Genomic DNA, 72,089 nt, shown 5'->3' with positions numbered 1-72,089 from the left:
AAAAATGTTCAAAATCATTAGCCATCAGGGAAATTCAAATCAAAACCACACTGAGATACCACCTTATGCCAGTTAGAATGGCAAAAATTGACAAGGCAGGAAACAACAAATGTTGGAGAGGATGTGGAGAAAGGGGATCCTTTGTACATTGTTGGTGGGAATGCAAGTTGGTACAGCCATTCTGGAAGACAATGTGGAGTTCCCTTAAAATGTTAAAAATTGAGCTACCCTATGATCCAGCAATTGCACTCCTGGGTACTTACCCCAAAGATACAGGCGTAGTGAAGAGAAGGGCCATATGCACCCCAATGTTCATAGCAGCATTGTCCACAATAGCTAAATTGTGGAAGGAGATGAGATGCCCTTCAACAGATGACTGGATTAAGAAGATGTACTCCATATATACAATGGAATATTACTCAGCTATCAAAAAGAACGATTTCTCAACATTTTCTGCAACATGGATGGCACTGGAGGAGATAATGCTAAGTGAAATAAGCAGAGAAAGACAATTATATGTTTTCTCTCATCAACGGAACATAAGAAGTAGGAAGATCGGTAGGAGAAGAATGGGATAAAGAAAGGGGGAGTAATCAGAAGGGGGAATGAAGCATGAGAGACTATGGACTGTGAGAAACAAACTGAGGGCTTCAGAGGGGAGGGGGTTGGGGCATGCGATAGGCTGGTGATGGGTAGTAAGGAGGGCACGTATAGCATGGTGCACTGGGTGTTATACGCAACTAATGAATCATGGAACTTTACATCAAAAACCAGGGATGTACTGTATGGTGACTAATATAAAAAATATTATTATAAAAAAAAAGATGATGTGGTCCATATATACAATGGAATATTACTTAGCCATCAAAAAGAACGTTTTCTCAACATTTGCTGCAATATGGATGGCACTGCAGGAGATAACGCTAAGTGAAATAAATCAAGCAAAGAAAGACAATTATGATATGGTTGCACTCATTTATGGAACATAAGAAGTAGGAAGATCAGTAGGAGAAGAAAGGGAAGAATGAAGGGGGAGTAATGAACCACAGAACAGGCAATGAACCACGAGAGACTATGGACTCTGGGAAACAAACTGAGGGCTTCGGGAGGGGGAATGGGATACGCTAGTGATGGGTATTAAGGAGGGCATGTATTGCCTGGTGCACTGGGTGTTATACGCAACTAATGAATCGTGGAACTTTACATCAAAAACTAAGGTTGTACTGTATGTTGACAAACATAATATAATAAAAAAATATTATTAAAAAAAAGAATGATTGGATAAACTTGGGAAATAAAAGGAGACTATGCAATTTTTGGAGACCAAAGAAAATGAAACACATCTGTCCAACACCAATGGGACACTGCAAAGTTCCGTCCTAAGTGGAAAATACATAGCCATCCAAGCCTCACTCAAAAGAATAGAAAAATCTAAAATGCATTTTTATATTCTCAGGAAGCTGGAGCTGAAACAGAAGAACAGGCCTAACCCATGCATCAGAAAGCAGTTGATCAAGATTACAGCAGAGATCAATGAATTAGAAACCAGGAGCACAGTAGAGCAGATCAACAGCACTAGAAGGTGGTTCTTTGACAGAATAAATAATATCGATAAGGCAATGGGCAGACTTATTCAAAAGAATAGAGGACCCAAATTAATAAAACTATGAATGAATAGGGCAAGATCATGACCAACACCAAAGAAATAGGAAAGATCATTAGAAACTATTATCAAAAACTATATGCCAATAAATTAAACAACCTGGAAGAAATGGATGCCTTCCTGGAAACCTATAAACTACCAAGATTGAAACAGGAAGAAATTGATTATTTAAGTAGACCAATTAATTATGAAGAGACTGAAGCAGTGATATAAAACCTCCCCAAAAACAAAAGTCCATGGCCTGGCGGATTCCCCAGGAAATTCTACCAAACATTCAAAGAAGAAATAACACCTATTCTCTTGAAGCTGTTTCAAAAAATAGAAACAGAAGGAAAACTACCAAACTCATTCTATGAGGCCAGTATTACCTTGATCCCCAAACCAGGCAAAGACCCCATCAAAAGGAGAATCACAGACCGATATTCCTGATGAATATGGACGCCAGATTCTCAACAAGATCCTAGCTAATAGGATCCAATGGTACATTAAAAGGATTATCCATTATGACCAAGCAAGTTTCATCCCTGGGATGCAAGTGTGGTTCAACATCGCAAATCGATCAGTGATAGATCGTATCAACAAAAAAGAGTCAAGAACCATATGATCCTCTCAACTGATGCAGAAAAAGCATATGACAAAATACAGCATTCTTTCCTGATTAAAATCCTTCAGAGTGTAGGGATAGAGGGTACATTCCTCAATTTCATAAAAACCATCTATGAAAAGCCTACAGTGAATATCATTCTCAATGGGGAAAAAGCTGAAAGCCTTTCCCTTAAGATCAGGAACACGACAAGGATGCCCACTCTCGCCATTATTATTCAACATAGTACTAGAAGTCCTTGCAACATCAATCAGACAACAAAAAGGGATAAAAGGTATCCAAATCAGCAAAGAAGCAAACTCTCTTCGTAGACGACGTGATACTCTATATGGAAAACCCAAAGGAATCCACCCCCAAACTACTAGAACTTATAGAGCAATTCAGTAATGTGGCAGGATACAAAATCAATGCTCAGAAATCAGTTGCATTTCTATACACGAACAATGAGACCGAAGGAAGAGCAATTAGGGAATCCATTTTATTTACAATAGCACCAAAAATCATACATTATCTCGGAATTAACCAAAGACGTTAAGGATCTATATTTTAGAAACTACAGATCACCCTTGAAAGACATTGAAGACAACACAAAAAGATGGAAAAACATTCCATGCTCATGCATCGGAAGAACTAACAGTTAAAATGGGGAGTGTAGACTACCCAGAGCAATCTACACTTTCAGTGCCATCCCGATCAAAATACCAATGACATTTTTCAAAGAGCTGCAAAAACAGCCCTTAAATTTGTGTGGAACCAGAAAAGGCCCCGAATCATCAAGGAAATGTTGAAAAGGAAAAACAAAGCTCGGGACATCACGTTGTCTGATCTCAAGCTACACTACAAAGCTGTGATCACCAAAACAGCATGGTACTGGCACAAAAACAGACACACAGATCAATGGAACAGAATAGAGACCCCGAAAGAGACCCTTGGCTCTATGGGCAACTAATCGTTGACAAAGCAGGAAAAAACATCCAGTGGAAAAGAGACAGCCTCTTCAATAAATGGTGCTGGGAAAATTGGACAGCTACACGCAAAAGAATGAAACTTGACCACTCTCTCACACCATACACAAAGATAAACTTCAAATGGATGAAAGACCTCGATGTGAGACAGGAATCCATCAAAATCCTAGAGAACATAGGCTGTAACCTCTTTGATATCGGCCACAGCAGCTTCTTTCATGACACATCTCCAACGGCAAGAGAAAGAAAAGAAAAAATGAGCTTGTGGGGCTTCATCAAGATAAAAAGCTTCTGCACAGCCAAGGAAACAGTCAAAAAAACTAAGGGGCAGCCCACGGAATGGGAGAAGATACTTGCAAATGACAGTACAGATAAAAGACTGGTATCCAAGATCTAAAAAGAACTCCTCAAACTCAATACACGAGGAACAAATAATCAGATCAAAAAGTGAGCAGAAGATATGAACAGACACTTTTCCAATGAAGACATACAAATGGCTAACAGACCCATGAAAAAATGTTCAAAACCATTAGCCATCAGGGAAATTCAAATCAAAACCACATTGAGATACCACCTTACACCAGTTAGAATGGCGGGGCGCCTGGGTAGCGCAGTCGTTAAGCGTCTGCCTTCGGCTCAGGGCGTGATCCCGACATTCTGGGATCGAGCCCCACATCAGGCTCCCCCGCTGGGAGCCTGCTTCTTCCTCTCCCACTCCCCCAGCTTGTGTTCCCTCTCTCGCTGGCTGTCTCTCTGTGTCAAATAAATAAATAAATAAATAAATAAATAAATAAATAAATAAATAAAATCTTTAAAAAAATTAAAAGAAAAAGAATGGCAAAAATTGACAAGGCAGGAAACAAGAAATGTTGGAGAAGATGTGGAGAAAGCGGTCCCTCTAACACGGCTGGTGGGAATGCAAGTTGGTACAGCCACTTTGGAAAACAGTGTGGAGGTCCCTCAAAAAGTTAAAAATAGAGCTACCCTATGATCTAGCAATTGCACTACTGGGTATTTACCCCTAGATACAGATGTAGTGAAGAGAAGGGCCATATGCACCCCAGTGTTCACAGCAGCATTGTCCACAATAGCCAAAGTGTGGAAGGAGCCCAGATGCCCTTCAAAAGATGAATGGATAAAAAAGATGTGGTCCGTGTATACAGTGGATATTCCTCAGCCATCAGAAGGAATGATTACCCAACATTTGCAGCAACATGGATGGGACTGGAGGAGATTAGGCTAAGTGAAATAAGTCAAGCAGAGAAAGACAATTATCATATCGTTTCACTCATTTATGGATTAAGGAATAGGGAGATGATTAGTAGAAGGAAGGGAAGAATGAAGGGGGGGTAATCAGAAGGAGAATGAACCACGAGAGACTGTGGACTCTGGGAAACAAATAGAGGGCTTCAGAGGGGAAGGGGGTGGAGGATTGGGATAGCCCGGTGATGGGTATTAAGGAGGGCACGTATTGGATGGAGCACTGGTTGTTATACGCAAACAATGAATTATGGAACACTACATCAAAAACGAAGTGTGTCCAGTATGGTGACTCACATAATAATAATAATAATAATAATAATAATAATAATAAAATAATAATATCTCACGGAGGGGCACCTGGGTGGCTTAGTCGGTGAACCATCTGCCTTCAGCTTGGGTCATGATCCCAGGGTCCCGGGATCAAACCCCTGATTGGGCTCCATGTTCGGCTGGGAGCTTCCTTCTCCCTCTGCTGCTCCCCCTGCTTGTGCTCTCTCTCTCTCTCAAGTAAATAAATAAAATCTAAGAAAGTAATACCTCATAGGGAACCACTGACTATCTCTGTGAAGTTTAATAGGCAAGAAGTGAAGAGAGGAATATAACACAGCTATTGGGACCAGCGGCGGTTAGCGAGGTCAGTCCATGGATATTGCAGGAGAGCACGAGAAACACAGGAGGACGCCCTATGGTGTCCCCAAAGGTATTCTGCCTGTGCGTGTGTGTGTGAAATTAAGGCTGTTTGGTAAGAGCTAATAGCTCTTCAAGAGAGATCTTTTCTCAGACAAATACCGTATTTTACATCACCATACTAGAAGCTAAATGTCAGCACGGCTTCTGAAAATGAACGTGGGCAAGGACAGGAGGTGGCTTCCCACTGAAAACGCCAAGCAAGGCTGGTGAGAATGTGGAAGATTATTTTTCTGAGAGCTTTTTGGGTTTTTGTTTGTTGAAGGAGGCGCCACACCCAGCGGGGAGCCCCATACGGGGCTTGAACTCAAGAGCCTGAGATCAAGATCTGAGCTGAGCTGAGCAGTCAGAGACTCGGACGACTGGGCCACCCAGTGCCCCTTATCTGCAGTCTTAACGGGGCTCTATTGTGGCTCGTGACTGAAGGCCAGAGCCTCGGGAGTAGCTGTTAATTACCCAAGTCCGTACAGCCTCGTGTCACTGTCACTGCCCGTGCTTCCGTGTCCTCCTTTCGCGACACAGTTCCACACTGGAGCGCACGGGAGGGGAGGGGGCCCTGGAAGGAGCAGTCACCACTGCGTCTCAAGCGTCCACGCAGATCCCTACTGGGCACGCCAGGAGAACCAACCCCACCACTCCAGTCACCCGCCACTTGTCGGGCCGTGTCCTCTGTGAGAACCCTTGCAACAAGAGCACACCCTCCAAACCCAGCGTCCCTGTCCCTGAGCACGGCCTGCGTCCAGGCAGCTGCCCGCCACTCGTCCCTGCGGGACTCGGAGCATGTGCAGAGCAGAAGCAAACACGAAACGTCGGCCCTACGACTTTAGCCAAGAGTGCTGACGTTCTCTGTCCCTGACCCAGAAGCCCCGTGTCTCCTTCAGCATCTATTCAATACACGAGGTGCGAAGTAGGTACGATCCAGACCTTTCGCAGCGCTGGGCAGAAAGACACGGCCCAGGCAGGAATGTCCAGCTGGTTAGGGGTCCCTGAGAGCGCAGCCCCGCGACTCTGCGACATGCGCACGGGGTGCAGTTCCTGCAGGAGCTCCCGAGGCAGCGGAAGCCGCTAGACACAGCTCTGGCTGGGGGCTGTCACCACGTCCCAAACCAGTGACAAGGGTCGTCCACGTCCATCTGTCCCTCCTCCCCTTCAGCCATCGAGAATATCTGGGACAGTATCCTTAGTGTCCACATCTCACACACACACTCGTTCACCCTCACACACACTCGTTCACACTCACATGAACACAAACACATTCACACACTCATTCACACTGACACTCGTTCACGCTCACACACAAGCACTGAGAATTGGCTCTTGCTTAGCTTCCTCAGGGGAAATACTTTTTTAAAATAGGAGTTCTTGCTTCATTCTCCTTCTTCTCCCACCGATCTTCCTACTTCTCAAGTTCCATAGATGAGAGAAACCATATGAGAGACTGTGGACTCTGAGAAACAAATGGAGGGCGTCAGAGGGGGGGGGGTGGGGGAATGGGATAGGCTGGTGATGGGTAGTAAAGAGGGCACGTACTGCATGGTGCACTGGGTGTTATACGCAACTAATAAATCATGGAACTTTACATCAAAAACCAGGGAAGTAATGTATGATGACTAACATAATAAAAAAGTATTATAAAAAATAGTTCCTGTGTGTGTGTGTGCCTGTGTGTACATGTGTCTGTGTGTGCGTATGTGTGTAATACATCCTCCGTTGAATGGTTGCAAAGAACTCACAGTTTACAGCCCAGAGCACACCCTCCAGAATATCAGCTTGTTTCCTCCCTCCTCGGCCGCACACCTTAGACCTCAGCCTTTCTCCGTAGGAGCCTCCTGAGGGCGCCTTTCATGTCCTTGTTCCGCAGGCTGTAGATGAGGGGGTTCATCATGGGGGTGAGGACGCCGTACGATATGGAGATGATCTTGTCTCGGTCGCGGATGATCTTGTCCTGAGGCATCATGTACATGGCGATGGCTGAGCCATAGAACAGCACCACCACCGTGAGGTGAGACCCACACGTGGAAAAGGCCTTGCCGTGGCCCTCCGTGGACCGCATCCGCAGCACGGCCACCAGGATCCTTCCATAGGAGGCCACGATGAAGGCAAAGGGAGCCAGCAGGGTCAGGGCACTGGTGCACACCATGAGCGACTCATAGAACTGCAGGTCAGAGCAGGCCAGCTTGAGCAGGGCCAGGAGCTCGCACGAGAAGTGATTGATGACCTGGTGGCCGCAGAACTCCAAGGGCATGGTCAGCAGGGGGACCACGGTCAGCAGGAATGGTGCCGTCCATGAGGTCCCGGCCAGCAGGCTGCACAGCTGGGGCCCCATGTGCACAGGGTAGCGCAGGGGGTCCACGATGGCCACACAGCGATCGTAGGCCATGGCGGCCAGCAGCAGACACTCCACGACACCCAGATAGAGTCCCACGACCATCTGGGCCAAGCAATGTCCTAGCGAGATGACAGGAACGCTCACCAAGCAGTTGACAAGCATCTGGGGCACGTTGGCTGTGGTGTAGCACACGTCCAGGAAGGACAGGTTGCTGAGGAAGAAGTACATGGGCGTGTGGAGCCGGCGATCGTAGCAGATCAGGAGCAGGATGAGGCCGTTCCCCAAAAGGGTGATGGTGTAGGACAGGAGGAGCAGGCAGAAGAAGGCGGTCTGAGCTCGTGGGTACTGGGAGAGCCCGAGCAGGACGAAGGAGATCTCTGTGCTGTTCTGGCCGTCCACGCCCCTTCCAAAACTCTGGCTTGGTGGGAAATGGGGGATCATCTTGGGAGGTGGTTCGGAACCTGGCGGCTTCCTATAAATAAGGTTGGACTCTTTCAAGCCATTCATGTGTTCCTGGGCACTGCGGTGACCCCTTCACCCCTGCATTGCTCTGGCCCCTGCTGAAGAATGTCTGCTTAATACATTCCACCAGGCACAGGCACTCACAGACCCATCCAATGATATAGCCATTGATCTGTGGACTGGTGGATCGTGGAAGGGATTGGGTCGTTCCTTCACTGATTCTATTACATATTGGTTAGTGGGTGCATTCATTCATTCATTCATTTATAACCGAGTCATTGACCCACGAAACCACTTATGGATGGATTCACTTGTTGTTTCTTTAATGCATTTATTCATTCATCCAACAAGCACCTCTGAGCAGCTTCTAACTCGTCCAGACTCGATCCCAGGCAATGAAATTACAGTGAGGAACGAAAAAACAACAACAACAAAAAAGCCTGAGCTGAAGGACTTGATAGACTAAAGACAAATTTGAAAAGTCACACTAGTGTAGTAAGTGCTAAGACTTTGCTCTGTTCCCACCGTGCTCCCTTCCCTGAAAAACTGTTTCTGCACGTGTCCTTTCCCAAGGTCTGCCACTTCTAGGAGTTTATCCTGCCCACAGATCACATGTGCAAACTGAGGTCCATAGGATTAGTTTCAAACAGACTTTTAAATTTTTTAAAAAGTTTATTCATTCATTTATTTAAGTCATCTCTATACCCACCCCGAGATCAAGAGTCTCACGCTTTTCCAACTGAGCCAGGCAGGCGCCCCTCAGATTCATGTTTAAAAACATAAATGCTAGGTTGTATTGCAGAAGATGGAAACTATCTCAATATTGAGAAATATGGGACAGGGTAAAGCAATTGTGGCCCATGCATGACAAGAACACTGTGCAGAAGTGAGAAGAATAAGGAAACGATGTATACTGATATACTGATAGATAGATAGACAGACAGACAGATTTCCTCAACTAGAAGTGTGGAAGTGAGTGTGGTGGAGGCAGTAATTACATGGAAACACTCGGGTGTCAGCGAAAGAGAGAATGGTAGCTACCTTTTTTTTTAATGAAGAAAATACGTTATATACCTTTATCTCCTCTGTTGACCTGACACCCAACGTGAACTGTCATTTGAAGATGAGAGAGGACGTGTCGGAAACCAGGACAAAGGAGCACGGTTAGGAGCACGGTTAGGAGCACTATAGTACCTGCCTGGCACGTGCAGGACTTTCTGACATGAGCGGAAGGACCCTGTCCTAATGAGGGGATAAAATGCTTCCTAAGGTAGGAGAAGGAAGGGAAGAATGAAGGGGGGTAAACAGAAGGGGGAAGGAACCACGACAGACAATGGACTCTGGGAAACAAACTGAGGATTTCAGAGGGGAGGTTGGTGGGGGAAGGAGTAGCCCGGTGACAGGTATGAAAGGGGGCATGTATTGCATGGAGCCCTGGGTGTTATACGCACACATGAATCATGGAACACTACATCAAAATCTAAAGATGTACTGTATGGTGACTAACATAATAAAAATTTTAAAAAAATCCTAAGGAAATGATGGGAGAGCATTGGAAGGAAAAGGGACCTGATTAGCATGGTGAGGAGGAAGAGGGAAGAGCTTGTCAGGCAGAAGGAACGGGATGGATGGCTGGGAAGATGGATGGATGGACGGATGGATGGACGGACGGACAACGGACGATAGACGGATGGATGGGGAGGTGGGTGGGTAGACGGAAGGGTAGAAGGAAGGAAGGACAGATGGAAGGATGGATGCACGCTGAGGCTGTATCAAGTTAAGCATCCTCTTCCCACGCTCCTCCCATACCAGCCACACACCTGGCTCCAGCGGAGTCTAACCCGGGAACTTCACCCCTTCCTTCCATGAAGAGGCCACACCAGCGGGAATCAGGCTGCTCTCACACTCTGGGGAGAGCAAGGTCATTCCAAGGAGCCCGTGTACAACATCTTGGTCCCTGGCACCTTCCCAAGCAGCATCCCTGAGAATAAGAACATCTCATCTCCCTCTGTCTGTATCTTTTTCTTGAGTCTCCCACAGAGTTTCCGGGAAGCCCGGAGGGGACGGGTGGAGCCGAGGCAGGGGGAGAACTGAGCAGAGAGAGGTAAGTGACTTAAGTCGTCAGCTCTACCCCCAACACCACCCCCGCGGTCTCTGGAGGCTCCTGGGCACCACCTGGGGATGCTTGTTAGCAGAGGTTGGCCTGGGACGCGGGAAAACAACCTTCACGGATCTCTCAGAGGCATCAGAGGAAAAGTTTGGTGTGAGGGGATCGCTCCCCCCTCCAGAAACTGAGCTACTTACTGCAGACCGAGACTCGGGGTGTGGGTATGTGGGGACCGTCTCAGCCACACCACGGGTTGGCCTGGGGCCTTCCTGAGAGTCACGTTTCTCGGGTGTGAAGTGGAGAGAGGAATCCCAGCTGTCGTGGCCCAAGAAAGGGCTCACGGATGGGAAGGGAGTAGCCCCAGTGACTGGACCGGCTTGGCGTCCGCAGCGGGACCCGGGTGCTCTCCTGTGGGACACCTGCAATTTCACAGCCTGTGCACCTCAGACAAGGCCGTTCTGCAACTGCCAAGCAGTGAGGCAGTAACAGGACCCGCCGGTAATCGTGAGTGAACACGGACAGAAGTTAGCATTCACCAAAGCCAAGGCCTCTCCCACCTGCAAGGTGTCCAGCCCATCCCAGCACTCCCAAGGTTGTCCCGCTTTAGGACCAGAAGCTCTGCGTCCCAAAAGCCTGTCAGTGCGGCTGCTCAGGCCTGCTTGTGACCTTGAGACATGTGAACTTGAGAAAGCACCTTGTTATCCTTTGGCCTTATGTCTGTCCAAAGACAATGAGGGGACTGGAGTCTGTCAACTGGTGTTCAAAACCCCTTCCTACAGAAAGCAGGGTTTTTTGGTGGGTGTGTTGGCCCCAAAGAAACAAAGGCAAAGCTTTCTTGAAAAAGATTGCATGATCTCCAGACGCCTGGGTGGCTCATTGGTTAAGCGTCTGCCTTCAGCTTAGGTCATGATCCCAGGGTCCTGGAATCGAGTCCTGCATCCGGGTCATTGCTTGGCCAGGAGTCAGCTTCTCCCTCTCCCTCTGGTGCTGCCCCTGCTTGTGCACACTCTCTCTAACAAATACATAAATAATCTTAAAAAAAAAAAAAAAAGGTTTCACGATCTCAGTTGCATGTGGGTGTGAAACAGTGGAATACTTAGAAGCAGAGAGTAGAGCGCTGGCCGCAGGGGTGGGCAATGGGGAGAGGCGGTCAGACGGTTGCACTCCTACAGGGTAAATAAGTTTGGAGATCTACTGAACAGCCGGACTACACTGAGTAACACCGGATCGAATCCCGGAAACCTGCAGAGACAGCTTTCAGACGCTCCCGCCACACACACAACACGGCAACCGTGTAGCTGGACTGCCGAGCCGTTTCAGTTGGAAACGCACATCTATCTTGTGCCGCCTCAGTCTACGTCCCACGAGTGTGAGTGTGCGTGTGCGATGCGCGTGCGAGAAACGGAACAAACCGAATCTGAAGTTTACGTGGGAATATAAAGGAACAATCCAAACGGGAAGCAAGGCTAATCTCAAAGCTACGGAAATGAGCACCGAGGAAATCTGCCCGAGGAACTCGCAAGGAGCGGAGATACTGACCAACGCACACACCTTTAACTTGCAGGGGAGAGGACGCTGCGGAAAAGTGAAGAAAGAAGAGCGTTTTCAATAAATGGATAGAATCCAATTCATGATTATTAAGAGGGAAAAAATATTTTTTCTCAGTTTCGCATGATTTCCTTTTTTGAATGTATGAAAGTTGCTTCTTTTTTTTAAAGTAAGCCAACTAAAATACTTTTCTTCCTGAAAACAAAAACATTCCTCTTGGAGAAAACCAGAAATATACAAGCACAAAGCAGAAAGTAAAAAGTACATTTACTTCCAACGTGCGGAGATCTCCCCCATTTGCAGTCTGGCACGTTTCCCTCAGGTCTTTTCCTTTTTCTAGGTGACGTCCAGTTGACACACAATATTGTATCGCTTTCATCTGCACGACACGGGATTCCACAGTTCAGCTCTACGCAGCACACGGCACTCAGCGCGGGAAGCGCGGTCACCATCGGGCAGCGTACGTGCTGTTACAGTATTAGCTACGTTCCCGGTGCTGTATTTTTAGTTATTGGACTTATTTCTTTTATGACTGTACCCTTAATCCCCTTCACCTATTTCACTCACCCCACCCCCCTTTCCTCGGGCAAACACCAGTTCGTTCTCTGTTTAAGTGTGTTCGCATTTTGTTTTCTTCTTTTTTAGATTCCCATATAAGTGAAATTATATGGTCTTTCTCTTTCTCCATCTGATTTCTTTCCCTTAGCACAATGCCCCCAGGTCCATTCCTGTTGTCACAAATGGCAAGAAACTCTGTTTTTATGGCTGAGGAATAGTGCACTGGGTACATACAAAACATCTCCTTTATTCGTCCATCAGTGGACCTCGCTTCCATAGGTCGGCTATGGTCAATAATGCTGCAGGAAACATAGGGCTGCACGTATCTTCTCGAATTAGTGGCAACCCACGGAATGGGAGAAGACGTGCAAATGACATTTCAGATAAAGGACTAGTATCCAAGAACTATAAAGAACTTCTCAAATTCAACACTCAAAAACTAAATAACTCAATCAAAAAAGGGGGCAGAAGACATGAACAGATAGTTCTCCAAAGAAGACATATGAATGGCTAACAGGCACATGAAACAATGCTCCACATCACTAGCATCAGGGAAATACAAATGAAAACCACACTGAGATATTACCTCACACCAGCTAGAACGGCAAAAATTAACAAAACAGGAAATAAATATTGGCGAGGATGTGGAGAAAGAGCAACCCTCTTACATGGTGGGAATGCAAGCTGGTGCAGCCACTCTGGAAAACAGTATGGCGGTTCCTCAGGATGTGAAGAATAGAGCTACCCTATGACCCAGCCATTGCACTACTGGGTATTTACCCCAAAGATACAGACGTAGTGAAGAGAAAGGCCATATGCACCCCAATGTTCATAGCAGCATTGTCCACAATAGCTAAATCGTGGAAGGAGCCGAGATGCCCTTCAACAGATGACTGGATTAAGAAGATGTGGTCCATATATACAATGGAATATTACTCAGCTATCAGAAAGAAAGAGTTCTCAACATTTGCTGCAACATGGGCGGCACTGGAGGAGATAATGCTAAGTGAAATAAGTCAAGCAGAGAAAGACAATTATCATATGGTTTCTCTCACCTGTGGAACATAAGAACTAGGAAGATCTGTAGGAGAAGAAAGGGATAAAGAAAGGAGGGTAATCAGAAGGGGGAATGAAGCATGAGAGGCTATGGACTCTGAGAAACAAACCAAGGGCTTTAGAGGGGAGGGGGGTGGGGGAATGGGATAGGCTGGTGATGGGTAGTAAGGAGGGCACGTATTGCATGGTGCACTGGGTGTTATACGCAACTAATGAGTCATCGAACTTTACATCAAAAACCAGAGCTGTACTGTATGGTGACTAACATAATATAATAAAAAATATTTAAAAAATTTAACAGGGGGCGCCTGGGTGGCACAGCGGTTAAACGCCTGCCTTTGGCTCAGGGCGTGATCCCGGCATTATGGGATCGAGCCCCACATCAGGCTCCTCTGCTATGAGCCTGCTTCTTCCTCTCCCACTCCCCCTGCTTGTGTTCCCTCTCTCGCTGGCTGTCTCTCTGTCGAATAAATAAATAAAATCTTAAAAAAAAAAAAAGACCTCAATGTGAGACAGGAATCCATCAAAATCCTAGAGGAGAACATAGGCAGCAACCGCTACGACATCGGCCACAACAACCTTTTTCATGACACATCTCCAGAGGCAAGAGAAACAAAAGATAAAATGAACTTGTGGGACTTCATCAAGATAAAAAGCTTCTGGACAGCCAAGGAAACAGTCAAAAAAACTAAGAGGCAACTCACGGAATGGGAGAAGATATTTGCAAATGACACTACAGATAAAAGACTGGTATCCAAGATCTACAAAGAACTTCTCAAACTCAATACACAAGAAACAAATAAATCAAATATGGGCAGAAGATATGAACACTTTTCCAGTGAAGACATACAAATCAAAACCACATTGAGATACCACCTTATGCCAGTTAGAATGGCAAAAATTGACAAGGCAGGAAACAACAAATGTTGGAGAGGATGTGGAGAAAGGGGATCCCTCTTACACTGTTGGTGGGAATGCAAGTTGGTACAGCCACTCTGGAAAACAGTGTGGAAGTCCCTTAAAAAGTTAAAAATTGAGCTACCGTATGATCCAGCAATTGCACTACTGGGTATTTACCCCAAAGATACAGACGTAGTGAACAGAAGGGCCATATGCACCCCAATGTTCATAGCAGCATTGTCCACAATAGCTAAATCATGGAAGGAGCCGAGATGCCCTTCAACAGATGACTGGATTAAGAAGTTGTGGTCCATATATATAGAATGGAATATTACTCAGCTATCAGAAAGACCGATTTCTCAACATTTTCTGCAACATGGACAGGACTGGAGAAGATAATGCTAAGAGAAATAAGTCAAGCAGAGAAAGACAATTATATCGTTTCACTCATTTATGGAACATAAGATGTAGGAAGATCGGTAGGAGAAGAAAGGGAAGAAGAAAGGGGAGGGTAAGAAGAAGGGGGAATGAACCATGAGAGACTATGGACTCTGGGAAACAAACTGAGGGCTTCAGAGCGTAGGTGGGGGGGAATGGGATAGGCTGGTGATGGGTATTAAGGAGGGCACGTATTGCATGGTGCACTGGGTGTTATACACAAGTAATGAATCATGGAATTTTACATCAAAAACTAGGGATGTACTGTATGGTGACTAATATAATAAAAAATATTATTAAAAAAACATACAAATGGCTAACAGACACATGAAAAAATGTTCAACATCATTATCCATCAGGGAAATTCAAATCAAAACCACACTGAGAAACCACCTTACGCCAGTTAGAATGGCAAAAATTGACAAAAACAACAAATGTTGGAGAGGATGTGGATAAACTGGATCCCTCTTATAGTGTTGGTGGGAATGCAAGCTGGTCCAGCCACTTTGGGAAACAGTGTGGAGGTCCCTCAAAGTGTTAAAAATAGAGCTACCCTATGATCCAGCCATTGCACTATTGGTATTTACCCCAAAGATACAGACGTAGTGAAGAGAAGGGCCATATGCACCCCAATGTTCATAGCAGCATTGTCCACAACAGCTAAATCGTGGAAGGAGCCGAGATGCCCTTCAACAGATGACTGGATTAAGAAGATGTGGTCCACATGTACAATGGAATATTACTCAGCCATCAGAAAGAACAATTACCCAACATTTGCAGCAACATCGATGGGACTGGAGGAGATTATGCTAAGTGAAATAAGTCAAGCAGAGAAAGACAATTATCATACGGTTTCACTAATTTATGGAACATAAGAAATAGCAGGGAGATCAGTAAGAGAAGGAAGGGAAGAATGAAAGGGGGTAAACTAAGGGGGAATGAGGCATGAGAGACTATGGACTCTGAGAAACAAACTGAGGGCTTCAGAGGGGAGGGGGGTAAGGATTGGGATAGGCCGGTGATGGGTAGTAAGGAGGGCACATATTGCATGGAGCCCTGGGTGTTATATGCGAACAATGAATCATGTAACATTGCATCAAAAACTGGGGATGTACAGTATGGTGAATAACGTAACATAATAAAAAATTATTTAAAAAAAAAGAAGCGCATTATCATATGGTTTCTCTCATCTATGGAACATAAGAACTAGGATGATCGGTAGGGGAAGAAAGGGATAAAGAAAGGGGGGGTAATCAGAAGGGGGAATGAAGCATGAGAGACTATGGACTCTGAGAAACAAACTGAGGGCTTCAGAGGGGAGGGGGGTGGGGGAATGGGATAGACTGGTGATGGGTAGTAAGGAGGGCACGTATTGCATGGTGCACTGGGTGTTATACGCAAGTAATGAATCATCGAACTTTACATCAGAAACCAGGGATGTACTGTATGGTGACTAACATAATAGAAAAACATTAAAATTTAAAAAATAAATATAGAAGAAGCTCAACATCAACAATCGTCAGGCAAATGCAAAGCAAAAACCACAACGAGGTACTACCTCGCACCTGTCGGAATGGCTAGAATCAAAAAGACAAGAAATAACAAGTGTGGGGTGAGGATGTGGAGAAAAAGGAACCCTCACACACTGTTGTTGGAAATATAAGCTCGTGAAGCCACCATGGAAAACAGTACAGATGTTCCTCAAAAAATTAAAAATAAAAATGTCGTATGATCCAGTAATTCCATTACTGAATGAAGAAGAGGAAAATGCTAATTTGAAAAGATACACGCAGCTCTGTGTTTATTGTAGCATTATTTACAATAGCCCAGATATGGAAGCACCCCAAGTGCCCCCAATACATAAATGGACATGGAAGATGTGGTGTAATATATACAATGGAATGTTAGCCGTGACAAAGGACGAGGTTTGCCATTTACAACAACAGGGATGGACCTAGAAGGTATCACACTAAGTGAAATAAGTCAGGATGAAAAAGACAAATACCATATGATTTTTACTTACGTGTGGAATCTAAGAACACACCACATGAACAAATAAAAAAAAGCAGACCCATTAATACAGAGAATAAACTGGTGGCTATCAGAGGGGGGATGGGCAAAATAAAGGGCATTGAGAAGTACAAACTTCCAGTATAAGTTACGGTGATGAACATATACTTAGGAAATACAGACAATAATACCGTAATAATGTCTGGTGACAGATGGGGACTACACGTAAGGTGGTAGCACTGAGTCATGTAGAGAACTATCAAGTCAGTATTGTACACCGGAAACTAATATAACATTGTATCTTAATCATACTTCAATTAAAAAAGAACTTAAGCGGCACCTGGCTAACGGAGTTGGCAGAGCATGTGATTCTTGACCTAGGGGTTCTGAGTTCAAGCCCCATGTTGGGTGTGTTGATTACTTAAAAATAAAATCTTAAAAAAAAAAAAGAACCTCAAAGATAGTTGAGAAAGATCTCTGTTGCTTGGATTGATTTACTGGAATTGTCCTGTGGTTGGTAAGATTTGCAAGAGTAGGCACTTAAAAGATGGCCAGTATGAAGTTTCTAATAGCTCTCTCAGCTTCAAACTTGTTTTCCGCCCCATAACTATCTTTTCCTGACTCAGATCTCAGAAATAGGCAGAGGATGAAGTTGTTGATTGTGAAGTATAATGTTTATGACAAGCATAAATTTTTTATTCAGACTTTCTGATGCTTTCTTCTGAAATAGGTGACTTGGGTTATGCTGCTTGGAAAACCAAACAGAGAGATTTGCATGCAGGAAGTTTATCAGCAGGTGTTCTGACGAACAACATCTTTGCAGGAGTGTGAGAAACAGAGCTGACAGAGTAGTTTGGCTACAAGGTTAGTGTATCAGATAAATCAGTCTATCACATGTATAGCTATATATAAATATACAGATATATAGAAAGATCTCAAGAGTTGTCCCAAAACTGTCTGACAAACTGTCCTTCAGAAATGAAGGAGAGAGAAAACTTTCTTGAACCAACAAAAGCTGAGGGAATTTATCACAACTTGACCTGCTTTACAAGAATGCAAAAGAGCACTGTTGGTGGGAACGCAAACTGGTGCAGCCTCTCTGGAAAACAGCATGGAGGTTCCTCGAGATGTTAATAGAGCTACCCTATGACCCAGCAAATGCACTACTAGGGATTTACCCCAAAGATACAGACGTAGTGAAAAGAAGGGCACCTGCACCCCAATGTTCATAGCAGCAATGTCCACAATAGCCAAACTGTGGGAAGAGCCCAGATGTCCATCGACAGAGAAATAAAGAAGATGTGGTCCATACATACAATGGAATATCACTCAGCCATCAGAAGGGATGAATACCCAACATTTGCATCGACATGGATGGAACTGGAGGGGATTATGTTAAGTGAAATAAGTCAAGCAGAGAAAGACAGTTATCATATGGTTTCACTCGTATGTGGAACATAAGGAATAGCAGGGAGGACAATAAGGCAAGGGAAGGAAAATTTAAGGGGGTTGAAATGAGAGAGGGAGAGGAACCAGGAGAGACTATAGACTCCAGGAAACAACCTGAGGGTTTCAGAGAGGGTGGGTGTTGGGGGATGGGGTAGCCGGGTGATGGGTAGTAAGGAGGGCACATGTTGTGATGAGCACTGGGGGTTATATGGAACTAATGAATCATTGAAAACTAATGATGTATTATACAGTGGCTAACTGAACATAATAGTAAAAAAAAGAATGCAAAAGAGAGTTCCTTAAGTTGAAACAAAAAGACACCAAACAGCAACATAAAACAATGCAAAACTCACTGGCAAAGGTAAATATAGAGAGAATACTTAGCCACTGTGGCGTTGTGTAATCATTTGTAGTTTTAGTGTAAAAGCTAAAACAAAGTATTAACAATAACTAATTACCAACTTTTGTTAATGGATACACAATCAGTCACATCAGTATCGCGGAGTGTGCGAGGGAAGTAAGAGGACAGAGTGCTGTACGCAGTCAGCCTTATCAGTGGAATACAGACTACTGTAACTATGGACGTTGTATGTAAGCCTGAGGGTAACCAGGAAGAAAATACCTGTGGAAGAGACACAAAAGAAAAAGTGGAGGGAATCAAAGCATATCACTACCGTAATCAAAAAATCACAAAGAAAGGAAGAGAGGAAAAGAGACACAAATGCACCACAGGACAAACAGAAAACACAGTGACAATACGAATCCTTGCCTATCAATAATTACTTTAAACATAAATAGATTATACTCCCCAAAGGACAGAGTGGCTGAATGGATTTTTAAAGGTAAGATCCAGAGGTTGGGGGAAAGATGGCGGGGGAGTAGGGGACCCTATTTCAGCCAGTCCCCTGATACCTACCAGACCACCCTGAACACCCACGGAATCAGCCTGAGATGTAAGAAGATACGTCTGATCTCTACAAAGAGAACATCTCCAGCGCTGGGTCTCGAGGTAGGCAGTGGGGAGCCGAGATTCTGCGGGCAGATATCGGAAGAGAAATGGACGGGGGCGGGAGCCTCCTGAACTTGTGCCGGCAAGGTGAAGCCTCCCGTGCTGGGGAGCAGGCGGACTCACAGACCGGGGCAGGGAAAGGTCGTTAGGACTCCGCCCCCCAGACTGAAAACTGCAGCTCGGGGGCAAAAGTGAACGGGGAGGGGGGAGTGGCTGGCGGTGTTAGAAGCACAAAGGGCAGAGAAGTGCCTGCCCTGGGTGCGAGGGCTCGGAGAGAGGCTGTGGGGCGCACAACCCAGGATGCTACCGGGTTTTTAGCAACACCGACAGAAACGGAGTCAGTGTGGCCTGGAGAGCTCAGTGAAGAGCAGACTGTGATGTCTCTGTTCTGAGACAGAGGTTTGGAAAAGGTCACTGCTGCTCTGACTCTCAGAAGAGACAAAGAAAGCCGACAGGGGAAGCCGACAAAGAACAAAAGCCCCCCCCCCAAAAAAAAAGTTCTCACTGAGCGAAAGCCCCCCCCAAAGGAGGCAGGACAACTCTGCCTAAACAGGGTTGCCTGAGTGTCAGCGCAGCAGGCCCCTCCCCCAGAAAACAGGCTATAAGAACAAGAAGCTGACATCCCTAAGGTCCCTATAAAATGGTGCATCTTGCTTGGGTCCTGGTCAGTAAATGGACTCTGTACATCCCTGCAACCACACCTCATCAGAATGACAAGGAGGAGGAACCGCCAACAAATGAAAGAAACAGAGACTGTGGCCTCTGCTACAGAGCTAATGGATATGGATATAAACAAGATGTCAGAAATGGATTTCAGAGTACAATTATCAAGATGATGTATAGGCTTGAGAAAAATATTAACGAAAATATAGAATCTCTAAGGGCTGAAATGAGAACGAAACTGGCGGAAATTAAAAATTCGATGAATCAAATGCAGTCTAACCTGGATGCTCTCACCGCCAGGGTAAATGAGACAGAAGATCAAATTACTGAGTTAGAGGATGAGAGGATAGAAAAGAAGGAAAAAGAGGTGGCGTGGGAAAAAATAATCCAATTTCAAGAAAATAAGCTGAGGGAGATTACTGACTCAATGAAACATTCCAATATCAGAATTATCAGGATCCCAAAGAGGGTGGAGAAAGAGAGAGGTCTAGAAGAGATATTTGAGCAAATTGTAGCTGAGAACTTCACTAATCTGGGGAAGGAAACAAGCATTCGTGTCCAAGAGGCAGAGAGGACCCCTCCCAAGGTCAATGAGAACAGACCAACTCCACATCACATAATACTACAATTCGCAAATCTTAGATTCAAGGAAACAATACTGAAAACTTCTAGGGGGAAGAGATTTCTTACATTCAGAGGGAGGAACATCAGAATAACATCAGACCTGTCTACAGAAACCTGGCAGGTCAGGAAAGGTTGGCAAGACACATTCAGAGCTGTAACGGAGAAGAACATGCAGTCAAGGATCCTTTATCCAGCAAGGCTGTCCTTCAGAATTGATGGAGAGACAAAGACCTTCCAAGACCTGCAGAAACTGAAAGAATATGTGACCACCAAGCCAGCCGTACAAGAAATATTAAGGGTTTTTTTTTTTAAATAAAAGTAAAAAGACCCCAAGAGTGACACAGAACAGAAATTTATAATCTATAGAAACAAAGACTTCATAGGCAACATGACATCATTAAAATCATCTCTCTCGACAATCATTCTCAATGTGAATGGCCTAAATACTCCCATGAAACACCACAGGGTTGCAGATTGGATAAAAGACATGACCCATCCATATGCTGTCTACAAGAGACTCATTTTGAACCTAAAGATACATCCAGACTGAGAGTGAAGTGATGGAGAACCATTTTTCATGCCAATGGAGCACAAAAGAAAGCTGGGGTAGCAAACTCATATCAGACAGATTAGATTTTAAACTAAGACGGTAATTAGAGATACAGAAGGACACTGTAGTATTCTTAACGGGTGTATCCAACAAGAGGATCTAACAATTATAAATATCTATGCCCCCAACAGGGGAACAGCCAACTACATAGGTCAGCTCTTAATCAGAATAAAGAGACATCTAGATAATACGTTAAAAGTAGGGGACCCCAACACTCCACTCTCAGAAATAGATCTAAGCAGAAAATCAACAAAGAAACAAGAGCTTTGAATGACACACTGGACCAGATGGACCTCTTCTCAAATGCACATGGAACTTTCTCCAGAATAGACCATATACTGGGTCACAAAACAGGTTTCAACTGATACCAAAAGACTGAAATTATTCCCTGCATATTCTCAGACCACAATGCTTTGAAACTGGAACTCAATCACAAGGAAAAATTTGGAAGAAACTCAAACACTTGGGAACTAAAACCCATCCTGCTCAAGAATGATTGAATAGAGTTAAGATGGCGGAGGGGTAGGGGTCCCCTTTTTCAGCTGGTCCCCTGAATCAAGGTGGAAATCTACCAGACCACCCTGAACACCCACAAAATCAGCCTGAGATGTAAGAACATACATCTGGATCTCTACAAACAGAACATCTCCAGCACCTGGTCTCAAGGTATGAAGTGGGGAGCTGAGATTCTGCAGGAAGATATCAGAGGAAAAATGGAAGGGGGAGGGAGCCTCTGTGAACTTGTGCCGGGAAGGCAGAAGCCTCCGGTGCTGCTGCTGTGGAGCCAGGGGTCATCACAGACAGGGGCAGGGAAAGATCGTTAGGACTCCGCCCCCCAGACTAAAACCTGGAGCTCGGGGGTGTAGAAGCGATTGGTGGGGGTTTGGGGGGAGCGGCTGGCGGTTTTGGAAGCACAAAGGGAAGAGACCATCTGGCACTAGGAGCGAGGACTGGGAGAGCGGTTATGGGGCGCATAAACCAGGACGCTGCACGTTTTTAGCAGCATCGACAGAAACGGAGTCAGTGTGGCCAGGAGAGCTCAGTGAAGAGCAGACTCTGATCTCTGTTCTGAGACAGAGGTTTGGATACAGTCACTGTTGCTCTGACTCTCAGAAGAGACACAGAAAGCTGCCAGGGAATGCAGCCAGAGAAGAAAAACCCCCAAAACCTGTTTTCACTGTGCCCATACCCCCACAGGGACAGGGCAACTCTACCCCAACAGGGTCGCCTGTGTATCAGCACGGCAGGCCCCTCCCCCAGAAGGCAGGCTAAAGAACAAGAAGCCTACATCCCTAAGATCCCTATAAAACAAGGGCACATGGCCTGGGTCCTGGTCAATAATTTGGGCTCTGGGCAACCCCGCAACCTCTCCTCATCAGAATGAGGAGAAGGATAAATCCCGCCCAGAAAAGAAAAGACAATGAGTCTGTGGCCTCTGCCACAGAAGTGGTGGATATGGATATAACCAAATTGTCAGAAATGGAGTTCAGAGTAACAATGGTCAAGATGATGTGTAGACTTGAAAAAAAATTAACGAAAATATTAACGAGAATATACAATCTCTAAGGGCAGAAATGAGAGCGAATTTAGCAGAAATTAAAATACTATGAATCAAATGCAGTCAAAACTAGATGCTCTGACGGCCAGGGTGAATGAGGCAGAAGACAAATCAGCAAATTGGAGGATGGGGTAGTAGAAGAGAACGCTAAGACAGAAACTTGGCTCAAAAAAATCCAATCTCAAGAATGTAGGTTATGGGAGATTACTGGCTCAATGAAACATTCCAATGTCAGAATCATTGGCATCCCCAAGGGGGTGGAGAAAAACAGAGGTCTAGAAGAGATATTTGAACAAATTGTAGCTGAAAACTTCCCTAATCTAGCAAAGGAAACAAATGTTCGTGTCCAAGAGGCAGAGAGGACCCCGCCCAAACTCAACCACGACAAACCTACACCACATCACGTCATAGTGCAATTCACAAATATTAGATTCAAGGATACAGTATTGAAAGCGGCCAGGGCAACGAAATTTCTCACTTACCAAGGCAAAGGTATCAGAATTATGTCAGCCCTGTATACACAGACCTGGAATGAGAGAAAGGGTTGGGGGGGCATTTTTAAAGCTCTTTCAGAGAAAAACATGCAGCCAAGGATCCTTTATCTAGCAAGGCTGTCATTCAGAATTGATGGAGAGATAAAGACCGTCCAGAATCGCCAGTCATTGACCAATTTCGTAACCACGAAACCAGCCCTACAGGAGATATTAAGGGGGGGTTCTATAAGAGTAAGATGGCCCCAAGAGTGATACAGAACAGAAAGTTACAATCTATGGAAACAAAGACTTTACAGGCAACATAGCATCATTAAAATCATATCTCTCAATAATCAGTCTCAATGTAAATGTCCTAAATGCTCCCATAAAATGGCACAGGGTTGCAGAGTGGATAAAAAGACATGACCCACCCATTTGCTGTCTACAAGAGACTCATTTTGAACCTAAAGATACGTTCAGACTGAAAGTAAAGGGATGGAATACCATCTTTCACGCCAATGGACCTCAAAAGAAAGCTGAGGGAATAATTCTCATATCAGACAGATTGGATTTTACACTAAAGACTATAGTTAGAGATACAGAAGGGCACTATATTATTCTTAAAGGATGTATCCAACAAGTGGATATGACAATTATAAATATCTACGCCCCCAACAGGGGAGCAGCAAGATACACAAGCCAACCCTTAACCAGAATAAAGAGACATATAGAAAATAATACGTTAATAGTAGGGGACCTCAACACTCCACTATCAGCAATAGATAGATCACCTAAGCAGAAAATCAACAAAGAAAGAAGAGCTTTGAATGCCATACTTGACGAGTTGGACCTCATAGATATATATAGAACACTACACCACAGAACCAAAGAATACTCATTCTCTTCTAATGCCCATGGACCATTCTCAAGAATAGACCATGCTCTAGGTCACAAAACAGGTCTCAACCGACACCAAAAGACTGAAATTATTCCCTGCATATTCTTAGACCACAATGCTTTAAAACTGGAACTCAACCACAAGGAAAAATTTGGAAGAAACTGAAACACTTGGAGACTAAGAACCATCCTGCTCAAGAATGACTTGATAAACCAGGAAATAAAAAATCAATTTAAACAATTTATGGAGACCAATGAGAATGAAAACACAACGGTCCAAAACCTATGGGACGCTGCAAAGTCAGTCCTAAGGGGAAAATACATAGCCATCCAAGCCTCACTCAAAAGAATAGAAAAATGAAAACGCAGTTTTTATATTCTCACCTCAAGAAGCTGGAACAGCAACAGAAGAACAGGCCTAATCCATGCACGAGAAAGCACTTGATCAAGATTAGAGCAGAGATCAATGACTTAGAAACCAGGAGCACAGTAGAGCAGATCAACAGAACTAGAAGCTGGTTCTTTGACAGAATAAATAAAATAGACAAACCACTGGCAAGACTTATCCAAAAGAATAGAGAAAGGACCCAAATTAATAAAATTATGAATGAAAAGGGAGAGGTCACAACCAACACCAATGAAATAGGAAGGATCATTAGACACTTTTATCAACAGTTTTATGCCAATAAATTAACCTGGAAGAGATGGAGGCCTTCCTGGGAACCTATAAACTACCATGACTGAAACAGGAAGAAATTGATTGTTTAAACAGACCAATTAATTATGAAGAGATTGAAACAGTGATTAAAAACCTTCCAAAAAACAAAACACCAGGGCCTGATGGATTCCCTGGGGAATTCTACCAAACATTCAAAAAAGAAATAACACCTATTCTCCTAAAGCTATTTCAAAAAATAGAAACAGAAGGAAAACTACCAGTATTACCTTGATCCCCAAACCAGGCAAAGACCCCATCAAAAAGGAGAATTACAGACCGATTTCCCTGATGAATATTGATGCCAAAATTCTCAACAAGATCCTTGCTAATAGGATCCAACAGTACATTAAAAGAATTATCCTACATGACCAAGTGGGATTCATCCCTGGGATGCAAGGGTGGTTCAACATTCGCAAATCTATCAGTGTGATAGATTATATCAACAAGAAAAAAGCCAAGAATCATATGATTCTCTCAATAGATGCAGAAAAAGCATTTGACAAAATACAGCATCCTCTCCTGATTAAAACCCTTCCGAGTGTAGGGATGGAGGGTACATTCCTCAATTTAAAAAACCATCTATGAAAAGACTACAGTAAATATCATTCTCAATGGGGAAAAGCTGGAAGCCTTTCCCTTAAGATCAGGAACTCGAAGGATGCCCACTCTCGCCACTATTATTCAACATAGTACTAGAAGTCCTTGCAACAGCAATCAGACAACAAAAAGGGATAAAAGGTATCCAAATCGGCAAAGAAGTCAAACTGTCTCACTTCACAGATGACATGATACTCTATATGGAAAGCCCAAAGGAATCCGCCCCCAAACTACTAGAAGTTATAGAGCAATTCAGTAACGTGGCGGAATACAAAATCAATGCTCAGAAATCAGTTGCATTTCTATACATGAACAATGAGACTGAAGAAAGAGAAATTAGGGAATCCATCCCGTTTACAATAGCACCAAAAATCATACGTTATCTTGGAATTAACTTAACCAGAAACGTAAAGGATCAATATTCTAGAAACTACAAATCAATCTTGAAAGACATTGAAGAAGACACAAAAAGATGGAAAAATATTTCATGCTCATGGATTGGAAGAATTAACATAGTTAAAATGTCCATGCTACCCAGGGCAATCTACACTTTCAATGCTATCCTGATCAAAATTCCAATGACATTTTTCAAAGAACTGGAACAAACAGCCCTTAAATTTGTGTGGAACAAGAAAAGGCCCTGAATTGCCAAGGAATCGTTCAAAAGAAAAAACAAAGCTGGGGGCATCACAATGCCAGATTTCAAGTTGTACTACAAAGCTGTGATCACAAAGACAGCATGGTACTGGCACAAAAACAGATACATAGACCAATGGAACAGAATAGAAAATCCAGAAATGGACCCTTGGCTCTTTGGGCAACTAATCTTTGACAAAGCGGGAAAAAACATCCAGTGGAAAAAAGACCGTCTTTTCAATAAATGGTGCTGGGAAAATTGGACAGCTGCATGCAAAAGAATGAAACTTGGCCACTCTCTCACACCATACACAAAGATAAACTCCAAATGGATGAAAGACCTCGATGTGAGACAGGAATCCATCAAAATCCTAGAGGAGAACATAGGCAGCAACCTCTATGACATCGGCCACAGCAAACTTTTTCATGACACAGCTCCAAAGGCAAGAGAGAGAAAAGATAAAAATGAACTTGTGGGGCTTCATCAAGATAAAAAGCTTCTGCACAGCCAAGAAAACAGTCCAAAAAACTAAGAGGCAGCCCACGGAATGGGAGAATATATTTGCAAATGATACTACAGATAAAAGACTGGTATCCAAGATCTACAAAGAACTTCTAACACTCAATACACAAGAAACAAATAAATCATAAAATGGGCAGAAGATATGAACAGACACTTTTCCAATGAAGACATACACATGGCTAACGGACACATGAACAAACGTTCAAAATCATTAGCCATCAGGGAAATTCAAATCAAAACCACACTGAGATAGCACCTTACGCCAGTTAGAATGGCAAAAATTGACAACGCAAGAAACAACAATTGTTGGATAGGATGTGGAGAAAGGGGATACTTCCTACATTGTTGGTGGGAATGCAAGTTGGTACAGCCACTCTGGAAAACAGTGTGGAGGTCCCTTAAAAAGTTAAAAATTGAGCCACCCTATGATCCAGCCATTGCACTACTGGGTGTTTACCCCAAAGATACAGACGTAGTGAAGAGAAGGGTCATATGCACCCCAATGTTCATAGCAGCATAGTCCACAATAGCTAAATCATGGAAGGAGCAGAGATGCCCTTCAACAAACGACTGGATTAAGAAGATGTGGTCCATATATACAGTGGAATATTACTCAGCTATCAAAAAGAATGATTTCTCAACATTTGCTGCAACATGGACGGCACTGGAGGAGATAATGCTAAGTGAAATAAGTCATGCAGAGAAAGACTATTATCATATGGTTTCTCTCATCTATGGAACATAAGAACTAGGAAGATCAGTAGGAGAAGAAAGGGGTAAAGAAAGGGGGGGTAATCAGAAGGGGGAATGAAGCATGAAAGACTACAGACTCTGAGACACAAACTGAGGGCTTCAGAGGGGAGTGGGGTGGTGGAATGGGATAGGCCGGTGATGGGTAGTATGGAGGGCACATATTGCATGGTGCACTGGGTGTTATATGCAACTAATGAATCATCGAACTTTACATCAGAAACCAGGGATGTACTGTATGGTGACTAACATAATATAATAAAAAAAATATTATAGAAAAAATAAAAGTGAATGGATGAAAAAAAAGACTGTAGTTAGAGATACAGAAGGACACTGTAGTATTCTTAACAGGTGTATCCAGCAAGAGGATCTAAGAATTATAAATATCTATGTCCCAAACAGGTCAGCAGCCAACTACATAAGTCAGCTCTTAATCAGAATAAAGATACATCTAGATAATAATACGTTAATAGTAGGGGACCCCAACACTCCACTCTCAGAAATAGACAGATCATCTAAGCAGAAAATCAACAAGGAAAAAAGAGCTTTGAATGACACACTAGACCAGATGGACCTCATAGATATATACCCAATACTATACCCTGAAACAACAGAATACTCGTTCTTTTTGAATGCATGTGGAACTTTCTCCAGAATAGACCATATACTGGGTCACAAAACAGGTCTCAACTGATACCAAAAGACTGAAATTATTCCCTGCATATTCTCAGACCACAATGCTTTGAAACTGGATCTCAATCACAAGGAAAATTTGGAAGAAACTCAAACAGTTGGAAGGTAAGAACCATCCTGCTTAAGAATGATTGGGTCAACCAGGAAATTAAAGAAGAACTGAAGTAATTTATGGAAGCCAATGAGAACGAAAACACATCGGTCCAAAACCTATGGGATACTGCAAAGATGGTCCCATGGGGAAAATACATAGCCATCCAAGCCTCACTCGAACAGAAAAATCACGAATACACAAGCTAACTTTACATCTTAAAGAACTGGAGCAAGAACAATAAATAAAGTCTATGCCATGCAGAAGAGAAATTAGCAAGATTAGAGCAGAGATCAATGAATTAGAAACCAGAAATACAGTAGAGCACATCAATGAAACTAGAAGCTGGTTTTTGAAAGAATTAATAAGATTGATAACCCGCTGGCCAGACTTATCCAAAAGAAAAGAGAAAGGACCCAAAATAATAAAATAATGAATGAAAAGGGAGAGATCACAGCTAACACTAAGGAAATAGAAACTATTATTAGAAATTATTATCAACAACTATATGCCAATAAATTAAGCAACCTGGAAGAAATGGATGCCTTCCTGGAAACCTATAAACTACCAAGACTGTAACAGGAAGAAATTGACAATCTGAATAGAACAATAACCAGTAACGAAATTGAAGCAGTGACCAAACCTCCCAAAAAAACAAGAGTCTAGGAGCTGATGGATTCCCTGGGGCATTCTACGAAACATTCAAAGAAGAAATAATACCTATTCTCTTGATGCTGTTTCAAAAAATAGAAACAGAAGAAAACTTCCAAACTCATTCTATGAGGCCAGCATTACCTTGATCCCAAAACCAGGCAAAGACCCCATCAAAAAGCAGAATTACACATCTCCAAAGGCAAGAGAAACAAAAGAAAAAATGAACTTGTGGGACTTCATCAAGATAAAAAGCTTCTGGACAGCCAAGGAAACAGTCAAAAAAACTAAGAGGCAGCCCACGGAATGGGAGAAGATATTTGCAAATGACACTACAGATAAAAGACTAGTATCCAAGATCCACAAAGAACTTCTCAAACTCAATACATGGGAAACAACTAATCAAATCAAAAAATGGGCAGAAGATATGAACAGACACTTTTCCGATGAAGATATACAAATGGCTAACATACACATGAAAAAATGTCCAACATCATTAGCCATCAGGAAATTCAAATCAAAACCACCAAAAAGAATAAGTATTAATTTTAGTTAGTAATTTTGAATTGAATCTCAGATAGAAAGCAATTTCAAAGTACTTGTGTGAGGATTTTTTTTTGTATGACTGTGCTTTTCCCTTTCTTCTTTCTTTTCCAATAGGCATAACTAAAAATTCTTCATGGTCTCCAACATGCCTGGGTATTTCTGTGAATTTTCTTCTGCTTAGAATATGTATCAATTCCTTTGGAATACAATTTTCAGCTTTTGTGTGAGCAATAAAGGAGATTCAACATTATATTTAATAAAGGATATTTGGGGGTTGGTAGAAAGGACATATATTGAAGATATGTTCTTGCACTGTGATCTGGAGGGACTTGAATATACAGCCTCTGTAGATGTTCCTTTTTACAAAGCATTATCTCTGAAATATTTAAAAAATATTTTATAGAAATGGAATAAAATGGCAATCTGCATTGCTGAATAATTTCTATAGTTCTCAAATACATTTTTCCTGAGAAATTTTATAGAACATTTTGTTACTTATTCTGTGGCTTTGTTATTTTATTCTAATTTGGTTCTGTCATGTGAATGATAAGCAGTCAAGGCTGAAAATTTCCTGTTTGCAATTCTCTGAATGTTAATAATTATACTAATTAGCAATTCACACACACACAAAAAAACAAATTGAGATACCACCTTACGCTAGTAAAAATGGCAAAAATTGAGAAGACAAGAAACAACAAATATTGGAGAGGATGTGGAGAAGGGGGATCCCTCTTACACTGTTGGTGGGAATGCAAGTTGGTACAGCCACTCCGGAAAACAGTGTGGAGGTCCCTCAAAAAGTTAAAAATTGAGCTACCCTATGACCAGCAATTGCACTACAGGGCATTTACCCCAAAGATACAGACGTAGTGAAGAGAAGGGCCATATGCACCCTAATGTTCATAGCAGCAATGTCCACAATAGCTAAATTGTGGAAGGAGCCGAGATGCCCTTCAACAAATGACTGGATTAAGAAGATGTGGTCCATATATACAATGGAATATTACTCAGCCATCAGAAAGAACAATTACCCAACATTTGCAGTAACATGGACGGGACTAGAGGAGATTATGCTAAGTGAAATAAGTCAAGCAGAAAAAGAATTATCATATGGTTTCACTCATTTATGGAACAGAAAAAATAGGAAGATCGGTAGGAGAAGGAAGGGAAAATGAAGGGGGGGTAAACAGAAGGGGGAATGAACCACAAGAGACTATGGACTCTGGGAAACAAACTGAGGGCTTCAAAGGGGAGAGGGGTGAGGGATTGGGATAGGCCAGTGATGGGTATTAAGGAGGGCACGTATTGAATGGTGCACTGGGTGTTGTATGCAAATAATGAATCATGGAACATTACATCAAAAACTAAGGATATACTGTATGGTGACTGACATAAAAATTATTTAAAAAATTTTTAAAAAAGGATGATTACCCAACATTTGTATCAACATGGATGGAACTGGAGGAGATTATGCTAAGTGAAAAAAGTCAAGCAGAGAAAGACAATTATCATATTGTTTCACTTATTTGTGAAACATAAGGAGTAGCATGGAGGACATTAAGAGAAGGAAGGGAAAAATGAAGTGGGGGGAATCAGAGGGGAAGAGGAACCATGAGAGACTCTGGACTCCGGCATACAAACTGAGGGTTTCAGGGCGGGGGTGGAGGGATGGGTTAGTCTGGTGATGGGTATTAAGGAGGGCACGTATTGCCTGGAGCACTGGGTGTTATACACAAACAATGAACACTACATCAAAAACTAATGATGTACTGTATGGTGACTACCATAATCAAATTAGAAGCAATATTTCAAATAAGAAAAGATCATTGTGTATTTCACGTAAAAAACTGGTATTCAATGAATGATTACTGAACAGGTACTCATGGCTATTGTTGAAGCTGACATCTATAAATTTAAGTTCTTAATCATTTTCAACATTCAAAAGCAGAAATTAGGAGCTATAGAATCCCTAAGGATCAGCAGTAAGGGACAAATAGTAGGAAACATGAAGCCAAAACATAAGAAGTATGCATCAAGTATGCATAGATAAGAGCCTATTAAAGTAATGACATAGAAAGCAAAAATGGAATTCCGCATGTAGAAGACAACAAATGTGGTCACCAGCATCAGGATGGTACGGGTGGCTCTGGTCTCTGGGGGAATTTGCAGTAACCATCAGGGGTGTGAATACACCGCACTCTCTGATGGTGCCCGTGCAGGAGCAGCACCATGGAGCCACTGCACCAGACCATGAGCCCAATAAACATGGCGCCAGAGATGGACCATGAGAAGACAAGACCTGTATTAGGACCTAAGGAGGAGCAAAACCATTTGCCTTGGGTATGGTTGTATGTGTCCTGGAGACCAGTCACTTTCACAGGAACATAGATACTAATTAAGACACTGGAGATCCAGCAGATGAACGGGAAGGACCAATGACCTTGGGGGCTCATCCTCTGAGCATCCTCCCCACTGTCCTGGGGAAGAGAATGACACACCGAAAAGTGCTCAAGACACCGGTGGAGCACAAGGTGGTGCTACAGGTCATTCAGTGGATGTAATGGACACGTGTACACCCAAGAGTGGACAGGGGGTGCCTAAAGACAAAACCCACCATTGGGAGTGGAACCCCGGTGGAGAGAAGAACCAAAGCCATGTGGGTGGGAATCCTGTTGAAGAGCCTCTGCTCGTGTCCATGCAAGATTGGAGGGACGTTATGGGAGAAGAGGAGGACACTGGCACAATACCCAACCCCAACAAAACGATGGTTTTCAGAGCCTCTCTCCCTGTGGTTCTTAGGGCGTTGCTCTGCAAAGACATGGTGAGGGCTTCAGAGTGGCCCGGAGTGAAGAGTAGGCTCTGTTAGTGCCAGCCTAAGAACTCGTCTTAGTTATAGGACCTCGAAGGGATTCTGGGCCTTTTCCTCTCCTTTCCTGTAAAGGGAGACACAGTCATATTCCACAGGAGACTCGACCTGGAGAACATGTCATGGACACCAATTTCATACTACTACTTTGTATTTCTATTTACATTTATGTTCTGACTCCCCATCAGAATACAAAGTCCATGAACTCAGGAAGCATGCCTATCTTGGTCAAAAATATGGTTGACACCCAATGGGTATAATATAACTATGTACTTTATAAATGAATATATGGAAGGAGACAAGAATACAGTGCACCATCTTTATAATTCATTTCCATCCCGTCTGCCATTATAATGCATTAATAAAGTCAAATGAAAATGCAAAAACAATATAGAAATTTTAAGATTAACTAAAATTGCAAGAAAATAGTAATGAATCATGGAACTTTACATCAAAAACTTGGGATGTACTGTATGGTGACTAACATAATAAAAAATTATAAATAAATAAAGCTACTCAGAAGCAAAATTCAAAAAGAATATTCACCTGTTTTTTTGAATTATGAACATTTCTATTTATTCTTAGCACACACACACACACACACACATATACACTGGAAGTGGATATCCTGTCGTTATGTCACAAGCAAAGACTGGTCATTCCCAAACACCTACCTATAGCTCTAAGTTCTAGACCTATATATTCAACTGCATACATCGTTACCTCCTTACATCCCACAGGTGTTTCAAACTCGATATACCTAAATTGAATTCACTTATCTTCCTTCTACTGGACCTATACTACGTCCCCAAATCGATCCTCCATTTGCAATCTGTCCTGTAAATGGTGTCACCATCTACTCATTTAAGCCAGATAATTATCCTTGACTCATCCTTTTCCATTATCTCTCACATCTCTATTTGATTACTATTTTTAAGTCAATTTGCTTTGATTATTGCAATATCTCTTAACTACCTGGCCTCTAATCTCTCTGCTTCTGAGGACTCGATATTATATATTAGAGTGACAGTACACAAAATACTTTTCAAAAAATCCGTAGTCATTTGAATACACAACATGTGCCTGAAATGTCTTCAGATATTCTATTTATTATAGAAAATATCCCCAGTGACTGAAGAATTCTAGTTGTTAATACTTCCAGCGATTCTAACCGGTTGAGAAGTCAGTTCCTGGAGAGCTTTTCAAAGTGGTCTCCCACTCACCTCAGTCCACACGAAAAAGTAAACACTACTCAGAACAGCCGATCAAGAGGGCACTTCCTGTGAGGAGCGCTGGGTGTTGAATGTAAGTGATCACTGAATTCTAGTCCCGAAACCAGTGGCACACTGTATGTTAACCAAAATTTTTAAAAATCATCAAGCTGTACACCTTCACTATACAGAATTGTATGAGTCAATTCGCCTCAGTAAAGCTAGTAAAACCCTTCTATCATTAAACCATGCGACGGCTTCACATCTGAGTTCTTGAGTTCCCACACTTGTCTGACTCTTGATTCGCATTTATAAAATCCAGAACCGACTAAAGTAGTTGCCTGAGCTCGAAAGCAACCATAGCGCATTCAGGTGGCCCATTAAAATAGAGGCTCATCTGAGCCCGTATGAGTGAAAAAGAAGGTTCTGTGACATACAGGAGAAAGACAGACTCATTCTGGTAAAAGGTGTGAAGTCTTCCAAAGGCAACGATCCTAACCGTTCCTGTAGGATTCAGACACCGCTGTCAGAAAACAAATGATATTGAGGGAAAACATCTGAGTTACTAAACTTTCCTGCTCTTTGGGAAAACTGGGTCCATGTTAGGGGACTGTTGTGTAGACAAGACAGGAAACAGCATAGGGAGTAGCTTGTGACCATCGGCTTTGGACTCTCCCAGTACGGGTCTCCTCTTCCCCTCTCCTCAATGACAGTTAGTGGTGCTGGGGCTTTAGGACAGACCCTCGAGCTCTGAGAACCTGTGCTCTCATCAGTGACGTGGGAATGGCTGCGGAACCTGGGGTCAGAGGCTGAATCCTTGAGCGGACGAAGATTCCAACCTCTGCGTCCTGAAAGCTCTGTGTCACAACCATCCACTCAGGAGCGCAGTCGCACCTGGGGAGCGCCACCTCTCTGTGCAGCTGCTTCCTCATGAAAAGCCAAGTTTGCGTTAACACAGAACTCCACTCGGAAGCCTCACGCGGATATGCCAGGTGGTTTCACGTCAGTTATGGGTCACGATGGCTAGAGCAAAGCTCTCGTGAAGTGGTGGGAGGAATTATCTTTATGATAAGTGTTGTTTCCTTGTTTTGATCACCTACCGCTGCAGGGATTCAAGGGAAGAACAAGGACACGTAAAACGGGAACAGCAGACTGGCTGTGTTCCAAAACTCACACGGTTTTGTGGGACTTGGAAGCGAACCAGAGTTCATCTTACTAGAATTTTCTCTCTCCACCTGCTGCATCAAGTTAAACAAAGATAGAGGGGCCCTTTTCTACTTATTCAAAATACAAGCAATACCCCCAGTTTCGACACAAGACAGAGCATCAGACAGAGCATCAGTAAGGAAGCATTGCCCCCAAACGCACTGGAGACCACCTCGACCTACAGACATCGTGACCCCCCCGACCCAGCAGCGGCAGAGTCGACCCGCGTCCACAGAGTACGCACCAGGAAACATCATACGCTAGGTCCCAAAACACGTCTTAACAGATTTACGAAGATTTACGAAGACTGACATCGTATCAGGTATCTTTTCTGACCACAAGGACATGAAACTGGTAATTAGTAACAGCAGGAAAACAGGAAAATTCACAAATATGCGTGGATTCAACAACGCACACCTGCACAACCCGTGGGGGCAAAGAAGAAATCAAAGGGAAACCAAGAAATATTTCGAGACAAGCATAAGTGGAAACAACACACTAAACGTACGGAATTCAGCAAAACCAGTGTAAGAGGAATGTTGATAGCGATAAACGCTTACCTTAAGAAAAAAGAAAGATCTCGGCGCCTGGCTGGCTCAGTCCGTGGAGCATAACGCTTGATCTCCGGGTTGTAAGTTCAAGCCCCATGTTGGGTGTATTGATTACTTAAAATCTTTAAAAAAAAAAAAAAAAAAAAAGGAACATAAGGAGTAGCAGGGAGGACATTAGAAGGAAGGGAAAAAGGAAGGGGGGGCTCCGAGGGGGGGATGAACCATGACAGACTATGGACTCCAGGAAAGAAACTGAGGGTTGGGGTGGGGGGACAGGCTAGTCCTGTGACGGGTAGTAAGGAGGGCACGTATTGCATGGAGCACTGGGTGTTATACGCAAACAATGAATCATGGAACACTACATCAACAACTAATGAGGTACTGTATGGTGACTAACATAATAATTAAAAAAAGGAGGAGAAGGAGGAGAGGGAGAAGAGGAAGACGAAGAAACAATGGTCTCAATAAACCACCTCAGCTTGTACCTCAAGGAACTAAAAACAGAACTCAGCCCAAAGTACTTAGAGGGAAGGAAATAACAAATGTCAGAGCAGAAATAATGAAACAGAAACCAGAAAAACAATAGAAACAGTTGCTGCAACCCAGAGCTTGCTTCTGGAAAAGACTCTCGTCTTGCTACTCACCAGTGGCAGGAACGTGAGGGGGGACAACCTTCATGCTCAGGCAGCCAACTGCGTCTCCCACTCCTCTCCCGTCCTCGCCCCTTTCCTTCCTGCAGTCAGCTGAATTCACTTCCCTAGAAAGAACCAGACACTTGTTTTCACTTCCCACAATGCACGTTCCTCCTCCTCCTGGAAGCCCCTCCCCCCATCACCTCCCAGGACTCACACCTTCGCAGGCTCCAGCCCGCCCGAGGGCACCTGCTCGCAGACACCTGATGGCCATTCTCCATCAGCACGTCCCTGTTTGTTTCTTCACTCCTGTATCCTCGCCCTTCCCCCCACACTGAGCGGGGTGAGGCGTCGACTCCTGATCCACTGAGAGATACTGGAGCCCTAGTGCCTGGGGGACACAGGGAGAAGCAGCACATCCTGCTGTCCCTAGTCACCTCCAACAGCAGCAGCAGGAAATGCAGCAAGTTTATGCTGGTCTCTCCTTTGAATTATAATGACCTGCAGTTCCCCCAGCTCTCCAGGGTGCTGGGTTTACTGTAGCCCCAGCGAATCCCATAGAACCTTCCTCACCAGCAAAAGGTCTGACGTGAATCTTGGGCCCGGTAAGGGCTCCTGTGACCCCTCTGGAAACCCCACTGCGCTCCCCACGCACACGTCCACCCAGCTGGGGCACAGAGGCGATGCTCAGAGTGAGGCAGGGCTGGCATGCGTCCTGCCAAAGCATGCTGGCGACAGCCACATCCCCAGGTTCCCGCTCTCCTGGGCTTTGCCCCGAACGGAAGGAAGCACTCACCTGGCCGGTCTTTGCTCCAGAGCTCTGTGCAGGGGAGTGTTGGACGAGCCATAGTTACGGGGACGGGGTTCCTGGACTCCATCTCCCCACAGAGGTGCCCTTACCCTGTTCGCTGGAGTCTTGGTGACCCCCTGCATGGAGAGCCTGGGCATTGCCCGTGAGGAGCTAATTTCATCCCTCGTGCAAATCACCATCATTCTCTTTAGATGATTAAGGACAATTGCTGGCAATTAACAAGAAGATCGGGGGTAGCCAAGCAGCTGGCAGAAAAAAGTTTCCTACCTTCCCTGTGGAAAAAACACGGTTCAGCATCCAAGCTGTAATCCGGCGTGAAAGGGACACCCAAAGGCACATCAAGGACTCGTTGGGGAACGTGATCAAGAAGACGAGACCACTCCCCCTGCTCGTGGTCTCCCTCTAGCTCTTGCTCTCTGTCTCTCAAATCAATAAACAAAATGTTTTTAAAAGGAGAGGAGGGCGCACCTGGATGACTCAGTAGATTAAGCGTCTGCCTTCGGCTCAGATTGTGATTCTGGGGTCCTGGGATCAAGTCCCCCACCAGGCTTCCTACTCAGACGGGAGCCTCCTTCTCCAGCTCCTTCTGCCCCTCCCCCTGCTTGTGCTTTCTCTCTCTCTCTCACAATAAAAATAAAATAAAACAAAACAAAATAAAATAAAAAAGATGTGACCGCCGGGGCGCCTGGGTTTAGGCTCAGGTCCTGATCTCAGAGTCGTGAGATGGAGCCCCCTCCCCGTGTCGGCTTTGCGCTGAGCAGGGAGCCTGTTTAAGAGTCCCTCCTCCCTCTCCCTCTTCCCCTCCCCGCCTGCGCTCGCTCATGCTCTCCGGCTCTCAAACACAAAACAACCCGTGACCGCGGACTTACCCCTGAGCTGCACCTGGGCGCTCAGAGGCTCTGCATCGTTTCTCCTGACCTTGGAACGTGGATTTGCGGGCCTTTCCCACTCCCAGCGGCTGCTCCGAGGACACGGCCTTGAGGCAGTGAGGCGATGCTGGAAAAACCTGCCTGAGCCCCGTTAGCACCTCTTCATAAACTCAGGAGGTTTGGAGGGCGGATCAGGGACCCCTGTGTCTTGGTGCTGCCCAAGACCGGGCTGTGTAAGTTCCCTTCACTATTAAAATTGTCACCTACCAACCTGGAGTGGCCGGCCTCCCTCTTCGGTCCCTTCCTGCCGTCTGTGTGTGGGGCCAGCTTCCAGGTGCACCAGCGAAGCTCCCTAGACGGCTCCCTTCCCTGTATTTCCAACGGGGTGGTCCCCCGTGCTTTTTCATCTTTCCAAAATACTGACCACCCTCACCGGTCAGGACTCTGGTCTTAACATGACTTTACATTCCACGGTTCTTGCTGCTACGGCCCTAGGAAAATTTTTAGTCTGGAAATTACCCCATTTTGAAAGCATCTTTCCCCCTCAAAACACAGGTATCCCTAATCCCCACATGACTCCAAACAAGAGGATAATTTCGCTTCCCCGTCCGCATTCAGCCCGCCTCCTGTGCCTCTCGTTGTGCCACCGGACTCCCCTCTTCATGCTGGGTCGGCCGCACGGGATGACGCGTTCCTGAGCCTGCACGTTGGGCTGAGGACAAAGCCACGGAGGAGCTAGAACGTGGTAACAAAGGAGCTCAGACTTCCAGCGCCCGCCACCCACGCTGGTGTCTGAAAGCCCGCAGCGCCCCCACCCCTGGGACAACCACGCCCTCCCCAGGGGTTTCCAACAGTCTCGGCACCAAGAAATGGCTCTTTTTGCTGTCTTTTATTTACTATTGGGTGTGACCTCGTGTCTTATTCTACTTTCAGGGCTTCATCTTTAACGCTGTATTTCACCCACAATATTTTGTATCAGTTTGAACAATTATAATTTCAAAGAGCACTGTTTAACATTTGCTCATTAAAATACAAATTTTAGGGGCACCTGGGTGGCTCAGTCAAACATCTGCCTTTGGCTCAGGTCATGATCTCAGGGTCCTGGGATCCAGCCCCACGTCAGGCTCCCTGCTCAGCGGGGAGCCTGCTTCTCCCTCTCTCTCTGCCTCCACCCCACTTGTGCTCTCTCTCTCGCTCTCTCAAATAAATAAATAAAATCTTTAAAAAATGAAATAAAACAAAATATAAATTTTAGGGGCCCCTGGCTGGCTCAGTCGGAAGAGAGTGCAACTCTTGATCTTGGGGTCGTGAGTTCGAGCCCAACATTGCATGCAGAGATTACTTAAATATTTCTTAAAAATTAAACACTTTAAAAAGATAAAGTACCAATTCTAATGGCCGTTTCCAAGCACGCGAAACTGCAGACAATAGTATCACGACCTCCCCCTACACCCCCTCAGGAGCACCTTGTCTGCTTTAAACCGTCATTTACACTGAGCCGATCCAGCTGCACGTGTCTCTCCCCCCCGCCTCCTTCCCCTGGAGAACGTTACCGACTCCGGCAGGAACGGCTGGCCGGCCCTGGTAGCAGCCGCAGCTAGGATGACGCCTCCACGGGCTGGAAACCTGCATCGGGTCATGCGTTCGAAGGGGAACGGCCGGCCGGGGGAGCTCGTGCCAGGAGCGTCCCAGCACCGCTTCGACGCTGCCTTTCGGGACGTCCCAGTCGACCCTCCAAACCTGCTCCAACCGCACAGGTAAACTAAGCGTCATTAACTACAGGCGTCACAAAGAAGATGATGGTCGGAGAGCACGGATGAAGCAGAAATGTTTAAAAGGGCCCCGTGGTTGATGGGGTTGGACGTCTGCTCTGGTTCGTAAGATGCTGATGACCCAGCGGCCTGGGGGCTTTGCCGGGAGGAGCATCAGCTCTCAAAGCCCAGAGGTAAATCTGTTCGCTTTAATAGAAAGGAGGAAAAGTGGGTAATCTGTTACAGTCACCATCACGAGAACAACTTCCCCACAATCGTGGGCCTGTGCTTATCGGGGCGACAGCAGTGGTTTAGGGTTTGCCTGTGGTAGCGCCGGATGAGGTCAGGCCCTCCATCTCCCTTGGTTCCCTTCGCTGCTTCCACAGAGCTGCGCTCATCGCACTGTCCTTCTACGGGCTGATCACTTGTGGAGACAGGGTTTGCTGTCGGCTGGGGAGGCTTATTAGCCAAGTCATTTTCTCGTGCCACGGATTTGGTGACGTCCGTGTCCACGTCCCCTGAGGGCTCACGGGCATTTGAACGTGTCGGTTCTCTCAAGGGCCAAAACTAGAAGGATCCGGAGTGAAGGCCTCTGGTTGCAGGAAAACTGTGTGTGGAACCGAGAGAGACCCTGCCCGTCACAGCCACGTGGAAACGCCGAGCCAAGACCGTCCGTGGGTGGTTCCAAGCCGCGCGTTCTGTGGATCGGAAAGCGCAGGACACGGGAGCGGGGGGAAGTCAGGGCAGCACGGCCTCTGGGCGGCCAGATGTGAGGACTGAAGTGAACTCCCACCAAAAACAACCTTGGGGCTGAAGTAAAATGGGTCCTCCTCGATCTGGCCGCATGAAAATGTCCGAGCATTAAAAAACACTATCAAGTATTTTTTTCTATGATGTTTGCCAATCGATGATATTCTAATTCCATCAATCCTTCTACATTTACTGGTTCCTACCAGACCCGTCTGTCTTCGGATGCTGGCCCTGCCACTCCAGCTGTGCGATCCTGGGCAAACGAAAGACCTTCAGAAATTAGGGTGACGCCTCCTTCTCTCCTCTCTCTTTCCCCTGTTCCTCCCTCTCTGGCCACATACCCCCCTCAGGCCACTGGGCACCTGGCAGAACTGCAGAGGCACCCCGGTGGTGGCAAGAGAACCCTCTAGAACACAGGGCAGTGAGGGCAGAAGCGGCAAAACAGCTGTATTGTTGTGTGTTTTCTTCACCACATGTGCCGGGATGCAGGTGTGAGGAGGTAGGGGAGCCGTGGGAAGGAACAGTAGTAGCCACACAGGGGTGTTGGGAGGGGTGGGGGAAAGCAGGCGGAGGACTCCAGCAGTGTGGTTAAGCGTGGGATCCCCGAGCATGGAAGTGTCCAGCAAATAGAATGTAACAGCTTTCTTGCTGCTGGAGGAATAATTTATAAGCAGAGAACAGAGAAGCTAGAATGAATCCTGGGGCTGGTTCTGAATGGAAGGAATTCAGATGTGAATAACTCAGATGTGAATAACTCTGAGTTCATGACACACACGTGTGCGTGCACAGTTATGAGCCCTCAGTCTGAGCTTTTTGCTGAGCGGTCCCAGAAGCAGTGACACACTGGTAGCAAAGCACGAAGCTGAAAGCAGGTCTGGGTTTCCAGTAACTGACCTCCCCTGAAGGGATCGGATTTCTCTGGTGCAGTGGTGGATACCAGGGCTACGTCCGGAACAGCACGAGATGAGCCTGCAATGATGCCTCTTGTGAAATCGTGCAGCTGTACTGATCTTCCCCCGGCCAATCGGGGATGACATGAACATGAAAACAGATAATGATTTGTGTATCCACAGTTTTATTAAGTTCTGTTGCCAGTATTCAAAAGTTTTCACATTTCTAATCTGGATTTCTAGCCTCTACTTCTGTCTTCAAGCTGGAAAGCAGCACACTGGGTCTGCGGTTACACGTGGGGAAGGGCACGTTAGAGCAGGGTTGGCAAAACCCAGCCAGAGGACCAAACCCAGCTGTGTGCCTGTGTTTCTACAGCTGGGAGCTGAGAGTGGCTTATGCTTTCAGGTGGTCACAAAAAATCGAAAGAGGAATGATGTTTCATGACACGTGGAAGTTAGATGAAATTCCCATCGTGACACTCAGTTTCACAGACACAGAGCCACACCTGCTCCTTTACACACGGTCTGTTTTCTCGCGACAACAGCGTTGACTGTGCTGGAGACCAGACTGTATTCTCGCTACAGCAGGGCTGACCCGTTACTATAGAGACCGAGACTGCACAGCCCACAAAGCCTAAACTATTTACTGTCTTATACAGAAAAGCTTCGCCAGACCCTAGGCTATGGTGTTGGCACGCACTAGCCGGTCTGCGACAAGTTCTCGCTCACGTTTGTCACGCACTCATTCATTTTACCCGCCTGTTCCCTGAAGGCCTTGCCTTTCCCATCGTGTGAATTTGAAGAAATCCAAGTTACTATCAAGTTCACTACTGTTGCTGTTTTTAGGCATTTTTTTTTACTTTTCTACTCACAGTTTTGATCAGACTGGAAGATCAGGATTTGTGTGTCTTTCAGTTATTTTAAATACAGCAACACAGTTTTGTAACATCTTATGAAACTATTAACACTTGAGCTGTTCTGAACACTGAACTGAATGGCCCTAGAAGACTTAATAGGCATTTGCCCCATTGCTAACATTTCCACTAGCAACATGTAATATTCACTTGTGTTGCAATCCGTATTTCTCAAGTTCTTCCACTTGTTTATTTCATTAGGAAATTTCCCTAATGATGGACTATCTTGCAAGAGATTTAAATCAAATGAACAAATATCTTTAAAAAAAAAAAAAAAGCTCCCATGGATGGCTGCTTCCGGGCTGGCACTCCCACTATATTCTGGAAGGACGATTAGTTACTATGTATCATCGGGGCGGTCTGTTGGTTGTGCTTTTCACATGCTGCGATTCATACTGGTTGAATATAAATGGCAGCTTGTTTTGTTTCATCATTATTAATGTAGATTGTTGTACATTATCAGATGAACCTCGCAGTGTTTTGTTGGCCCCCTTGTGGGAAATAAAAATATTTGCATCAAAAAAAAATCATTGCAAACATGACAGAACTTCAAACATGTAAAATCAGGCAACACTATAACGAGTACCATGTATCCATCATCAAGTCTTCACAATTATAAACTCGTGGACTTGTTTTTCTGTACCTCACATACTTCTCCCCAGCTCTATTTGGAAACGAATATTGGACATCACATTTTTTCATTTTTCAATATTTCTGAATTTCTCTAAATGGTATGGTAGTTTTAATGTAATAATTTTCTCACACCGAAATGGTTGTTAATACAGGTTTGATCATGTAAGTTTTGTGGTGCACTGAGTTTGTATGAGACATCAAATATCTGCTTTCACCTGTGTTCACTGGATTCTAAATACAGATTATCAATTTTTTATGTTTCCTGAATAGATTTCTCAAAATGGTATCATGTTGGTATATTAATTTGGCTTTCTTTGGTATCAGTGACATGGACTATGGTCTCATTGGCGTAGTAATTTGCATTTACTAGTTATCTATAAAAGCAAAAATAAAAAAATTTGCTGTTGTCCTTGTAGAGGCTATTCCAAAATTACCAATAACACATGGGGATATTATTATTTCCCTCATATCAGACTTGGTCAAGACCATAAACTTAATCTTTTGCAGACATTTTCTTTATGCTGTTACTTACTGCAGTGCTCCTAGGCTTAACCAGAGACATAAAGGATCTATAGTCTAGAAACTACAAATCACTCTTGAAAGACATTGAAGAAGACACAAAAAGATGGAAAAATATTCCATGCTCATGGATCGGAAGAATTCACATAGTTAAAATGTCCATGCTACCCAGAGCAATCTACACTTTCAATGCTATCCCGATCAAAATACCGAGGACATTTTTCAAAGAGCTGGAACAAACAGCCCTTAAATTTGTGTGGAGCCAGAAAAGGCCCCAAATCACCAAGGAATTGTTGAAAAGGAAAAACAAAGCTGAGGGCATCACGTTGTCAGATTTCGAGCTGTACTACAAAGTTGTGATCACAAACACAGCATGGTACTGGCACAAAAACAGACACATAGACCAATGGAACAGAATAGAGAACCCAGAAATGGACCCTCGGATGTTTGGGCAACTAATCTTTGATAAAGCAGGAAAAAACATCCAGTGGAAAAAAGACAGTCTCTTCAATAAGTGGTGCTGGGAAAATTGGACAGCTACATGCAAAAGAATGAATCTTGACCACTCTCTCACACCATACACAAAGATAAACTCCAAATGGATGAAAGACCTCGATGTGAGACAGGAATCCATCAAAATCCTAGAGGAGAACATAGGCAGCAACCTCTACGACATCGGCCACAGCGGCCTTTTTCATGACACATCTCCAAAGGCAAGAGAAACAAAAGACAAAATGAACTTGTGGGACTTCATCAAGATAAAAAGCTTTGGCACAGCCAAGGAGAGGCAGCCCACGGAATGAGAGAATATATTTGCAAATGATACTACAGATAAAAGACTGGTATCCAAGATCTACAAAGAACTTCTCAAACTCAATATGTGAGAAACAAATAAATCATAAAATGGGCAGAAGATGTGAACAGACACTTTACCAATGAGGACATACAAATGCCCAACAGACACATGAAAAAATGTTCAAAATCATTAGCCATCAGGGAAATTCAAATCAAAACCACACTGAGATACCACCTTACGCCAGTTAGAATGGCAAAAATTAACAAGGCAAGAAAAAACAATTGCTGGAGAGGATGTGGAGAAAGGGGATCCCTCCTACATTGTTGGTGGGAATGCAGGTTGCTGCAGCCACTCTGGAAGAGGGTGGAGGTCCCTTAAAAAGTTAAAAATTGAGCTACCCTATGATCCAGCCATTGCACTACTGGGTATTTACCCCAAAGATACAGACATAGTAAAGAGAAGGACCATATGCACTCCAATGTTCATAGCAGCAATGTCCACAATAGCTAAATCGTGGAAGGAACCGAGATGCCCTTCAACAGATGATTGGATTAAGAAGTTGTGGTCCATATATACAATGGAATATTACTCAGCTATCAGAAAGAACGATTTCTCAACATTTGCTGCAACATGGAGGCACTGGAGGAGATAATGCTAAGTGAAATAAGTCAAGCAGAGAAAGACAATTATCATATGGTTTCTCTCATCTATGGAACATAAGAACTAGGAAGATCGGTAGGGGGAAAAAGGGATAAAGAAAGGGGGGTAATCAGAAGGGGGAATGAAACATGAGAGACTATGGACTCTGGGAAACAAACTGAGGGCTTCAGAGGGGAGGGGGGTGGGGGAATGGGATAGGCTGGTGATGGGTAGTAAGGAGGGCACGTATTGCATGGTGCACTGGGTGTTATACGCAACTAATGAATCATCGAACTTTACATCAGAAACGAGGGATGTACTGTATGGTGACTAACAGAATAAAAAAACATTAAAAACAAAAAGAATCGGGTAGGAAACTCCTCGGGGGGGGGGGGCTTATCTTGTTTGCCTCCATATTCCCGCTGTGCACACTACATTGCTGGTGTTTGATAAATGCTTATGGTATGAGACACAAACACTGAATAGTCACTGTGCACTCTGATTCCGGGCTGGAGAATTCCAAAGTGACCTTTGAAATTAAATTGATTGGTTCTTATGTAAGATAAGCAAAAAAAACCAAAACAAAACAAAGCAAAACCTCTTGGCATCTAAGGTGCCTGGCTGTGACGTCTGACCCTTGGGATACTTCACAGCCCAGGTAAGTGTGGTACAGGGACAAAGAGAGGGATTATTAACAGAAGCGGGAGCACAGAGAAAGTGGATCAGGGAAGAGAAGAATCTATCGGGGGTGGACACGAGGAGGAGAGGTCAGTGGGGGAGTTCTTGTTCAGCACCTGTGGGAGCTCCACCATCCCCTCCACTGGATGGGCTTGACTGGAGTCCCACCCAGGACCACAGCGAGCTTCCTGGGTGCGGGGATGCCGTGGGCAGAAGGGGGGTGCCTGTGTCAGGACTGGACACAGCTGCGACCACTACTGGACTGAACCGAACAGACCTCACCCGAGCAGTGAGTGTATTCACCTCGTTGCTGCATTCGATCTTCTCTGAGGTTAGAAGTGTCATCAGGGGAGTTTGACCCCACGTGGTGAAGGACCCAGGCAACTCTGGTTCCAAGGTGCAGACCGTCATCTGTGAGTCAAACTGCGGGGAGCACCACCTCCATCACCGACTGACGTCAGTTGAGCAATGCCTCATACTTTCTACGCCTCTGATTCTTTATCAGTAAAATGGGGCTGAAACAGCTTTCTTCACAGGTGAATGGCACGGTGAAATTGGATCCTACCTACAGACTCTTTGTCCGGGATCCCAAGACAGGTCTAGCTGCAGCCACTTGACATCTGGTATTTTGGGAAACTCAAATCGATTTTTGAAAAGGTTTTTATCTTCTTATTTGACAGAGAGAGAGCGAGAGGGGGGAGCAGCAGAGGGAGAGAGAGAAGCAGACTCCCCGCTGAGTAGGGAGCCTGATGCGGGACTCGATCCCAGGACCCTGGGATCATGACCTGAGCCAAACGCAGATGCTTAACCAACGGAGCCATGCAGGCACCCCTCAAATCCATTTTAACTAGGAAATCATGACATCAACCACAACCCTTCACCTGTCTAGGTGTTCAGTTCCTTCCCATAAAAAACGAGGCTGTCAAACTTAGTACCTTCAAATGGTCCTTCCAGTCCTAACTTTCCCTTCCTAGAGTAGAAGGATAATTTTCTTTTTCTCTTTGCCAATGTGTTTCCAAACAAGTAAAATGAAAATATTACCCCAAATGCCACGAGTCATGGGGTCAGCCGACCTGCGAAGCTGAGTCTGTATTTTACTACTTACTGCTGGGAGGCCTCGGGGAAACAAACGGACTCTTGGATCCGTAGTTTTCACATCTGTAAGATGGGATCATTGATGATTCCTTCTCAGCGCCGTGAGGGGGATAAAATACAGCGAAGATCGCCTGACACAACATTTGGCATTTGGTAAATGTTGATCAATGCCAGTGTTCCCTGCAGTCAGAACCCCAGGATTTATTTGTGAGCTGACTAGGGCTCAGAGAGGTAAGTGACCGGCTCAGAGACCTCTTAGGGAGGAAGGGGCATGTCCAGGATTCAGAGGTATGTCGTTTCCTTCTGAAGGAGGTCCCTGTAAAAGGCAGAAGCCAGGGTAGGACTGAAGCAGACGTCATCTGTGCCGTATAGTTGGGATAGGCATAGCTGCTCGGCCGTGCCAGGGGAGGTTCCGGGACAGAATGGACTCGGGTAGCTCTCAAACAGACCAGGGGCACGTGTCACAAACACTGCAGCCTCATACGGGGCACTGGTAGGTGGTAAAATCAGGCAGAACTGGTTTGGGAAAAAAAAAAAAAATCCCAGTGTCCTCAGTTTGTGCTCATAGCCTCTGAGAACCTCAGTGATCTTCGGAGAAGGCACTGCTCATTCACATTCTGGACTAGATGGTGACAGTCCACTGTTTGGGAACAATGACCATTTCCTGCTTTGAACCAGAAGGAAAACCTTCCCTTTGTTGTGATATGTAACGTGGACAACAACAATACAAAAAGCGAAAGCAGTAAGATGAAAAAAGAAATGGCTACCTTCCTCTTGTGTATTTGAGGATGGGGACTTAAAAGGTCTCACTGCCTGTTCCATTCCCCTGTGGCTAGTGTTTTCTTCCGAGGCCTCCCTGGACTCATCGTCCCTGGGGCTGGGGGTCCGGTCATCGTCTGGTTCTCAGCACCTGCTGGGGAGTGTGATGCCTGAAAGTCCACGTCTGGTCCTCCGTGCTTCGAATAAGCATGTGGAGAACCTGTGCTGTACTGGGCAGTGCACTCCTTTGCTAGGTTCTGAGGTGAGAGCTCTGAGTGAGACAGACTCCGTCTCTTTCTCAAGAGGCTCACAATCCAGTTGGAGAGACAATGCATAACTGAACAAACATGCAAGTAATTTCATTCATTCATTCATTCATTTAAATCCCAGTAGTATTAACACCCAGGGTTATATTTGTGTCAGGCATACAATAAATTGGTCCAACACTTCCATGCATTGCTCAGTGCTCACCACAAGCACTCTCCTTACTTCCCTTCACCTATTTCTCCCGTCCCCCCACCCCGCACTCTCCTCTGACAACCACCAGTTTGTGCAAGTAGTTTGAAATAAATAAAATGAGTAACAATCACGGTGGAAGGAAGGAATGGGTTGCAGGGCTAAGAATAATGACACAGGATAGGGGATTTTGATAGGGGATTGTCTAAGGCTAAGGCAACAAGAAACTCCTGCCAAGGATGTCAAGGGTTCCCAGAAATGGGAAAAGCAAGAATGGGGAGAAGGCTGTTTCAGAAAGAAGGGACTTTGTATGGGGATTATTTAAGGCTGGAAGGACCTCGGAGCATTTGAGGAGGTAAAAGGGCCCCCATGGGGCCCCAGTGGGTGTGAGAAAAGCAGCCATGACATGAGTTAAAGCTGAAGTAACTGGCAAGGATCAGAAAATTGGGGGCTTGAGAGCCATGGGAGGACACATGATGTTTATTCTAAGGATAATGGGAATGTGTCGAGGGCTTTAAGCCGAGGAGTAACCTTATATGATCTATGATTTTGAAAGACCCTACCAGCAGCTGTGCAGAAATGGAGCAAGAATGGAGGCAGAGAATGCAGACACGAGTTTATTTCATTTACTCAGGTGATATAATGGCTGGATCTACAGGAAGGCAAGATATAAAGAGAAGGGTGTGCAAAATATATTGTAGATGTATTTGTTCTTAGATGGAGAGGTCCCTGGAGTCGGGCAACATGACAAGAGTCCAGGAGTTTGTCTTGCTGGGCTTGTCCGCCAGGCTGGGCATGAGGGGCGTCCTGTTTGCCGTCTTCCTGGCCCTCTACCTGCTGACGCTCCTGGAGAACACGCTCATCGTCTGTCTCATCTGCAGTCACAGTGAGCTCCGCAAGCCCATGTACTTCTTCCTGGGCAACCTGAGCTGCCTGGAGATGTGCTACGTGTCAGTGACCACGCCCAGCCTGCTCGTGGGGCTGTGGACTGGACCCTTCCACGTGCCCTTCACAGCCTGCATGACCCAGCTCTTCTTCTTCGTCTCCCTCATCTGCACGGAGTGCACCCTCCTGGCCTCCATGGCCTATGACCGCTACGTGGCCATCTGCCGCCCACTCCACTACCCACTGCTCATGAGGCCCCAGGTCTGCCTGGGCTTGGCCATGTCCTCATGGCTTGGGGGACTGCTGGTCTCGGTGGTCAAGACGTCTTGCATCGCCAGCCTGTCGTACTGTGGCCCCAACATCCTCAACCAATTTTTCTGTGATGTCTCTCCTCTGCTCAACCTGTCCTGCACCCATGTGGCCCTGACCGAGCTGGTGGACTTCATCTCTGCCATCGTCATCTTCTGTGGAACACTGTTGGTAGCGCTGGCCTCCTACTCAGCCATCGGGGTGGCCGTGCTCCGCATGCCGTCAGCCGCTGCCCGGCGCAAGGCCTTTTCCACCTGCGCCTCCCACCTGATTGTGGTGGGCATCTTCTACTCAGCAGCCCTCTTCATCTACTGCCGTCCCAGCCGCATCAAATCCATGGACCTCAACAAGGTGCTGTCAGTCGTCTACACGGTGGTCACACCCATGTGCAACCCCGTCATCTACTGCCTGCGGAACAGGGAGGTCCATGTGGCGCTTCGGAAAACTCTCCACTGGCCTTGACTGCAGTCTTGGATCATTGGACCTCTTGTCTCCTGATTGAAGATCTGCCATGGCCACGAAATTCCAACCATGACACAGAAAGGCAAAAGAACAACTGAAGGACTACGTTTCCCATCTAATAAACAATGAGTTCGTTTCAGTCAAGAACAAAATCTGAATTACCCATGGGAAAAGTGACCAATGTCTATGAGAAAGCAAGTCATCAAAGATGAATGATAAGGGACTGGTAACTCACATGACAGCATGGTCCACTTTATTAGTAAACCAAGAAATGCAAATTTAACAACCCCATCATTTGATTCCTAGAATGACAAACACTTACCAAGTGTTTCTGTATGTCCCCACAAGTAGAGATAGATAAAAGATACAGAGATATTCACAGCATCTTTGTAATGAAAAAAAACAGAAACAACCTGATACCCATCCAAAATGGATGGATTAAATAATTGTATTTGTTCTGAGATAAACATTGGAGCTACTAAATAAAAGGAAATAGATTTATATCTTTGACATGGTGATAAGGGCCGATACACATATGCTAAATAAATTTAAGACAGGGCTTTCGCGTCAATCCCTTCCCTATCCCTTTGCTACTAGCTACTACCTACCCATATTCCTTTTAAAAAGATTTTACTATTTAGTTATTTATTTACTTATTTATTTATTTGCGAGAGAGTGCATGCACATGTGAGCGGGGGGAGGGGCAGAGGGAGAGAGAGACAGAGACTCAAGCAGACGCCCTGCTGAGTGCGGAGCCCGACCTCACCACCTGAGGCCATAACTCAAGCGCCAGTCAAGAGTTGGATGCTTACCCAACTGAGTCACCCAGGCATCCAACCTATATGCATTCTTAATAGTGCCTTTTTAAAAAAGATTTCATTTACTTCTTTGAGAGAGAGAGAGAGCACAAACAGTGGGGAGGGGCAGAGGGAGAGGGAGAAGCAGACTCCACACTGAGCCCCATGCCGGACCCCAGGACCACGACCTGAGTTGAAGGCAGATGCTAAACCAACTGAGACACCCAGGAGACCAAATAGTTTTAATAAAGAGAAGCTTTCAATTTTGGTGAAGTCTAGATTATCAATATTTAAATTTACAGTTATTACTTATTACATCCTAACAAAATTTGCCATTTCCCGATCACATAAAACCATCTCCTAGAAGGTTCGTACTTTTAGCTGTCTAATTGGTGTGTATGATGCCACTCAAAACATCTCTGTGTGTGTGTCTGTCTGTCTGTGGTAGAAGTTGAGCTTTATTTTTTCCATAATAATCCAGCTTTACCAAAATGATTGTTGGAAAGACCCTCCCATTAAATTGCATTGGCAATTTTGTCAAAAATCAGATGGAGCATAAAAAGGTGGCTCTTTTTCTTTTTTTGAAATATTTTATTTAAATTCAATTTAGTTAACATGTAATACAGTATTGGTGTCAGGAATAGAATTTAGTGATTCATCAGTTGCCTATAACACCCAGTGCTTATTACATCACCTGCCCTCCTTAATGCCCATCCCCCACTTACCCCATCCCCCACCCACCTCCCCTCCAGCAACCCTCAGTTTGTTCTGTATAGTTAAGAGTCTCTTATGGTTTGCCTCCCTATTTTGATCATATTTTATTTTCCTTCCCTTCTCCTATGTTCATCTGTTTTGCTTCTTAAATTCCACATATGAGTGAAGTCATATGATAATTGTCTTTGTCTGCCTGACTTATTTTGCTTAGCATTATACCCTCTAGTTCCATCCACATCATTGCAAATGGTAAGCTTTCGTTCTTTCTGATGGCTGAGGAATATTCCAGTGTGCATAGACACCACATCTTCTTTATCCATTCATCTGTCAATGGACATCTGGGCATTTCCACAGTTTGGCTGTTGTGGACATTGGTGCTATGAACATTGGGGTGCAGGTGCCCCTTCAGATCACTACATCAGTATCTTTGGGGTAAATACCCAGTAGTGCAATTGCTGGGTCGTAGGGTAGCTCTATTTTCAACTTTTTGAGGAGCCTCCATACTGTTTCCCAGAGTGGCTACACCAGCTTGCATTCCCACCAACCGTGTAAGAGGGATCCCCTTTCTCCACATCCTCGCCAACATCTGTCATTTCCTGACTTGTTAATTGGAGCCATTCTGACTGCTGTGAGGTGGTATCTCACTGTGGTGTTGATTTATGTTTTCCTGATAATGTGGCTCTATCTCTAAGCTCCTTATTTATTCTCTATCAATCTATTTGTTTATAGTTTCACCAATAGGAAGTTGTCTTGATTCCCGGAGTGTTACTGTAAGAATTAATGTCAGGAATTTTAAGTTCTCCCACTATGTTCTTTGTTAAGGTAGTTTTGGCTCTTCTAGGTTCTTTACGTTACCATATAAATTTTAGATTCAGCTATGCATTTTTATAAAGAATGTCTCCTTAGATTATAATTATAATTGGATTGAGTCTAGAAATCATTTTGGGAGAGAATTGACATTTTTGACAACACTGAGTCTTTCAAATCATAAATACAGTATACCTTTCCATTTATGTAGCACTTGAAATTTTTTTTGAGTGTAGCTGACCTGTGTCACATTAGTTTCAGGTACAACATGGTGACTCCACAAGATCAAACATTCTGCTGTGCTCACCACGAGTGTGGCTGCCACCTGTCACTATACAACCTATTCCAATACCATTGACCATATTCCCCATGCTGTACCCTTCATCCCCCAGCCGTACGCATGGCGTCACTGGAAGCCTGTGCCTCCCACTGCCCTTCACCCATTTAGCCCATCCCCCACGCCTCCCCTCTGGCAACCATCAATTTGATCTCGGTGTTTGCAGCTCTGAGTCTGCTTTTTGTTTGTTTATTTATTCCTTTTTATTTTTTAGATTCCACACAGGGATGGAATCATATGGTATTTGTCTTTCTCAGACTGACTTATTTCACTTAGCGTCGTACCCTCCGGGTCCGTTTATGTTGACATGATCTCATCTTGCTTCAATGTCTGCATGATATTCCAGCGTGTATGTCTGGGGGGGCGTGTGTGTACATGTGTACACCACACTCGTCCGTATCCATTCATCTCAGGGTGGACTCTTCGGTTGCTCCCATATTTAGCACTTTTAACCTGTAGCTGTCCTGTCAGCAATATTTCAGATTTTTACTGTAGAGGTTGTGTGAATCTTTCCTTAAATTTATTCCCATGTATTTAATGTTTTCGATACTTTTGTATACTTAATCTTTCTGTAAATTTATTTTCCAACTGCCACATCTAGTATTTAGAAACAAAACTGGTTTCTGTGCATTCGTCCTGTATCCCACAATCTTCATAATCTCATGTTTTGGCTCTATCATGTGTTCATAGATTCCTCAGGCTTTTCTGTGCAAATAATCATGTTACCTGCAAATAATAATAATTTCCCTTGTTTTCCCCAGTTTTTGTACCTTTTCCTTCTCTCGCCTTGGATCACAGTGTATTTATACACCTGGCCCTATGAGCTGCAGATCCACGAGAGCTGAGTGGGTTCCTGTGGGTCTTCTTCTTTTGGGTCCTGTTGAAAGAGACACTGGGCGTAGACTGGAGATTCCGTGCTCTCCAGTTACCTGTGTGGAGCTCATCAGAGCCTGTGTCCATGGCTGGAGCAAGACGTGAGCCTAAGAGGATCGTAAAGGGCAGCACGGTGCACTCTGCTACTGTTATAGACGCCCCAGATCTCAGCACCCCCAATGCTGAGGTTTATGTCTCATCTGCACCATAATTCAGTGCGGCTTGCCAAGGGGTGCTGGCCCTCCTGCAGCTGCCCGGGGACCCAGAGTCCTTCCTTATAGTACCTGTTATCCTCCAGAGCCTTGGGGTGCCCCACTTAAAATTTTATCTGTAGACAGGCAGGGACAGAGAGAGGGAGAGGAAATGAGAATGAGGCATCACCCAGGGTTTGAAGGGCCAGGTCTGGATTTATATGCATCACTGCTGCCCACACTGCATTGGCCAGGAATGAGTCACATGGTCATACCGAAGTGCAAGGGATGCTGGGAGATGTAGTTTAGCGGCATGCTCCTGATTCGGCCATATCACTGCTAAACACACAAGTGTACACAGAAAGAGTAGTGTTATTCTTCATCCGTGAGTTCTAAAAAATGGAGACAATTTAAGAGAACAAGTACAATTAAAGGGGTAACAAACACATATTCGTGGATGACCTTGATGGGAATGTCAATCCATGCAGTATTTTCAGATGGTAATTTTGTAATGTGTATAAGATTGTTAATTGTGTATTGACCAATAATTCTGCTTCCTTACATGTAGCTTATAGATCTATTTCTATACGTGGGCAAACATAAGCACGCCAGGATATCTACGGAAGCAGTGTTTGCACTAGCAAAACCTGGACAACTCCACAAATATCCATTAGTAAAGGACTTGGAAAATACATCAGGGCCCGTTATGGGCCACTCCTTTTCCAGACTTTTCTCCTTCCCTTCACCATGTCCCTCTGACCACACATCCCTATATGGTCCATGATCAACTATTCCAAAGTTAAAACGATTTCTTTTAAGAAAAACTTTGTCATAAGAACTAGGATGATCGGTAGGGGAAGAAAGGGATAAAGAAAGGGGGGTAATCAGAAGGGGGAATGAAGCATGAGAGACTATGGACTCTGAGAAACAAACTGAGGGCTTCAGAGGGGAGGGGGTGGGGGAATGGGATAGACCGGTGATGGGTAGTAAGGAGGGCACGTATTGCATGGTGCACTGGGTGTTATACGCAACTAATGAATCATCGAACTATACATTGGAAAGCGGGGATGTACTGTATGGTGACTAACATAATATAATAAAAAATCATTTAAAAAAATTTAAAAAAAGGAAAAAAAAAAGAAAATCGTTGTCAGGGTCAGGGTCCAGGTATTAGCCTCCCCCCCCGCAAATCAACCAACATTTCATTGCGAAGAATACAGAAATAAGAGACAGAGTCCCTTCTCTGAATGAGGTCACAGTTTAGTGGTGCCAGGAGAAAGTAAATAAGGACTTATAATAAAGGTACTAAGAGCTTTATTAGTGTCAGGAGCGAAGCAGGAGTTAGACTTAAGGGAAAGAATTAACATTCACTGGCTGCCGTGTTTCCATGACTGTGCTGGATCTGTACATGTCTCTATTAATTTAATTTTTACATCATCTCTGAGACGTGTATGTGATCTTCATTAGACAGGTATCAGTAATAGCAATCAATAGCTACCACTCACGAGCTCCTAGTAGGTACTAGGCATCGTACTAGGTGCTTTACAAGCACTGATTAGCTTAATCTTCATGAGAACTCTTCCAGGGAACCATCATCGTCACCGTTTTATAGATGGGGACATGGAGACTCAGGGAGGTCCAAGTCACACAGCCTTTGAATGATAGAGCAGGAATTCAAATTCAGATTCTCATGCTCCAGATTCCCAGGACATTTCTCCAAGTGGGGTTGGAGCCCAGGCGTTCAATCAAATTCCTGGATACCTCCTGGGGATCAAGCCGTGTTTATCTCGCACACTTCCCCCTCAGGAGGGAGGAAAGGGTTCATTCCTGGTGTCTGGGAAGGAAACGTGGGTGAGAGCTTCTCTAAGGAGGTGAGCATGAGCTTGAGAGATGAGTGAGATTTCATCCGGAGGGGAAGGAAAGGGCTGTCTGGACAGAAGGACCGACATGGGCACAGATGTGCAAAATGCATTGTGTTGTGTTTGTGTGTCTAGAATAAAGCTATGCAAGTACACGTACGAGTGAGTTAAAGTATTTTAATCTTCGTTCCCTTAAAAGAGGGGAGGAGCAGAGGACACACTGGAGAGAATGTGGGTCACACATTAGCTCAAAAATATTTTGTGTTGTTTATTCACTGCAGCATATTATAGACCAAGGTTTTACTGTTTCTGAAAGAATGCTATGTTGTAGTTATGGGCACATTACTTTTATTTTAGTTTAGTTTTTAATATGTTTTTATTATATTATGTTAGTCACCACACAGTACATCCCTGGTTTTTGATGTAAAGTTCGATGATTCATTAGTTGCATATAACACATTACTTTTAAATCTGTCTATGTCATTTGATCACACAAAAGGAGAACAGAAAAAGGAGAAAATGGAATTTGAGAGTTCTCCCTCCAGATTTGCATTGGGCATTCTGGGAATGGAGAGACCTATTTAGTGGGCAATCCATAGCCTAGAGGGAAAAGTGTGTTTCGTGCATAGAATGCTTAATATTAAATGCCAAGTCTGGCAGCTAAAATCTCCAGCAGTGAGGAAAGGGTATTTCAACTTTCTGTATGAGCTGTTAGAATGCTCTAGCTATCCGTTTTTTGTCTTGCTTCAGGCAGAGGTGATCTCGTAATACTTCTGAGACTGAGCTCCGACCTCCCCCCTGCTGTATCCCCAAACCTCCAGGTTCCCCGTCTCTGAACACCCTCAGGTTGCTCATCTCTCACTATCGTATGTGTAAATGTCTGCTCGGGGTCATTATCCCTCAGGCTCCTGGGAGCAACTCGAGAGCAGGAATTATGTCTCATTCAGCGTGGCAATGCCAGTGTCCCACACACAATCTCACATCTATTACGGGCTCCAAACTGCGTGAGACTGGACTTGGAAGCAACCTTGGCATCGAGCCACCTTCCCAAGCCCTGGCACAATTCATGAGAAGTTTTCACTTCCGTCTTCCCTCTAAATCCACAGAGATTAGGACAGCCCCCTAAGGTCCATCTCTTGGATTTAAACTGGCCCTTCTGCTTGCGGCTGGCTGTACGGACAGAGTTCTCTTGGCAGCTCAGAGAACACAGGGTGCCGAAATGGAGAGAGGCGGGTGAACCCACTGCTCAGGACAAAGACAGCTTCTTCCAAACCTCTCTGACGTCCTTGAACTGACTGGCCACCTCTTCAAGTTCCTGGCGTCTTCACTCATGTCCAGGGGCAGAAGCGGACAAGTTTTGGCCCCCAGAGTCTCCTTTAGAAAAGAAAAGCAGGACCTGTGTCACGTTAGCCGAGAGGTAAGAAAACAAGTTCACTTGATTTGGGAAAGAAAAAAAGAGAAGACCAGAAAAGCTCTCCCTCCTGCAAGTCACCTGTGGGGTGCCAGCACTCCCGGGCCGTGGAGACTACCTGAGATTTAATCCCCATGACAGTGTGACAGGGTCCCTGCTGCAGATGGAGACACGGGGGTCAGGAAGTCAGAGTCCTGGTCTAGGGCAGGGACGGAGCCCGGGCTGGAACCAGTCTCCGTCTGATCCCAAAGCCCTTCTCTTAACCTGAATGACAGTGTGTTTTAAACTGAGGCTCCTAAAGGAGATGCATCAGGTCAGTACTAGCAGTAAGATCACGTGGCGTGGCCGGCCTGGCTGGCGGGTCAGTGGAGGGGGCGGCTCTTGGCCCCATCTTCCTTATCCATTCATCAGCCGATGGACACTTGGGCTGCTTCCATAAATCACTACATTGTACACCTGAAGCTACTATAATGCTGCACATTGACTATATCGGAATTTACATAAGAGGTAGAATAATAAAATAAAATAAAGATGCAATGACTCCCTCGTACTCGTTAGTTATTTTAAGAACATGACTGTTTATCTTTGAAGCCCCTGTGTGCCCTTCCTAGACCACTCCTCACTGGTAAGAAGTATCCTTCTTGAATTTGGGGCTCATTATTTTCTTATCTTCTTTGGCCATGTGACTTTGCATCCCCAAACAATCTATTTCTTAAAAATTTTTGCACAGTCGACCTTTATGTAAATGGAATTAAATCTGCACACTTATGTAACTTTTTTTTTGTTCAATATAACGTTTCTGAGATTGATTTATTCATAGCATCAAAGGTGGGTCTGATTCATTCATTTATTTACAGAATAGTATTCCATTATATAATGAGATCACTATTTATTTATCAACGCTGCTGGGCTCTTGGGATGTTTACAGGGTTTTGGTGGTTTTTTTTTTTTTAATCTTTTTTGCTGGTAAAACAGTGCTGCTGTGAACAGTACTTACCCTGGATATATGCTTAGACATACAATTTCTGGGACATGCTCACACCTTAAAACTTACTACATGATGCGAAATTATTTTCTGAAATGAGCATACGATTCGGACTCCCAGCAGCCGTGTATGAAAGTTCTCATTATTAAACTTAATATTTTCAGACATGTATATTTGTGTCAATTCCATGGATGGGAAGTGTTATCTAATGTTGGTTTTAATTTCCATTTCCTTGGCTCCTAATGAGATTAGCATATTTCCATGCTTTGAGTGATGAAACTCTTTGGGGAGGTATACTTGCAGGCCTTTTCCCGAATTTTCTATGGAAAAAATTATTTTGCATATTAATTGACCAATTTCTTTGTAGATCCTATGTAGGGATCCCTTGTTACTCATCTGTATTGCAGGAATATTTTTCCAGTTTGTGACTTTTAACTTTTTTCTGGTGATCAGATTTTCTCTTGATGATTAGATTTTTACATTTTATTTTTAAAATTTTTTTAAAGCTGGTGATGGGTAGTAAGGAGGGCACGTATTGCATGGTGCACTGGGTGTTATACGCAACTAATGAATCATGGAACTTGACATCAAAAACTGGAGATGTACTGTATGGTGACTAACATAATGTAATAAAATATAAAAAAAATTTTAAAGCTTATTTATTTATTAAAGTGATCGCTATACCCAACGTGGGGTTTGAAAGAAAGAAATCCAACCTAGAGAAGACCACTTAAAGTCATCAAAAGAAAAGAAAGAACGATCATAGCTCTCACCTCCATTTTACAGACAAGAGAACTGAGGCTCATAAAGGTTGTCTTGCCGAAGATCACAGATTTGCCAAGTACAGGTGGAAGTCTTTCGATTCCAGTTTTGCGAGTTTCCAGCTCACCGGTCCCCCGCCAACAGTCAGCCTACAGCACGTCCAGCGGCTCTCGGGGCCCCTGATGCTCTTCCTCTTCTACCATTTCACTCCCGCCTGGATCATGGTCTCCACTAACCTATTTCTTTCTTCACTTAGATGGAGAGGTCCCTGGAGTCGGGCAACATGTCCAGAGTCCAGGAGTTTGTCTTGCTGGGCTTGTCCGCCAGGCTGGGCATGAGGGGCGTCCTGTTTGCCGTCTTCCTGACCCTCTACCTGCTGACGCTCCTGGAGAACACGCTCATCGTCTGTCTCATCTGCAGCCACAGCGAGCTCCGCAAGCCCATGTACTTCTTCCTGGGCAACCTGAGCTGCCTGGAGATGTGCTACGTGTCAGTGACCATGCCCAGCCTGCTCGTGGGGCTGTGGACTGGACCCTTCCACATCTCCTTCACAGCCTGCATGACCCAGCTCTTCTTCTTCATCTCCCTCATCTGCACGGAGTGCACCCTCCTGACCTCCATGGCCTATGACCGCTACGTGGCCATCTGCCGCCCACTCCACTACCCACTGCTCATGAGGCCCCAGGTCTGCCTGGGCTTGGCCATGACTTCATGGCTTGGGGGATTGCTGGTCTCGGTGGTCAAGACATCTTGCATCGCCAGCCTGTCCTACTGCGGCCCCAACGTCCTCAACCACTTCTTCTGTGATGTCTCCCCTCTGCTCAACCTGTCCTGCACTCACGTGGCCCTGACCGAGATGGTGGACTTCATCTCTGCCATTGTCATCCTCTGGGGTTCCCTCCTTGTGGCCATAGCCTCCTATGTGGCCATTGGGAGGGCTGTGTTCCGCATGTCATCAGCCGCTGCCCGTCACAAGGCCTTTTCCACCTGTGCATCACACCTGGTGGTGGTGGGCATCTTCTACGCGGCCACTCTCTTCATCTATGCCCGTCCCAGCCGCATAGAAGCCATGGACCTCAACAAGGTGCTGTCAGTCATCTACACGGTGGTCACACCCATGTGCAACCCCGTCATCTACTGCCTGCGGAACAGGGAGGTCCAGGCAGCATTCCGTAGAACCCTATACTGGTCCCGAGGCTGACCTGCTGACCAGGGCATGGGGAGATCTCAGGTTATCAATACGTTTCATTTTTATTGACATATATTTCACATGCCATACACTTCGCACTTCAAAATGTGCAATTCAGTGGGTTTTAGTATATTCACAAAGCTGTGCACCCATCACCACCATCTAATTCCAGAATGTTTTCATCACTACCAAGAAAACCCCGTGCACGTTAGAAGTCACTCCCCAAACCCAGCACACCAGCCTTAAGAAACTGCAAATCTTTTTCTGTATGGATTTGCCTGTGTGGGACATTTTGTATAAATGAAACAATATAATATGTGGCCTTTTGTGTGGCTTCCTGCACTTAGAGTATTATTTTTGAGGCGTATACATGATGTAGGTACATCGGTACTTCATTCCTTTTAATGGCCGAATAATATTCCATTGTATGGATACGCCATTTATTATTTACCCATTCATCAATTGATGGATATCTAGGTTGTTTTCACTTTTTGGTTATTAAGAATAATGCTGCTGTAAACATTTGTGTACAACTTTTTGTGTGGATATGTTTTTATTTTTCTTGGGTATATGCCTAGGAGTGGATCTGCTGAGTCAAATGGTAACTCTATGTTTAACTTTTTAAAGAACCATCACTTGGGTATTAAGGAGGGCACGTATTGCATGGTGCACTGGGTGTTATACACAACTAATGAATCATGGAACTTTACATCAAAAACTTGGGATGTCCTGTATGGTGACTAACATAACATAATAAAAAATTATTATAAAAATTTTTTTAAAAAAAGAACCATCACTGCTATTTTCCCAAGCATTCAATACCTTACTTTTAAAATACAAGGCTGTCAGCATAGGGAGGGCAGTTGTAAATGGCAATTTGTAGATGAGGTAAGGCAAATGAATGACTCCAAACACATCCTTGGTATTCAGCAAAAATGCTAATACAATAAACTATGCCATCACTATATCCAATCAGGAAAAATTCACATGATTGTTCACACCTAGAGCTCCTTGGGGAAGTGGGCACCCTCTGTCGTATATTACTGCTGGTGACACAAATTGTTAGAACCTTCTTGAAGAGCAACATGGTATCATCAATTAAAACTTTAATTGTGCCTACACTTTGACTCAACATCTACACTTTTATGAATACCTCATAGGTAAATCAAAGGTCTGTAAAAATATGTATATAAGGATGTTTATTGTAGCCTTGTTTTAAATGACCCAAACTGGAAAGAATGTGAATATTCATCAATAAGATAACGGCTGAATGTTATGGTGACTCCATATTGTGAAATCTTACGAAGCTATTTTTTTAAAAAAAGAATTAATTCTATCTCTTTATACTGACATGGAGGGCTGACATATTTATATATGAAAAGGTAAAATTTTGGAGTAAAGTTTTAAGTAAATCTTTAATTTTTTTAAGTATATATATATATATATATATATATATATATATATATATATATATTTTTTTTTTTTTAAGTACGGTCTACACCCAATGCAGGGCTTGAACTCACAATCCTGAATTCAAGACCTGAGCTGAAATCAAGAGTCAGATGTTCAACTGACTGAGCTACCCAGGTGCCCCTCGTGCTTTTAACTGATAACTATTGGGAGGAAATTATATTTGGCAATGCAGGCGTAGTCAAAATAATTTGCAGCATGGCCACACAATGGGATCCTAAGGTGTCATGAAAAACAAGTCCTGTAAGTACATTTACTGCCATGACAGATGTCAGTTATACACTGTGATGTGGGAAGCTCGGGTTACGAAATGACATGCACAACATAACTACAGTTTAATGTTTCAATGCAGTGTGTGTACACATGGATATAGGAAAGACTTTGAAAGTCAATTCTATAAAAATGTTTATGGTGATTGCCGTTACGTGGAAGATCTTGGGAGGGCTTTCCTTTCATTTTCATTTTGTTGTACTTTGTCAATTTTTTATTGTGGCAAGCGTGCATTGCTTTTGTAATAAAAACATATTTTTCAATTAAAAAAATCACTTGAATCTCTGTCTTTTGTGTCCACAAGACAGAGCTGAACCTCCTTAACTAGGACTTCAAGGTCCCATTCTGTCCCGGTTTCAGCCACCCTAGACTCAAAATCACGTAGACATTTCAGGTCTGTCACATCTGGCGCCTTTGTTATGGAGTGTCCCCTAATCGTCCTGATACTGAGGCACAAATGCCTCGCTCCTCTTTCCATTCTTCTGTGGCTCTCACTTCACACAAGTGAGAATACACAGACCACAACAGGAGCACTGCAAAAGCATGGACCCCATCACTCCTGTTCAGCGATGCCAGTTGTTCAGAACAATGCCTGGTACATGCTAGCTGCTCAGTGAATTTGGTGGAATAAATAAGTGAACAATTCACTGAAGAGAAGTGAAATCTTCACCACCTCCATACTTCCAAAGATTCATGACTTTTATTATACCTGCTGCCTACAGGGTATTTGCCGAATTCCTGACCCTATGCAAAGCCCTATATATAAATTTGTCGCATTTTCAGCCTTACAGCCACACTGTGAGGGAGATACGTGTGACAAAGAGTCTTATCATCTACCAACATCACTCCTTCTGCCTTTAGTAATAGATCTGCCAGATCGCAGCTGGAAACATAGCCACCCAGAAAACCAGGTTTCCCAGCCCTTCTCTCGTCCCTATGTGCGGTCATATGAATATGTGCTGGACAAAGTTTTAGGTTATGCTTTTTAGGGGAAAGACACTTTCCTGTACTTCCTTTTCTCTCCCCTTCTGCTTGGAATACAGACATGATGGCTGGAACTGGACCCTGACTTCATGCTGAGAATGGTGGAACAAGATAGGGGGACTCAGGTTCTTTGACATTTTGGACTGTCTTATCACCCCCAAATCCATGCTGTGACACTGATGAGAAATTAGTTCTATCCTGTTTAAGCAACTATTTTTCGGCTGAACCCATCACCTAACCAATATGATGTTGTATCAATCAGCTATTGCTACAATACTGCTATGTAACAAGCAAACAACAAAAAAATTTTTTTTTCAGTGACTTCAATAGCACACATTATTTTTTCCTGGTTTGTGGATCTCTGGTTTACTGGCGGTGTTCTGCTTCAGGCTGCGGGTCAGGTTTAGGTCTGTTCCACTTGTTCCTTAACCCAGAACTAGGATTTGCTCTTCTCAAGCCAAACAGCATGAAGGCAGCGGGAACAGTTAGTGCTTCTTGTTTTTTAAATATATTTTTTAAAGATTTATTTATTTTAGAGAGAGAGCATGAGCAGGGAAGGAGAAGAGGGAGAGGGAGAGAGAGAATCCACAAGCAGAGCCCCCGCTGAGTGCAGAGCCCCATATGGGGCTTGATCCCAGGACCCTGAGATCGTGACCTGATCCAAAACCAAGAGTCAGCCGCTTAACCAACTGAGCCACCCAGACACCCCCAGTTAGTGCTTTAGGGGGATGGGGGGACAGCATAACAGGGAGATGGGTATTGAGGGGGGCACACGCTGTGATGAGCACTGGGTGTTATACTTAACTGATGAATCACTGAACACTACATCAAAAACTAATGATGTACTATACAGTGGCTGACAGAACATAATAAAGAAATTTAAAAAATAAACTGGCAGATCTATTACTAAAGGCAGAAGGAGTGATGTTGGTAGATGATAAGACTCTTTGTCACACGTATCTCCCTCACAGTGTGGCTGTAAGGCTGAAAATGCGACAAATTTATATATATACATTTATTTATTTATTTATTTATTTATTTATTTATTTATTTAAAAATAAAGAAATTTAAATGAACTACAAGTTCATTTTTTCTTTTGTTTCTCTTGCCTTTGGAGATGTGTCATGAAAAAAGCTGCTGTGGCCAATATCAAAGAGGTTACAGCCTATGTTCTCCTCTAGGATTTTGATGGATTCCTGTCTCACATCGAGGTCTTTCATCCATTTGGAGTTTATCTTTGTGTATGGTGTGAGAGAGTGGTCAAGTTTCATTCTTTTGCATGGAGCTGTCCAATTTTCCCAGCACCATTTATTAGGAAAGACTGTCTTTTTTCCACTGGATGTTTTTTCCTGCTTTGTGAAAGATTAGTTGCCCAAAGAGCCGAGGGTCCATTTCTGGGTTCTCTATTCTGTTCCATTGGTCTATGTGTCTGTTTTTGTGCCAGTACCATGCTGTCTTGGTGATCACAGCTTTGTAGTATAGCTTGAAATCTGGCAACGTGATGCCCCCAGCTTTGTTTTTCCTTTTCAACAATTCCTTGGCGATTTGGGGCCTTTTCTGGTGAAAAAATGAACTTGTGGGACTTCATCAAGATAAAAAGCTTCTGCACAGCCAAGGAAACAGTCAAAACAACTAAGAGGCAGCCCACGGAATGGGAGAAGATATTTGCAAATGACACTACAGATAAAAGACTGGTATCCAAGATCTACAAAGAACTCCTCAAAATCAACACATGAGAAACAAATAATCAGATCAAAAAGTGAGCAGAAGATATGAAGAGACACTTTTCCATATGAATGGCTAACAGACACATGAAAAAATGTTCAAAATCATTAGCCATCAGGGAAATTCAAATCAAAACCACATTGAGATACCACCTTACGCCAGTTAGAGTGGCAAAAATGGACAAGGCAAGAAACAACAAATGTTGGAGAGGATGTGGAGAAAGGGGATCCCTCTTACACTGTTAGTGAGAATGCAAGTTGGTAAAGCCACTTTGGAAAACAGTGTGGAGGTTCCTCAAAAAGTTAAAAATAGAGCTACCCTATGACCCAGCAATTGCACTACAGGGTATTTACCCCAAAGATACAGACGTAGTGAAGAGAAGGGCCATATGCACCCCAATGTTCATAGCAGCATTGTCCACAATAGCTAAATTGTGGAAGGAGCCAAGATGCCCTTCAACAGATGACTGATTAAGAAGATGTGGTCCATATATACGATGGAATATTACTCAGCCATCAGAAAGAATGATTACCCAACATATGCAGCAACATGGACGGCACTGGAGGAGATTATGCTAAGTGAAATAAGTCAAGCAGAGAAAGACAATTATCATACAGTTTCGCTCATTTATGGAACATAAGGAATAGCAGGAAGATCGGTAGGAGAAGGAAGGGAAGAATGAAGGGGGGTAAACAGAAGGGGGAATGAACCATGAAACACTGTGGACTCTGAGAAACAAACTGAGGGCTTCAGAGGGGAGCGAGGTGGGGGATCGGGACAGGCTGGTGATGGGTATTAAGGAGGGCACGTATTGCATGGTGCACTGGGTGTTATATTCAAACAATGAATCATGGAACATTACATCAAAAACTAAGGATATACTGTATGGTGACTAACATAATAAAAATTATTATTAAAAAAGAAGAAGAAGAAATAAAGGTTTGTGAAGGCATAGTACTCATAGCAGATTCAGCCATTTACCTATGGATAAATATAGGTAATTTTTAGTTTACGGTTATTGCAAAAAATGTTAAACACATCGATTAGCTACCTTTGTCCACATGTCTGAATAGTTTTGTATTTTGCTGGAAAGACTGGTTAATTGTATGACAACAATAACCCTGAAATCTTCGTGACTTAATTTAATAAATGTTCACCAACTGCTCCTGTTCCATGTCCACTGAAGGTTGGCAGGTGGGGAGGATTCCGCCAACCATGGTCAGGAACTCAGGTGGGAGAAGCACCCCCCTTTCTGAACCTTGTCAGTCACCATGCAAGACAGAAGAAAGAGATCGGGAGGTCTCACACCAGGAATTCAGTGCTCTGGCCTGAAAGTGACATAACTGGTTGGTGGCCAGAAGCATTCACATGACTTCGCCCACCCACGTGACCCTACCCAGCCACCAAGAGCCCAGAAAGTGCAATCCTACATGTCCCTGGCAGGTAGAGGGCTGGAATCACTGACGAAGAACATTAACAACTATCTCAGTAGCTACAGCACAAAGATAAAATGGCAATGGCTGTGGGGCGCCTGGTGGCGCAGTCGTTAAGCATCTGCCTTTGGCTCGGGGTGTGATCCCAGCGTTCCGGGATCGAACCCCACATAGGGCTCCCTGCTCAGCGGGGGAGCCTGCTTCTTCCTCTCCCACTCCCCCTGCTTATGTTCCCTCTCTCGCTGGCTGTCTCTCTCTCTTTCAAATAAATAAATAAAATCTTTAAAAAGAAAAAAATAATAAAAAAAATTAAACGCACCAGGTCTATACGGTCACAAAGAACACCAGAACATGCTCATTTCCCTTGAGATATTGTCAACATGAATTTTTATTACTTAAACTAAGAATTTAAAGTATGCATGATATATAAATGGTTAAAATCAACACATTGTACACCTTAAATTTACACAATGCTCTATGCCAATTAGATCTCAATAAAGCGGGGAAAAGTAAAAATAAATTTAAAATAAATTTAAGATGCACTAGTGTGATGAGTAAGTCATCCATAGAAGGTCGTTCTTTGAATTTCTATTTTCTCCTATAATACGTTTATTTATTCAATTATAAAGGCCATAAAAGGTTATTGCTAAATATTCAAATATATAAAATGGAAAATATGGGTTTCCTGGGGTCACACGCCTAAAAACTGTTTGGTATATACCCTTTCTGATTCCTTCTAGGTATGTGCTAACATGAATAACTATTGCAATTAGTGGCTTTATCATTACTGTTTCACAACATGTTGACATATTCACATACTGCTTTTTCTTTCTTTTTTTTAAAAAATTTTATTATGTTATGTTAGTCACCATACAGTACATCCCTGGTTTCTGATGCAAAGTTCGATGATTCATTAGTTGCGTATAACACCCAGTGCACCATGCAATACGTGCCCTCCTTACTACCCATCACCAGTCTATCCCAATCCCCTACGTCCTCCCCTCTGAAGCCCTCAGTTTGTTTCCCAGAGTCCATAGTCTCTCATGCTTCATTCCCCCTTCTGTTTACCCCCCTTCATTCTTCCCTTCCTTCTCCTACCAATCTCCCTGCTATTCCTTATGTTCCATAAATGAGTGAAATCATATGATAATTGTCTTTCTCTGCTTGACTTATTTCACTTAGCATAATGTCCTCCAGTTCCATCCATGTTGCTGCAAATGTTGGGTAATCGTTCCTTCTGATGGCTGAGTACTTTTTCATCTTGAACTCAGCAACAGACCACCTCCCCACCACAGTATCTAGTAGATATCAGTGGTCTAGTTTAATCTCTTCAATGGATGCATGTTATTTCATAGTAGGGATACAACGTAATATACTTAAATAACATCCCGTTGGTGGGCATTTGAATTATTTCCGATAATTTCCAGTAAAATAACGTTTATTCCGAATCTCACAATTTTGCAATAAACATATTCTTGTACATACGTTTTGAATGACAGTATTTTTCATAATATTTTTCAGGAGGCATGGAGTAAATTGCTATCTTCGCATTAAACTTACATATCTTGGGTTACTAGAAAGGTTGCACTTTTTTTTTTTGTAGACCATCAGTCACATTGTTTCTTTCAATAACTTTCCTGTTCATGCCCATTTTTCTTTTGTTTTTCTCTTGGAGTATTCTTATTCTTCTCATTTAAGAACATCTTTATACATTATGTTGCAAATATTTTCCTCCAGGTTTCTCTTTGCCTTTGAGCTTGTGTGTGTGTGTTTGGCTGTGAGAATTTATTTTTTTAAGATTTATTCAAATTCCGGTACAGTTAACATACAGTGTAATATTAGTTTCAGGTGTGCAATAGACTGTTTCAACACTTCCATGCCTCACCGGGTGCTCATCACGACAAGTGCCCTCCTTCCTCCCCATCACCTGCTTAACCCGCCCCCCCACCCCCCTCCCCTCTGTGACCATCATTTGTTCTCTTAAAATCAGGAGTGGGCAAGGTCGGTTGTCACTGCAGAGACCCAGCGCGAGTGGAGAGTTTTTTGCAGCGCCGTGTGGACCTCCCTGTTCCGCAGGCAGTAGATGACGGGGCTGCACATGGGCGTGACCACCGTGTAGACGACTGACAGCACCTTGCTGAGGTCCGTGGAGTTGATGCGGCTGGGGCGGGAGTACATGAAGAGGACCACCGCGTAGAAGGTGCCCACCACCAGCAGGTGGGAGGCGCAGGTGGAGAGGGCTTTGCGGCGGGTGGCAGCTGATGGCATGCGGAGCACAGTCCTGCCAATGGCCACGTAGGAGGCCAGCGCAACCAGTAATGACCCACAGAAGATGACGACGGCGGAGATGAAGTCCACCAGCTCGGTCAGGGCCACGTGAGTGCACGATAGGTTGAGCAGAGGGGAGACATCACAGAAGAAGTGGTTGAGGACGTTGGGGCCGCAGTAGGACAGGCTGGCGATGCAAGATGTCTTGACCACCGAGACCAGCAATCCCCCAAGCCATGAAGTCATGGCCAAGCCCAGGCAGACCTGGGGCCTCATGAGCAGTGGGTAGTGGAGTGGGCGGCAGATGGCCACGTAGCGGTCATAGGCCATGGAGGCCAGGAGGGTGCACTTGGTACTAATTAGAGCGATGAATAAAAACAGCTGAATTATGCAGGCAGTGAAAGACACATGGCAGGGGCTGGACCTCAGCCCCACGAGCAGGCTGGGCATGGTCACTGACACATAGCACATCTCCAGGCAGCTCAGGTTGCCCAGGAAGAAGTACATGGGCTTGCGGAGCTCGCTGTGGCTGCAGATGAGACAGACGATGAGCGTGTTCTCCAGGAGCGTCAGCAGGTAGAGGGTCAGGAAGACGGCAAACAGGATGCCCCTCGTGCCCAGCCTGGCGGACAAGCCCAGCAAGACAAACTCCTGGACTCTGGACATGTTGCCCGACTCCAGATACCTCTCCATCTAAGTGAAGAAAGAAATAGGTTAGTGGAGACCATGATCCAGGCGGGAGTGAAATGGTAGAAGAGGAAGAGCATCAGGGGCCCCGAGAGCCGCTGGACGTGCTGTAGGCTGACTGTTGGCGGGGGACCGGTGAGCTGGAAACTCGCAAAACTGGAATCGAAAAACTTCCACCTGTACTTGGCAAATCTGTGATCTTCGGCAAGACTACCTTTATGAGCCTCAGTTCTCTTGTCTGTAAAGTGGAGGTGAGAGCTATGATCGTTCTTTCTTTTCTTTTGATGACTTTAAGTGGTCTTCTCTAGGTTGGATTTCTTCCTTCCCTCCTTCCCTCCTTTCTTCCCTTCCTTCTTTCTTCCCTTCTTCCTTCATTCCTGTTCCTTCCTTCCTTCCTTCTTGAAAAGTTTCCCAGGATCTAAATGGTTGTGTGCACTATTCTAAATAAACGAAGAATCACATGTCCTTTCTTCTGAGATGTACATCTCTTTTAACTCGTGGAATTTCTGGAGGAAATTTGCCTTTGCTTATTAGAGAAAAGTACCACCAATAATGGTTTTTCTGAGAAAGACCAATGAGTAATTTACTCCATGAGTAGTTCTAAAAATGACCCCTTCCAGAAAGAGCACGTTCTTTTTTTAAGGAAAGAAAATACATGTGTTAACATCACTTATATGCCCCTATATTGTGCTGCACTTTTTAAACACATGGAGATGATTAATGCTCACGACCCTACAAAAACAGCATGGTTTTACCCATTCCTACACAACTGTACTGAGGCTCATAGGTACTGAGTAACTGGTCCAAAAGGACAGAGTTATAGAAGTAGGGGTCCTTTGCCTCTGCCATTAACTCTGGGCATTTGGGGTGATTTTTAGGTGACTGGCACGCAGAGAATATGCTATTTGTAATTATTTCTGACTTATCATTTATCATGTAAATGAAATAGCAACTATTTATTGAGTATGTACTACGCACGAGGTGCCTGAAATCAAACAGTGAACAAAACCAATGATTGTGAACTTTAAAAATTCATATTCTTGGTACTGAGGAATAGATGAAGCAAACAAAAGGATGAATATGGAAATAAATCTTAATGGGTAAATGCGAAGGAGAAAGCAAGACAGGATCCTTGCAGTGCGTGGAGGACTGAGCTGAATATTGAGCAGATGGAAAAGCATTTGGGGCAGAACAGGGAAAAGCAAGTGTAGAAACCTTAAGTCAGGAAGGGGCTCAGCATCCTCAAGGACAGTAAGAGCCAGTGTGGCTGAAGAATGGAGAGGGGAGAGGGGAAGAAATTCATTTTCTTTCCACCAAGCATTGAGCAAAATCCACTTCCCTGGGGCTCCATCCGTATTCTAAATGTCCACAGTGTTCTAGTCTGAGTGAAACATCCCAGTGAAAAAATTCAGTCTCAGACGCAGAGTAACAGGATGGGATAAAGCCCAGAAACACACCCACGCATGTATACAAACTTGCTTATGACATAACTTGTATTGAAGATTAGCAGGAAGAAGACGAGTCATCCAACAAATAGTTTTTGGGTGATTAGTTATTTGTGTAGAAAAATAAAAAGAAATTGAAGCCATACATCACAGCACATGGTGTAAATCAATTGCCCATGAACGAGAAACATGAAGGTCAAGAGCAAATCTCTGAAATTTCAGGAAACAAAATAAAAGTATATTTTCATGGCCTTGGTGGTGTAGAAAACTATAAGAGTACAGGAGAAGAATTCAAAACTTGGCTGCTTTAAAATGTAAAAATCTAATCAGCAAAAGAAAATCTGATTACCACAAAAAATTTAAGTCACAGACTGGAAAAATATTCCTGCAATACAGATGAGTGACAAGGGATCCCTATGTAGGATCTACAAAGAAATTGGTCAATTAATATGCAAAATAGCCTCTTGCATAGAAAAGCAGGGAGGGGCACCTGGGTGGATCAGTCCATTAGGCGTCCCACTCTTTTTTTTTTGTCCTCATGTGTTTATTTATTTTTTTAATAATTTTTATTATGTTATATTAGTCACCATACAGTACATCCCTAGTTTTTGATGTAAAGTTCCATGATTCATTGTGTGCCTGTAACACCCAGTGCACCATGCAATTCGTGCCCTCCTTACTACCCATCACCAGCCTATCCCAATCCCCCACCTTCCTCCCCTCTGAAGCCCTCAGTTTGTTTCCCAGAGTCCATAGTCTCTCATGCTTCATTCCCCTTTCTGTTTACCCCCCCTTCCTTCTTCCCTTTCTTCTCTGTCCTACTCTTGGTTTTGGCTCAGGTCATGATCTCAGGGTCGTGAGCTCGAGCCCCACATCAATCTCCCTGGGAGCATGGGAGACTTCAGATTCTCTCTCTCCCTCTGCCCCTACTCCACACCACCCACTCCTGCTCTCTCCAAAAAAAAAAAAAGAAAGAAAGAAAGAAAGAAAGAAAGAAAGAAAGAAAGAAAGAAAGAAAGAAAAGAAAAGAAAAAAGAAAAAGAAAAGAAAGAAAATTGGGGAAAAGGACTGCAAGTATACTTCCCCAAAGAACTTCGTCACTCAAAACATGGAAATATGCTAATCTCATTAGGAGCCAAGGAAATGGAAATTAAAACCAAAATTAGATAACACTTCACATCCATGGAATTGGCAAAATATAGATGTCTGAAAATATTAAGTTTAATAATGAGAACTTTCATACACGGTTGCTGGGAGTCTGAATCCTTTGCTCACTTTCAGAAAACAATTTGGCATCATGCAGTAAGTTTTAAGGTGTGAGCATGTTCTAGAAATTGTATGTCTAAAATTATATCCAGGGTAAGTACTGTTCACAGCAGCACCGTTTTACCAGCAAAAAAAAGAGAAAAAAGACTGCATACATCCCAAGTGTCCAAAGTAGAATTGATAAATTGTGATCTCTAATACCAAGGGCCTGAGTTATGGTTGACTTGGTTTTCGATCCTCCAGAAAGTTTATGACCAGCGGCTTCCTCGCTGTGTAACCACGAGCTAGATACTTAATCTCTCTAAACCTGAGTTAACTATTACTAAGATGGTAACAACATTTCCATCAGGAATGAAGAAGATACTGTGTAAAGATGGTTTTCATTCACGGCCTGATTTCTATGTGCACCAATGTAGATGTGGGAAGACAGAGAGCAGCTGCTCTCGTGCGGTTTGACCACTGTCCCAAGTAAGAAACAGGTGCACGCTGTTACCCATCGCAATGGCACACGACTCACACACACACACACACACACACACACACACACACACACACAGCACATACACAAATAAAACAGAAATCTAACAACGAACACTTACCTTTATCCTATGTGATTCCTTTTGATACTTTCTCTAATGTTCTGTGTCATGGGATTGTTTTTTAAGATTTTTTTTTTTTAAGTAATCCCTGCAGCCAACACGGGGCTCGAACCCACAAACCCGAAACCAAGAGTTGTACCCTCCACTGACCCGCCAGCCAGGCCGGCCACGCCACGTGATTTTACTGCTAGTATTGACCTGATACATCTCCTTTAGGAGCCTCAGTTTAAAACACACTGTCATTCAGGTTAAGAGAAGGGCTTTGGGATCAGACGGAGACTGGTTCCAGCCCGGGCTCCGTCCCTGCCCTAGACCAGGACTCTGACTTCCTGACACCCGTGTCTCCATCTGCAGCAGGGACCCTGTCACACTGTCATGGGGATTAAATCTCAGGTAGTCTCCATGGCCCAGGGAGTGCTGGCACCCCACAGGTGACTTGCAGGAGGGAGAGCTTTTCTGGTCTTCTCTTTTTTTCTTTCCCAAATCAAGTGAACTTGTTTTCTTACCTCTCGGCTAATGTGACACAGGTCCTGCTTTTCTTTTCTAAAGGAGACTCTGGGGGCCAAAACTTGTCAGCTTCTGCCCCTGGTCATGAGTGAAGACGCCAGGAACTTGAAGAGGTGGCCAGTCAATTCAAGGACGTCAGAGAGGTTTGGAAGAAGCTGTCTTTGTCCTGAGCAGTGGTTTCACCGCCTCTCTCCATTTCGGCACCCTGTGTTCTCTGAGCTGCCAAGAGAACTCTGTCCGTACAGCCAGCCGCAAGCAGAAGGGCCAGTTTAAATCCAAGAGATGGACCTTAGGGGGCTGTCCTAATCTCTGTGGATTTAGAGGGAAGATGGAAGTGAAAACTTCTCATGAATTGTACTAGGGCTTGGGAAGGTGGCTCGATGCCAAGGTTGCTTCCAAGTCCATTCTCCCACAGTTTAGAGCCCATAATAGATGTGAGGATGTGTGTGGGACACTGGCATTGCCACGCTGAATGAGACATAATTCCTGCTCTCGAGTTGCTCCCAGGAGCCTGAGGGATAATGACCCCGAGCAGACATTTACACATACGATAGTGAGAGATGAGCAACCTGAGGGTGTTCAGAGACGGGGAACCTGGAGGTTTGGGGATACAGCAGGGGGGAGGTCGGAGCTCAGTCTCAGAAGTATTACGAGATCACCTCTGCCTGAAGCAAGACAAAAAACGGATAGCTAGAGCATTCTAACAGCTCATACAGAAAGTTGAAATACCCTTTCCTCACTGCTGGAGAT

At 44.2% G+C, this 72,089-nt stretch overlaps 4 protein-coding genes and 1 pseudogene across 4 annotated transcripts; 2 read left to right on the top strand and 3 right to left on the bottom strand.

Annotated features, from left to right (window-relative positions):
* Nucleotides 1-6,980: 6,980 nt before the first annotated feature.
* On the bottom strand, nucleotides 6,981-8,018 carry LOC113248534 (olfactory receptor 13H1-like). Its single transcript, XM_026490055.3, has one exon. It carries the CDS (start codon nucleotides 8,016-8,018, stop codon nucleotides 6,981-6,983), a length of 1,038 nt encoding a protein of 345 aa, XP_026345840.2.
* Nucleotides 8,019-31,016: 22,998 nt separating this feature from the next.
* LOC125283306 (vomeronasal type-1 receptor 4-like) lies at nucleotides 31,017-31,898 on the bottom strand (annotated as a pseudogene).
* Nucleotides 31,899-47,821: 15,923 nt separating this feature from the next.
* LOC113249390 (olfactory receptor 5-like) lies at nucleotides 47,822-48,760 on the top strand. The gene has a single exon (XM_026490909.3). It carries the CDS (start codon nucleotides 47,822-47,824, stop codon nucleotides 48,758-48,760), a length of 939 nt encoding a protein of 312 aa, XP_026346694.3.
* An 8,992-nt stretch (nucleotides 48,761-57,752) lies between these two features.
* Nucleotides 57,753-58,697, top strand: LOC125283307 (olfactory receptor 5-like). Its single transcript, XM_048223987.1, has one exon. The coding sequence runs from the start codon at nucleotides 57,753-57,755 to the stop codon at nucleotides 58,695-58,697; it is 945 nt and encodes a 314-aa protein (XP_048079944.1).
* A 7,856-nt stretch (nucleotides 58,698-66,553) lies between these two features.
* On the bottom strand, nucleotides 66,554-67,528 carry LOC125283308 (olfactory receptor 5-like). The gene has a single exon (XM_048223988.1). It carries the CDS (start codon nucleotides 67,526-67,528, stop codon nucleotides 66,554-66,556), a length of 975 nt encoding a protein of 324 aa, XP_048079945.1.
* Between the last annotated feature and the right edge of the window lie 4,561 nt (nucleotides 67,529-72,089).

This window comes from Ursus arctos, unplaced genomic scaffold, assembly GCF_023065955.2.
Source record: "Ursus arctos isolate Adak ecotype North America unplaced genomic scaffold, UrsArc2.0 scaffold_19, whole genome shotgun sequence".
NCBI lineage: Eukaryota > Metazoa > Chordata > Mammalia > Carnivora > Ursidae > Ursus > Ursus arctos.
Note: the sequence above shows the minus strand (reverse complement) of the source record. Positions and strands in the feature narration are given on the sequence as shown.

What these genes read in the sequence shown, in the direction of transcription:
- LOC113248534 (XM_026490055.3), bottom strand. Translation starts at nt 8,018, where the DNA reads ATGAATGGCTTGAAAGAGTCCAACCTTATTTATAGGAAGCCGCCAGGT.
- LOC113249390 (XM_026490909.3), top strand. Translation starts at nt 47,822, where the DNA reads ATGGAGAGGTCCCTGGAGTCGGGCAACATGACAAGAGTCCAGGAGTTT.
- LOC125283307 (XM_048223987.1), top strand. Translation starts at nt 57,753, where the DNA reads ATGGAGAGGTCCCTGGAGTCGGGCAACATGTCCAGAGTCCAGGAGTTT.
- LOC125283308 (XM_048223988.1), bottom strand. Translation starts at nt 67,528, where the DNA reads ATGGAGAGGTATCTGGAGTCGGGCAACATGTCCAGAGTCCAGGAGTTT.